This window comes from Nesoenas mayeri (assembly GCF_963082525.1).
Source record: "Nesoenas mayeri genome assembly, chromosome: 4".
Classification (NCBI taxonomy): domain Eukaryota; kingdom Metazoa; phylum Chordata; class Aves; order Columbiformes; family Columbidae; genus Nesoenas; species Nesoenas mayeri.
Genome location: NC_137540.1, coordinates 52,124,973 through 52,197,061, shown reverse-complemented (window position 1 = coordinate 52,197,061; position 72,089 = coordinate 52,124,973). Strand labels below are relative to the sequence as shown.

The window sequence follows — 72,089 nt, the reverse complement described above, 5'->3', positions numbered from 1 at the left end:
ACGTGGCTTTCACCAGTTTGGGATGCTTCATGGTCATGATGAGAGTATGATCTGACTGAAATGCAATAGGACACATGCAGCATCTTCAGCTCTGTCATATTGAAATTATTCTGCCTTCTCTTAATGGAGATATTTAAAAAAAACCCTATGATGGAATCTCTCAAGGGAAAAATGATACATTTTAGCCAGTAAAGTGAAATCAAGAGAACTAAACTAGGATTAATCTGGCTTGTATTGAAGAGTTAACTCAGTTTTAATTGAATATCGAATGTATTAATAATATTCAATACATTAATATTCATTGAATCAGTGAGATGCTTTCCATTGACTGACATGAATTTGGCTCAGATCTTTGTTACTTCTTTTTGCTGGATCATTCTACTTGGTCTCAAAACAGGCAAAACTGTTTTTATCAAGTAAATTAGAGGAAAGAATGAAAACACTACTTTCTCCATTTTCCCTGGACTTACTTTCTGCCTCTTAGGAAACAGATTGTTTTTCAGTTTGAGAAAATGCTATTGAGGAATGCATGGACTTTGGTATTTTTATTTGTATTGCTAAAACCATATCACCACTGCTATTTTCTTTTGTCAGGATGAAGGAAAATAAGAGAGTTCCACCTTGAGCTATGCCCAGGTATTGCAGATAACTGGTAGCCTCCTTAATGCAGTGTGAGCACATATGAAAATTAAAAAAAACTATCTCTAAATTTGTATCGATGTATAACTAGACATGGCAAAGTATATACTCACTGAAAGGGAAGGAAAGAAAGGTACAATGTTTATTGCAATTTCGTGCCATGGAAGTGTGCTGTACCATTTATAATTTCTTCCAGCTGCCATATAAATGTTTTTTCTTCTACAACAATGGCAACTTTCAGCCTTGATTCTAAAAAGATAGATGCAAATGCCATTTGCTTTCTTGCAGTCAGTGGGAGTCCCCATAGTGACCAACATTATATTTCTACTTACAGGTCTGAGTAAGTAGGCACTTGCATGCTATTGAGTTTTTTATTTTCTGCTCCAGATAAAAAGTTATGTTTCTGAAAATACGTACAGTTCACAGTAGTGAAAAAAACATAACTATGGGGTGTTCAGTGGCTCCTGTGACAGTGGCTACTGCAGTGCTGTGAAAGTACAAAATAGGCAAATGTTCTGTTGGAGGAACATTGTCATAAAATATGAGATTTTTGTTTACATGTTTGCTTTTTTCATTTTACTTGTATTCCTGTTTTTTAGTTCTGGTTTCTTGGTAGACATCTATTCAAATGCTTGTGTTTTCAATTGTTGCTATCATCAAAAACTGAAAACTCATAAAAAGTAGGAAATTGTTGATGAAATACTTCTCCTACAGTTGCATTACCACCTTCATATATTTTGTTCTTTATGGGCATTGATTTGACATATTTTTTTCTTCATAGACTTGTCAATTTAAATTCTCTTGAGTCATCCTTAATGTTCTTGATGCATTTTTAAAAATTACTTCTTACATTGGCTGCTATTGCCTTTTGTAAGTATGATTTTTCTCTAAGAAGTGTATTATATACTCTGACATACTTTCTCTGTTTTATTCACATTGGATGTAACAGTGAAAGTCTGCTTTTGTTATATCATATCCCAAGCATATTAAGATCTGGATCCTTAACTGAATTGTAAACAACTAAGCCTGTCAGCATACCTCTGGATGGCATCCAGACTGCACCACACGCCTTAGTGTCATGGGAAACTTGCTGAGGGTGCACTCAATACCACTGTCCAAGTCAATGAGAAAGATGTTAAGCAGTGCCAGACCCCTGAGGAACATGACTCATCAGTGGTCTCCACTTGGACAATGAGTTGTCGACTGTAACTCTTTGAGTGTGACCACCCAGCCACTTGCTTATCTACTGAGTGGTCCATCTGTTGAATCCATGTCTCTCCAATTTAGAGACAAGGATATAGTGCAGGACAGTGTCAAATACATTGCACAGGTCCAGGTAGGTGACATCAGCTGCTCTTCCCCTATCCCCCATTAGCTGTATTTATTACATTGATTTTGCCATTAGTTTTTCAAATACACGTAATTCTTTGGAGAATTTACTAATAGAACCAGAACAATTCAGGGGTATCTGATCCCAGAGTTGGGCATAATATGCCAATTTATAAATCTAAATTTTGAGTTATATGCAGTATGTGCGATCACAGTCCACAGAATGTAAGGCTGTTCAAAATAAGCTTTCTATGTCTATTTTTTTTGGTTCAGCAATTTCTAGAAAAATTTTCTTCATCACTTTTCTTAATAGAGAAAGCCAGTGATATTCTGTCAATAGCCCATCTTCCTTCTTCTTTTCCTTATTATTGTTACTGTTTTACTTACTGCTTCACTCCTGTTTTTCAAATAATGCTGCAGTGAAAATGAGCCATTGGCCAAGGACAGCTACAGCCTAATATTGCAAGAGCAAATATGGAAAACAAAGGCAGAGAAGAAATTTTCCAATTTGTTTCCTAGCAGTGACACAAATCTTTAATAATGTTTTCATTGATTACACTCTCTTGCTCAGCATTTGCACTAACAGAAAAATTATTACTGTCTGTAATGTGCAGAACTCAAGTACTGGTGAATGATTTACTGTGTCTATCAGCTACTTAATTAGAATTAATTATTCATAGGCTTCCTTGATGAGAGAGGGATTATTATTACAATAATCATATAATGTAGGGTGTCAGTGTTTTCTGAAATACCTTGCCTAATAGGGTTACGGAAATTGCTTGTGATTTTAGTCTAGCAGAAACAACGATTAGAGAGAAGCCCTGAAACACAGTCTGACAGAATTTTTTCATTGCTCTACATCAAGGCAATGCAGCAGATTGCACAGCCCGGTGTCTGGCCCAGATCAGCTCCCTTGTAGGAACACAGGGCGAGGACATGCCATTGTCTGAGCAGGCTGGGCGCGATGCAGTGCATTCCTAGGGAGAACCTCAGCAGCCATGATGCAGGACTGAGATCTGGGGAGGACGGGAGCAGGTGAGTGGCAGTTCTGTCTGCAGGCGGCCTTCTGCAGACTGCTGAGGTGCTGGGCTGGAACCTTTCAAGAAGCAAATGCTTCTCTAGAGAACATCAGCTATTGCTAACTGGCATTAAGTAATCCTAGCATATGTTGACTTGTAGAAGGCAATAGGAGGAAAGAAAGGGCAGCAGGTTCTCTGAGGGAGCTGAAGCACCAAGGCTGTCTCATGTAGTGGGAGAGTCCTTGAGTGAAAGCCATGAAAATTCTTAGGATCGCACACTTACCTTGCAGATCCAGATGAGATGTTGACTTTGTTAGAACACCTCTGCCTTAATCATCACAGAATATTTTTGCTGCATATATCATAAGAATTCCAGTTATAATCAGGTAATTTATTAGAAAAGTATTGTTCATATAACACATTCAAGCCTTCACTCTCTGATTACTGGGAGGACGCTGCATTAGCAAATCTTGTATAAATGAGGCTTGAGGGCTTTCACTTTGGCAGAGTGCCTAAACCAAAACTGGAGAGAAAACGACCTGTTTACAACTAGAAATGAAACTGTTGATTTGTCATTGCTTTCTTACTCCTGGTGTAAGATGTAGTTCTTTATATTTACTTTGTGACCAAGAAAAAGCTTTCAGAATTCCTGTCTTGCATTTTTTAGACAGCATTTCCCAGTGATGTTAGCGATGGTATCTGATGTGTTGAAGGAAAAAGAAACAAACAGGATTAGTTTGTTAGTGTTTTATCTAGACCAGAAATAGAGAAGGAGAATGAAAGCAGGCTGGGAATGTGGCATCTTGCACAAGTGAATTTTTGCCATGAAACAAAAGGTCTAACTCTTTATTTTTTCTTGATGCTCTTTGGGCAGCATTATCTTTGGGTGGAGAATTCCCCCCAGAATTTGATCTGAACTCTTAGATATTCTAGATCTATTTTAAAGCTGCCTGGAAAGACATCTGAGCCAGGGCAACCAGCATCTATCCATCTATTATTGGAAATGAGGTGAAGTTTACCTCACTAATGCTGTGAATTAACTAGAGTCAAGGAGGAAGATCTCAACCTGTCTAAGCAGTAAATGATCTAAACTACTTTCTGTATTGTGATTGATGATGGCAGTCAAGTCAAGCTGCTGAAGTATCTCACTTAGGCTTATTAGTAGGGGTGAGATCCATTGAATTGTTCAGTCTGAGTTTCACCTGGAACAAACTTTTAATGTCTGGCACTTACCCATAAATGTCTAGTAAGGACAAAGCCCCAGCTGACTGCTTTGGTGATTGCTAGATTGCTGGCTCTTAGCTTAGCACTGTTGAAGTTGAGAAGGTAAGAGTTACCTCTCACATGAAAATGCAAGTCACAGAAATTTGGGGAAGGAGGAAGAAAAAGGACATGCTTGTGAAAGAAGGGGAAAGGAAGGGAAATGGAGCAATCCCCTTCCCTCCTGCAAAGAACATGAGATACTTCATGTGGTTAGGATTGCTCGTCTGACAAAAAGCTTTTAAACAATGTTGAACTTTCTATTAAGTTAATTTAAAATAGCAGTGCTTAGAATAGCACACCATTATTAATTCTGAAATTGTTTCAAAGCCCGCCTTTTCCTCCCACTCCACACATTGCATAGACACAGTTACTTTTACACATTACATAGACACTGTTATTTTTATGCTTAACTCCCAGTATATCTGAAAATGAACAATGAAGTATGTTCATATTATGGAATCAGGAAAAGACACACACATTGTTGAATTCTGCTTCAGTTACACAGGTCAATAGCACGTGTGAGAAAGCCTGTTCCTCAGCTCTGAGTTTAACTGGTTCAGTTGAAGGTACCAGTAGCCCTTTAGCTTTTTCAGTATTTGAAAATACAGAAACCAGTGTAACAAATTTCTGTTTACTTGCTTGCATGAAATTATTGCACTGTTATCTGCTTTTCCCAGAAGTAGATATAAAGCTATAGAATTTTGTCTGAGCCTGTCAAATAATAGTGGTAATCTTGTAAAAGATGAAAAGTTGTTTTTACCCAAGAGTTCTGGCTGTGATGTTCCCGTGTGTCCTGCTGATGCAGAGCTGGTGGGAGCAAGATATTGCTCAGAAAATACCCCAAGCTTGTAGAGCCAACCAGTTCATTCTGGTCAGGGAAGGTGTAGATGATGTAATAGCTACTTCGGTGAGTTTATCTGCTGGGATGCATACCCTCGTGTGGCAGACTGCTTGTATTGCATCGGCACGGAAAAGGAGAGGCTTGGAAAGCTTCAAAAGACCTTTGCCACTACTGTGGCAAAATTCAGCATAAGTAGACGTTATGACATATATCTAAAAGAATGCTTGGCTGTCAGAGAAAAAACTACTCAATCACTTTCCTTTTTATTTCTGTGAGCTTTAATGGGGATGAGTTCAGCAGAATTAGTCCTCATGAGGTATTTTTGTTTTGATTTTCTTCCTCCTCCCCCGTCCTACCCCAGATATTTGGGAATGATCATCTGGGACCATATTGAGTAAAAACAACTCTTAGCTTCCTACTGGAAAAAGTATTTGTATTCGTACTTAAGCCTGTGACTAAAATTAATTTCGGTTACCAGATGAGTCAAAGATGAATCATGATCAATAGAAGCAGAGCTCCTGATTGTCTTGTGATTATTTGCTGTTTCTGAAAGCCCTGTGTATATGTTTGGCTAATTTTTTTTTTTTTTGGTGGTATATCAATCTATTTAACCTGTCATTATATTTTTGAAACACAAATGTTTTTCTTTACTGTATATGATAGTATCTTCAATATCTTTGTTCTACAACAGTTCATAACTCACCATTTATACTGCCATAAAAGCATGCTACATCTATTGTGAGGGACTGAGGCACAGTTTAGGCCTAAGTTAGCATGGCACTGGGCAATGTAGTAATAAGGCTATAAAATATTTCAGTCACCACTTTGAATACAAATGTATTTACTTACACTGGATTTCATAATGTGCATTCCTTCTTAGCTAGCTGGGAAAACAACACAGTCTTACCCATGTTACGAAAAAAGGCAAGTCAAAACTCACATGACCAACAGGCCTGGGGAGAGGATAAAAGATGTATAAATGTGATGTTTTGTGCCAGTGTTTTACAAAATGAATATGGTTGTCACTAAGGAGATATTTGTCTTGGCATTCTTAATGCATAGAAATGGCACTCTTACTTAACTCTCACTAAATAATGTTCTGTTGGACAAATTTCACATTTTCCCATACAAATTTCAGAATTGTGTTTGCCACTATTAAGAAATCTGGGGTTTACTGGAGCTATTTTACTGACAGATATCTGATTTAAAAATATGCCTGACTAATTAAATTCAGGCTTAATGAAAACAAAATATTAACAATTTTTTTTACTGTTCCAGGACTGGATGGTCACATTGCTTTTTTTTTCCCAGTGTGACTGTAATGGTTGTAATCACAGACTGGGAATGGGGTGACTATATTTTTATGAAATCATAGGTCCATCTTCGCTCATTGGGGCCATGCGATCATTTCTTGTAACATTCCCTATGTATCACAGGCCATTAAATTCTTCCATATACTCGTGGACTGAGCTCAGTCCCTTGGTTGTTCCTGAAAGGTGTTCAACTTGATTTTAGGACACTGATGTGTATTTGGCCTCAATTTCTCATATTCCATGGTGTCTGAATGGAGCTGGACGCAAACTCAGCAGAGTATTGTCATGTCTAAATAATGCAATGGTGTGCCTGTTTAGAGATCCCTGGGCTAGTTTTGAGGAAGCTGGCACATATTCATAATGTAGGGCAGCCTTATGCTAAAGAACTAACACAATTTCTGGAAGCAACCGAGGATGACATGACACAGGGAGCAAATATAAGCTTGGCTTGTTTGCACTGTGCTGCTGTGGCTGTACGACTTTCCACCACTAGCTTGACAAACACTGGCTGGTATCTTGGCCAGTGCTGCAGCAGGTCCACATTTTTCTGCTCTAGAATATTTTCTCCAATCTTGAATTATTTCTTTAACTCTTGCCTGCACTGCATGCAAGCACACACCTGAACTTTATTTCCATACTCTAACACTGGGTTTTTCAATACTGGATCCACTAGCTTGTATTCTTTTTTTCAACAATCTAGATAAATTTCTGAATCTGGTATTACTCAGAGCTGTTCTGCAGATTCACTACTTTTCTGATTAATTTATTTTGGCTGTACAGTTTGTATTCATTTTTTCTAGATGTAAAAAGCTACATTTTGCTGAGTTGAACTGTGATATTGAGGTTTGGCTTCCCCCACTCTGATTTGTTAGCCATTTATTAATCTTTGTAATATGCAATTTATTGATACTGTGTTATACTGATTCGTAGTCATATTTTGTCATGTTGCAGTACATCAAATAGGTTACAGAGCTGTGTGAATTACATCTGCTTAGTTATTTTAAATCAACAAAACTTATGCTTTTAAAGAATGCAATTACATTCATTTGACAAAACAGATCTATTTCCGATAAAACCATGTTGACTGACATTAATTAGATTCCTGAAATTCTTAATCGATTAAATAATGTACCAGCTTCTCTTTGATTTTATCCAGGATTGAGCAAATTTGTGCTCTTTATGAATCTTTTTCTTTTTCTGTTTTGCAAACACTTCTTGCCAAGAAACCCATAATGGACAGTGCATTTGTATAGAGCAGTTGGATAGTTGAGAATGCATTAATTAGTATATTATAGCAGTGGCACTTATTATTTATTATAGTATCATCAGAGAACACAATTAAGTTATTGTAGCGTTGCTATGGTTTCCAGGGGAGGCACAGTGCAGACTAATTACCTCAAGATGCCAGATGGTGCTGAATAATTCCTGAGTAAATGCCCCATCACCTCTGCCTCTCCTGCATTTGTATAGTAAACAAAACATTGATAAAATGGAGGCTGAGAATGCAGTGATTTCCCTTTATAGGTCTCCACAGGTTTCTGTTTGCCTTAAGCATATTTACATTCTTCAGACTTTATTGTTTATTTTTCTCCCATCTGTGCCAAGATCCTAATGAATGAACTGCAGACAAGCATGTAAGAAAACTCTGCTGCTGGACATCTGGACTGCAAATGCTTCATCTGCACTGTACCAGCAATTTTTGTGTTGTCTGTCATGGATGTCCTGAGGATATGTTGGACAGAAAGATGCCTGATCTTGTCCCCAGGCCAAGTAAGCTGTAAGAGACTTTAAACACCATCTACATTCAAGATTTCTCTTTAACCTGAAAACTCACCACTTCGCAGATCATGGAGACATCCTGCAGTGCAGTTGTGTAGAAGAACATTTATTTGGACTTCAAACCTGACCTATAGGATGCCCCACATAGCAGTGCACATGCAATCACCAGGATTTAAAAAAAAAAAATGCAAAGCCTAGCAACAGTGAAGTTTGAGGCCACTCAGTCTTAGAGACAAAGCTTTCTTGGTGATCTGCACCTGATCTTATGTTTTCTCTGGTTTCTCTGTCTTCTCTTTCAGGGGTTAGTTGTGTGCAGGCAAAATCTTCTGTTATATACAGCCTTCAGGTCTGCACATGTAGTAAGTACCAAACTATGACTTTACCATCAGGGGATACAGCAAAATGTGGGGCCACAAAGAAAACTCTTTGGGATAGTGTGTCACAGTGATGCATGCTGTAGTCTAAAAATCCTGGCTGTCCTGAGTGTCAGTCTACAACCAGATAACATGCAGCATCAGGTCAACAAAATGAATAGGTCAAGCTTTGGGCAAGGGCTTCTGTGCTCTGCTTCTGCTACTAGTACTGCTTCTGGTAATTCTGCACTGGATTGCCAACACACTGGCCTAAGAAACAGCCTTTTAATTTAGTATATGCCCCATTCAGAGTTTAAATTCAGATTTTCAGTGTGGTTGGTCTAGGAAAACAGCAATGAAAAACCAGAACAGCAAATATTTCCCCTCCAAATTCAGAGCTTGCCTATACAGAGCTTGCTTAGGCTTTTCCAGGTATTTGGGGTTATCTAATTGATATCCTATTTCTACACAATTTCATGGGGCTTGCTTATCTCTCAGCTGGTCCAAACTGGTGTGGTTCCAGGCTTTTTTAGCTTCTCTGTGGGGTTTCAGTAATCCCTGTTATGAGGTCTCACCTAACAGAGACAGGCACAGATGCAGCAGTTTGTGTGTCGGTCTCCAGGTCCTAATTTGGGAGCTTCTGAACCTGCTGGGGACAAGGTCCAGGATTTCTGACAAATGCTTGGAAAACCCCTGAGAAGCTTAAGGGTGCCTGCTACTGCTGAGTAAGGATGAGGTAAGGGGAGATACAAGAATGAGACCCCAAGGAAACTCTAGCAGCTTCTAATGAGCATGATCAGCTACCCTTGACCCAAGGTGACTGAAGCCTTTGTTGCAGCCACCAGTTAGGGAGGGTCAAGCACCCTTTTAGCTGGTGCTTGGAACAGGCCTATTTAAGAGCTGGGTGTTTAGTTGTGGTGGTGACACATGATAGAGCAGTTTCCCCCAGGAGGTGTTTGGGTAGCAGTCACTGCTAGGACAGAGACTTTGACGTAGACTTGAGCTTCAGGTGGCAGATGCAGTCCTACAGCTCATAGGAGACGCAGGATCTAGGGCCTCTCTTTGATGCAAGGAGGAATGACATTCTGTCCTGCAGGAGCTGTGCCACCAAGTGGAAGGGTTACAGAAGGAAGAGAGCAGGTTTGTGCGGCATTGGGGAAGAAAGGATCTTCTCTGAGATGCAGCAGGTTAAATAGCCATGGACCCTAACAGCAGCAGAGAAGCAGGCAGTGTCCACATCTAGTTTTAAGGAAAGTACAACCTCTGGGAAATGGTAGAAGCTGGTGACTTCTAGCACCAAGAGGAAGGATCCTGCTCCATCTAAGGGCTTACAAGTACAAAACAGATTCAGTACACTCACAGGTGAAAAGCAGCCAGGTATGCATTCAAGCAAAGGATCTGGTCTACCTTTAGCCCATAAGGATGAGTTTGGTCAGAGGAAAGGAGGCGCAAGAGCAGCAAAAAAGGTGACTCTGGAAATAAATTGAGAGTAAGTATAAAATTGGGTAAGGAACATAGGAGGGGATGAATCTTCTGAACCTAGGAGTACAGATGTTTGCAAACACTAATGAAACCGACCTGTGGACTGGGATGCTGGCCCATCTTCTGGGGTGCTGGAGGGAGCTCTCTTAACCCACTGAACTTTCCATCAGGTCTATGTCTGAAAGACTTGGTGTGTGGTACAGTAAAGAAACATAGACTTGCAGCCAAATATTAAGTGGTGGGGGGAGGGAAGGGTGATAGAGCTGTAATTCAGTAGCATTAATAGTTGTGTGTGTTTCATAATACTTGAGTGATAACACATTTATAATTGTATGCAATAATTATGCAAAATGATATAACTAAATAAGTAGTAGTGATATGCTTATTAATTATTTATATTTTTAGGCAGTTATTTTCTTACTAGTATATTGCTTAATCAGTAAATGCTTAATCATTGTACTCTCTTACATCAGTAACATTTCAAGCCTGCAGGTTAGAAAGTCTGAGTTAGACCCATGAAGCAACAGTGTTCAAAGGAGAACATACTTAAACCAGTGAAGATGTAAAAATCAATTCTTATTTTGCAGTGTTGGACCTTAGGTACAAAAATGGCTGTCTACCTTGTCAGATTGTTTAAATACTTAAGCAAGAAATTAGTTTGATCAGTAGGAATTGCAGTCATTGCCTGAGTTCAAACTACATTTGAAAAGATCTCTTAATTTCTCACTCCTGCATAATTTTTGCTTCTTTTTTTTTGGTTCCAGCAAAGGAAATAATAATTGAAATGCTCAGATCAAATTAAATACTACACTTATTCCCTTAAAGTACTAGCTTAGAAACACTGAAGACAGATTACTTTCTCAGGTCAACAAGCTGCAAAAGAAAGCACTGTTAAAGCATCAGCCAGCTGACTTCAGGAATATGCATGTTTCCGGAGATAACACATTCAGCTGTACAGTTAGTTTGAGGATAATACATATAATTCTGCTATAATAAAATTATTTTATTACAGGAGTCAGAGGAGTGTGAAATCACTTCTTGCATTGCACTATTGATTGATCATGAAACAGTAGATTGCATAGTTTGGTAATTTGTTGGCTGTAATCTATATTGTTCCAGTCAGAGAAACTATGTATTTGCTGTATATAGCGGATAAAACAGGACTTTACTGAATATAAATGTTTATATTGTGGAAAGTTTACAAGCTAGACATTCTAAAGAATAATTTTATTTAAATGCAAAAAGTAGTCTAGAAATTGAACTCTTCCAAGGCAGGATTCAAGGAGGTCAGATATAGAAAGCAGATGAAGCAGCGAGGCTGAGAGGTGAGGGAAGCAGATTGAGCAGTGGACCAGAGCAATGTGGAAAATCAAAGACAGAAGTATGACACTGAAACAGAAGCACAAACATGCGTACAAATAGTTTGTCAAATTGAACAACACATGCCAAAGAAGTTGTAATATGCTTATTAAATACATTTTTTTTTCCGAAGACAACCAACATTTTAAATTTGAGCAAAGTAAGACTCTTCTGACTCCAACTGAATTCACTTACTGTGCACCAAGAAATCTTACCAGCTCCTGAAATCAGTCATCTCATGTATGTTGGATAGTGCAAAGGGTTACAATTGTGCACCAACATGGAGGAAACAATTTTCTTCCAAAAAGGAAAATAAGATTCATTCAGGCATTTCATTCCAGTGAGTATGCATGTGTCACAGCTATAGACATGGACAACCAAAACTTGGACTTCATGTTTGTTCCAATCAGGTACTTATCAGTATAAAAACCAAATTTTACAGTACGTATGTGTTTTCAATAATACAATCATGGCATTCTTGTAAGCTGTATCGTCACACTATATGCCTACTTTTATATCACAAGGAACATTTTTTTCAGACCTATGAACAATATTACATGATGAGTAATGTCTCAAGTAACAGAAATATATGTAATCAAAGGTATACAAATTTCCAATTTTTTTATGTGTATATATATATATATATTTTTTTTTTTAAGCTACCTTGTTTGCTTAAAGTATACTCTGTGTAATTGTGGGCATCACTTACATGAAAACTGACATCCTTGGGTCTCATGAAAATAATCAATGTATTCCATGGACAAATAATGGTAATGCAGAGTTTGTAGTACCATGGAAAGGCATTCCGTGAGAATTCATTTTTGCTCCAAATTTGACAAATTAATTTTTCTTTTTAAAACAGTATTTCAATGTTATCACTGAGTTTCCAAAGTCAAAAAAAACCTTCCCTTAGTGTTCCTGATGTGAACTTTATCCTTCTTGCTAGTGTGAATGATAACTCAGTTCCTTGCTGCACTCTGTTGCCTTCCCCTGTCAAACTGCCCGAGGAAGGGAGCAGAAAAAGGCCCCACTTTACTGCTTGACCCTCTCTTGTCTCATGTGGCTTTAACCTTGTAGCCTACTGCATGCTTCTGATATTCTTAAAGGAAAGAAGGACTGAAACAACAAAAATAAAACTTGGCAGATATTCTAGAATTCATTTTTTTCATCAAGAAAGACTGGGACAGCTACCTGAGCACTAGCAGTGGGCCATTCAGGTTAATTCCATATGTTACCACACTTGTTGTGTAGTCTGTCTTTGAGCTGCTCAGAAACTCCAGCTCTTAATACAAGAGTTAGGTTGTTTCAGTAGGAACGAAGCACCTAAATATTATTGAGGGTCTGGGTAATGGCATAACATATGTGGTTACTTTGAAAATCAGAGTGTTTTTGCCATTAGCTGCTGGTATCCATATTATATTTACACCAACATTCACAAGTCTCATTTACCCTTGTAGCAGGCAACATGGGCATCCTTCTGAGGAAGGTCTATATTGACCTGGTTTCTAATGAAATACCCAAATGCTATCACTAAAATGCCAGGTAGGACAATTAAGGCCATGTGAACTATAAATGGAGCTACATCCAGCATCTGTAAAGAAGTTCACCCCTGAGGTAACTCTAAATTGCAAATCCTCCTACAGAAACAGGTGGTGACTTGCTCCTCAGCTGTTCCCAGGTTAAGCAATGTGGATGACTGACAAACACTTTTGCACTGCATTGTAAAGATATTCTACCAAAAGATTAGGTGCTTACATGCTGCAGCAATAGGGACCCAGTAAGAACTGCCAGTAGAAATTTGTGTAGGCAGATGATTGATGAATTAGCAGATGCCAGATTTTGGGGTCTCTTCTCGCTGAAGAGAATAATTTTTGATGTGTGACTTAATGACTAAATCTTCTACTAGTCTATAGCTTGCACAATGGACAGTACTGAGGATGTTCAAGAGAGATGTAGGGTGCTATATGCACCTGTTGCACCTCACCCTAAGAGACTAGATTCAGCAATCCTTGCAATTTTGCTGTGAATGTCACAGTAACTGGTGATCTTTAGAAAAAGAGTAAAAAATCTGGAGATATTCAAAACCTGACTGGACATGGTCCTGGGTAAATGCACAACTACTGAAAAAAAAGGATTGCATAAAAATCTGAGCTTCCATGAAAAATGAGATTGCTTTCCATGTTGCTGCAGGGAAAGGATTGAAACTATCAGAGGGATGCAACAACAGGAGCAAGATCAAAGAGAAAAGAAATATACACATGTCAAAATCATACAATATTTACTCAGTCTGCAGATTTTATGGGACTTGACACATGATTTTTGAAGATTTTGGAAATATCATTGGAGACTAAGATTCATTTGGGTTCCTAGCTGGGACAGCTTTAAATAATCTGATGTATATGCTGGAGCTAAACCACCAAAATGTCTCATTTTAAAGGAATCTTTACCCGCCCAGCTGATTTAGCTTTCATCTGGGTTTTTGTTGCTGAAAGTAGACAAAGCTTGATGCAGAAAAGATGAGAATCTGCCCCAGAAAATAAGATGTAGAAAAATTTGTGGAGGAAACCTCACAAATTATTTGGCCTGGAACAGAAGTGCCAGTAGAATGGCATAAGAGAGATTTTGAGTCCAATAAATGCAAGTCTTTGGAGACCACAGTAAAATGGAATTCTAGTGACAGTGCATGTCTATGAAAATTCATTGCAGTGTCAGACATCCCAGGTGCCTATTTTATCAGGAATCATTATGCTGCTCAGTGTTCCAGGAACAGTTCTGGACAGTGAAATAGCTTTTGCATTCAAGGAGGTGACAGTTAGTCACCAGGCATTTAGCTACCGGGCATAAAGGCCATGGCTTGCAAAAAGCATTTGTTTGCAAGGAGTGAGTGCATGTGTGTGTTATTAACTGGAGACTAAGGGTAAACTTTTAAATTAAATATGCTGCAGCTTAGGCAATATCTTAGGCTCAGAATCATTGATGGTGGAGTGATGGGGCGGTCTGAGTTCCGCCTGAGCTTATTTAGAGTCAGGACTTCCACTGAACCTTGCCAAAGATTTGGTTTGAAATATTTTATTTGTGAATACATACTTCAAATGTAAGAATCTAATAAAATGAGAGCATGCATTTGAATATGCCTCTGATGAATACATACCACAGAGGAAACAGTCATTTATATATGAGCATTCAGTTGAAGGCTGTATCCTTTGGGAACGAATGTAATTCAGCAGTTTCCTCAGCTCCAGGGAGCAAAGAAATAAGAAATAATAAATGAGCAGTTAGAGTAAAACTAATCAAACCAAAACAAATCAGTACAAAATAAAAAGCCCCTCCAAAAGGTATTTTGACCTGGAAACCGTTTTATAAATGATGGACTCTTGCATTTGGGGAAGAATCTTGCAACTAAAAGGTGGAACTGTCATGCGATCAGTAACAATGTTATGGGGCTGGGTGCACTGAAAAGCTCTGACAGGCAGGCTCGGTACACAGCTCTCAGACCTGCCTGCTGGAAACAGTGCTGGATACTGTCACTGTCCCTCAGCTGTGACAAGCAGTGGTAGAGCAAGAAAGGGAGAGATACAGAGAGAGAGACAGAAATATTTCTTTTGTTTTGAAACAGCTTTAAGATCATGCAGGAAAAAAAGAAACTGATTTAGCATAAAATACTGTTGGCAAGTCAGACATTATTTGTAAAGGTTTGACCAAGAAGCCAATAGAGAAATTCACATGCAATTCAATATTTACTGGAGAAAAAAGCATTACAATTTTCCTTTCATTTTCCTTGTCACTTTCTTTATGTGTTCGATGTTGTTTTGGATCGCAGGTAGGAGAAAGCAGACTCATGCTGCACCAGGAGCTCCTGGGGTTTTGAAACCCAGGGACTGCTCTGACATTGAGAATTCCTGTGGAGACACACTGTCTTCCCCTTTCATTTGCAGTCTGGTTAATGAGCCTGTAAATTGAATTAGCTCAGTCTAAGTGCTCAAAATCCAAGCTGAAATGAAAACAAGATTAGAATAGTGTATGTAGGCTACACTTGTTTTGGTGCCTTTGGTTTCCTGAGGAATGCAATAAGGCTGAAATAATAATAACAAAAGAATACGCGACCGAAGATATATGATTCATTATAATGTACAAACTAACCTATTAAAGAGGGTTCAAATATCAGAGTGCTGGGTACTGAGGTGGCAAGACAGTGATTCCCAGTTTAAAAAGATTGCCTAAAGAAGGTGACATCTTATTTCCACCTCCCCTTTATGATATGTGCATATCCTTTTGGACAATTTTTTGAATCTCTTGTTTTAAATAGCAAATGAGTGACCCAAGGAAGTGACTGCAAATTTGAGTCAAGAATAAATGGATTTATAACAACCATGCACTGAAGTGTGAGGAAAAAGCCAGACAGCACTGCGTCATTTGTTCCCAATGATATTGAAGCAACCGGTGCTAAAAGAAGAAACCATAATTTATCCTTCCAAGCTTTTCCTTCCTCTATAGATCAAAACCCACATGTGGGTGGGTTTTGAGACACAGAGGTGTCTCTCCTCTGCCTCTCCAGCCCCCTCTGCACCTGCCTGGCGCTGCTGCGGTACCTGACATCCCTGTGCTGATGAGTGAATCACCAGTCCAAGCTCCTCTGTTTCCACTGACTAAACTCTACATTTCTGTTGCTATAAGGCCAGTGATTTCACCCAGCATCAGCGTGGTTTCATCAGTCAGTCCAGACAGGCATTTGCTGACATTATTTCCCTGCTCATAGTAAGGGTTTGTCAGATTCAAACAGAGTGAGGTGATTTCCGATTCAGTGGTTGAGATCTACAGAGCTTAAATGAATTAATGATTCATCCCTCTTGCAATTAGCTCAGCCATTAAAAAAACCCAATACCCTAACCCCCTGCCCTCCACCTGATCTTTGTCTTTTCACTTCTAGTTTTGGTTATGGGTCACTGTCATGTGGAATAGTCAAACTGGTTTCATCTCTTCTGTGTCCATGTATGGCTCCGGGTCTTGTAAAGATTCACCTTTGGGACGTCAAGGCTATTAAGCGCTTCACAGGGGCACACAAGACAAAGCTGATATGTTTCTGTTATTCTGAAGGCTGTATGAAATGCTATCCTTTCCTTTCCATCTAGGGTTTAATACATTTGTATATACATAAATATTTCCTTCACCAAAACTGATATCCACTCTATCTTAAATTAAAAATAGCACAGCAGTCCAGGGATTGGATGGCTTTTCTTATCAGGTAGTGGCTGTATGGGAAATCACAGTGTATGCAGATCATCTTCCTTATACAGGAGTCAGTCTGCTGTTATGTACATAAACAGTAGTTGGAAAAAGCCAACTTCACAAGATTTTGGACTCTTTCTTTTCTCAGCAATGATCTGAAGATGTGGAGAACAAACAACATATAAGGGCTTATCAAGTTTTGAATAAAAGAAACCCACAGAAAGAACACTAGTGATAACATTAGCTAGTAACAATGACAGTAAATGAATGTCATTTATCTTATTTTCATCACTCTTATTTCCACCTCTGAAATGAGAGCTAAGCTGCATTATTATATCTACTGTCTATAATCACAATAGCTATGTGGTTTTCTAAGGAGAAAAAAATGATAGGAAGAAAAGACTAAATATGATATTCTCCTGCAAAAGCCAGAGACACAAACAAAAATAAAAAATATTCTAAGCCATTAGTAGTTATGTTTTTGACAGAGGCATACAACATCTGTGTTTCAAGTCAGATGTAGGGTTTTGGTAGACATTTGCATGCTCATCAACAGAATGTCCATACAGTCTGCAAGAAGTAACTTGTAAGTACTCCCACAGAAGAATTAATTTACCCAAAAAAGGGCTGCTTATGCTTATGCTCAGAGTTCAAGTCCCAAGATAAATATTACCTATCCAAAAACCCAGGCTGGATTTAAACTGACCTGAAAAAATTTCATAATTTAAGAATAAAATTTTTAAAAGATAAGCCTACTCATGGTACTTATAAATCCTTTCCATTTCTTTATGAGAGTCTCAGATTAATTCTAGTAAAACTATGTAATTAAATATTTCTTGTCTCCAAGGAGCATTTAAGAGATGTATTTAAATAGGGTTACTCGCTAATGAAGTGTTGACAACCTAACAGTAAGACTCAGCAACTATTTAACAGAACACAACAACTCAAGAGGAAGATCACCACACCCAAAACAGCACTCAACAATCTATTTGGATTTTGTCCAAAATATTAAAAGCAACATATAGGCCTATGTCATACTTTAATCTCAGCCAGAAACCAAGCACACAGCCACTTGTTCAGTTCGTCATGGTGGGATGGAATAATTGGAGGAGATAATTGGAAGGCTAAAAATGAGAAAACATATGGGTTGAGACATAAAGGCAGTTTAATAAGTAAAGCAAAAGCCATGCATGTGAACAAAGTAAAACAAGGGATTCATTTACTACTTCCCATCAGCAGCCAGGTGTTCAGCCATCTCCAGGAAAGCCAGGTTTCATCGCACAGAACAGCTATTTGGGAAGACAAATGCCATCACTCTGAACATCCCCTTCTTCCTTCCTCTTCCCCTAGAATAGGTACTGAGTCTGACATCATATGATATCGGATATCCCTTTGGCCGGCCTGGGCCAGCTGTTCTGGCTGTGCCTCACAGATTCTTGTGCATCTCCACCCTTCTGGATGAAAAGGCCTTGACTTGGTAATAACTAAAACATCAGTGTATTATCAATATTCTTCTCATACTAAATCCAAACCACAGTGCTATACCAGCTACTAAGAAGAAAATTAACTCTATCCCCCTCAAAACCAGGACAGCTAACACATAAACTTATACAAAGGATTATAAGGATTTTCTGTCTCCTACACATTTGAATATATGAATTTATGAGTCAAAAGATGACAGAATTTTGACAGAATCTGTTTTAAATTTTATTTAGCTCATATTGCCCAGAGATACTATCTGTGAACATGGATAGCCTGGAATATGCACTTGGCGTACTTAATATGAGAAAGAGAAGAAATGAATTTAACTGGAGTGTTAGTTCTTTTCACCTATTTTATTTCAACAGAAGTGAATGCCAGATCCTTTTAATTCCTCTACTTGTGTTATTTTCATTTTTCAACAACAGGCTCAACACAGAAAAATGACCTACATCTCTAGTGGGAGGTAAGAGAAACAGATGTATGAGGAATCTCAGAACAGGGTTCAGGCATCCCTGCTGCCACTGAGGCTGTTTCATCTGGAGCTCTGAGAATGGAAATGATTCTCTGAAGCTTTCATGGTTATTTTTATCTTTGTTCACAATGAAGAGGGACTGTTTGCAGTCCCTGAAAATTAATCTTGAAAACTATCATGAGTCTGAGTATATTTTTTCTTTCCGAGCAAAGAATAAACCTATTTTTAAATTTCCTGATTGTTTCTTTGTCATTGAAACAATGATATATGCAGTATGGGTACAGGAGACGATACTATTCCTAGTGAATCAATGTTTCCTGTAGTAGGTTCTTCTTCCAAATTTTTGGTAGCATTTCAATTGGGACATTTGATAGAGAAGGACTATCAGATTTTAGGCCAGATTTCAAACAAAGATGTTATAAACGGCACAAAACCGTGGGAGCGCATTTTCACGTTTAGGAAGCTTAAACAGAATTTACAGGAAATGCATACAAATATTTTACTCTACCATTAATGTCTTCTAATTTCGAGTTTTTTCTTTTGCAACATGGCCTCACCTATAGTTTCCAATATTAATGTCAGTAAACCGAATTGGAGATGAGCTCAAGCAGAGCCATTGTGGTATCATCAGCCAGAAGGCAGTTTTTGTCATACCTTTCTGATGGCTGCGCCACAGCCTAGCAACCTTTTAGTTGACAGTGACACTCACATGTGTTCTGTGCTAGATTCTGGCATCCAGACTTGTTTCCCTGGGACTCATCTGTTGTGTTCAGCTGGGAGGTGATTTGGTGGTGAGGTGCACAACTTGTTCTTCATCCTACACAGAGCAGGACATGCCTGGACTGCATATATGGCCTGACAAACTAGGAGGTTCACAGTTGACCATGATGCTACTTGGGCAGACAGAACTTAATGTCTACCTTAATATCGAGCCACTACATTGTACGAGGGAACAGTCTGGCTGCGCAATTACATCTTATGACATGCTTTTTTGTTCTTTGTTGAATTAGAGATTTTTTTCCTAATGCATCATGTCTATAAAACTTTTTTTTTTTTTTTTGATAATGCAGTTTTCTTTCCTCTGCAAATTACTGCTATAATGGAAATATTTTTTCTCTCACTATTTTTACCTGTTCTTCTAGAACACAGAAAAAATATACCGAAGATCTTAATGTGGAGATCAGCATATAAATTCAATCCTATTCTAGACTCTCAAATTTGTGGCCACTAGAAAATTCTGGTGGCCAGCTACTGGCTAAACCTTCTGAAGAGAGAGCTGACACTTACACACATCCTATGATGACCACTTACCTGACTAGAAAAAAAGGGAGTGACAAACAATGAATTTTGAGGCTGGCTGTGTAAGAGAATAAATAAACAATTACACCTGTTATCAGCGGCGTGACGTGGGTCGAAGTTTGCAGCCACTATTCCTACTCCTTTAGTCAGTAGGCTAGAAGTGCTTGACAGGCTGTCACGAAGAAGGAAAACTGGTCTGTGCCTCATATTACTCATGTATTTAACATATTTAAGAGCTGACACTTTGACTTCGTTCAGAGTAAATAAACAAAATAAGCAGAAACTGAACTACGTCATAAAGACAGATGCTCTTCATGGACCTCTGCTTCTGTGTTTAGCTCAGCACCTTGGCTTCTATGGAAAACAACTGAGGAAAAAGCAACAATGAAAGAACTATGCTGAAATGGTTGTGAATTTCAGGTTACAGTCATTGACTAGCTTTTCAGATACAGTGTGGAGCATTTCTCACTAAAGAGTTTGTAAATGGAGGTTTTCCACTACCCCTGGCAAAAAGGGTAGCAGGAAGATCCCATATGTCCTCTCGCCTCCTTGTGTGCCTGTGTGCGTGGCCCAGGTAGATGTGTTGATTTCCTCATTCAACTCCTTTGTTATACAAATTGAAGAAACAATGGGCTCAGCTTGCTAATGTAAACAGAAACATAGACACAGAAGCCTGCCATTCTATCTAACAGTTGTTTAACAGAGCTTAAATGAAATCTACAAATAAAAATAAATAACAGTATAAAGCACTTGTCATATGAATAATTGGACATTATAATAGCAACAGTATACTCAGTCTGTTCTCATCTGTAGTGTTTCTGTTCAGCAGCTGCTATGCCTGACAAACAACTGTCAGAATCAAGAGTTCCCTCATGGGCATCTGGACATTCTCTGTTCATCCTCCTGAACTTTACTGCAGTTAAAATGTTATTCTGGACCTGCAGAAAATAGATAGATGTTTTGCTAGCTTAGCAAATGGGAATATTCCTTCTCTGAGCCAGTGGGAAATGCACTACATCTGTCTCAGCTATAAACAATTTTAGCATTCACTGTTCAAATCATCTGCTTTTGTAATCTCTAAAGTATTAGCGAATCTCAGTCACAGATTTTACTTACTTGTAGCAGAATAAAAACCCTCAATTTTTCACATGTGTTTTTATAAACCAAAAAAATCTTCTTCCCATCAATAGATAGGAAATCTAGGGCTCTTGAATATCTGGGTCCTGATGATTGCTCTGCTACTTGTGCATTAATAATTAGAGATTACAGGAATATGCTTCCAATTACTACCAGTGTAACAAAGTTAGAGACAGTTGCAAACAGACTTTGTAGAGTGAAGAAAAACTAGTACCATGAAACATATCGCTGTGAATTCTTGCCATCTGTCTAATGACAAATGACACCAGTGTGAATAGTATCAAATCAGCCTACAGATTTGCCATATATATTTAGTAACCCGCAAATACATAAGGCAAAATGGCCCCACTTATGCTGTGCACCAAAACAGAGAGTATAATGCTTTGTCATAAGGTAAACTGCTCTATTAAAATTGTCACGTGTTCAGACATGAAGAAGGCATTTCTTGATTTCAACTTAGTTTATTTCTTATTTGTACATCTTTTTTTCTTCTGAAAGTCTCCTTTTCATGATTTGAGTTTCATTTCATAGCTATTCGTATTTTAATGCTACCAATTTTAACAGCTCTTTATAACTTGGCCTTTTATTCTCTGACAAATGCGAATGTCATGAGGTTAATTTTTACAGTAGTGGGAATGGTACACTCTTCCTCAGCAAAACGCCAACAATCTTTGCTGCTTAATATAAACGGCTAGATACTCTTTCAAGCATTTTGCTACAGTTGAATGTCGTTGATTGATGGTCCTTTCCTAAGGTGAAGCTGGCAGTGCTCTAAACTTATAGAAATGGAGTGCCTAGGGCAGATTCTCTGCTTGTATAAGATGTGTGTATATGTACACATATATGATGAACTCTGACAGATAGAAGTCACCTACATATAAAAGAAATTGTGTCAGGGTTATAAATGAGAATAGAGTTTCCTTCTCTTCTTTTTTCCTTCCTGATACAATTATAAAGGTCTCACATGACGTAATGTCATTGCTCCTTTAGCTTAGTTGAAAGCTTTAATCCTAAATGTTTTAAAGACTTTGCCTCACCTTACCTAATAGCAGTTATTTAAAAGGTAAATATTCAGACTAAGCTTATTAATTAGACTTTCTCTACTTTCTCTGTTATGGAAGAAAGATGCGATGAATTGCCTTCTGCAGGCACTTTCCTGCATGGACTCTGGAAGATTCTTAGATGTCTATCTCAGAGCAGATATTTGTCTTTCAGGCTGCCCTTGACAGCATCTGTCCCCTGTGCTTCATCCAGTACTATTATCTTGACTGTGTCAAGAAGCAGCATCAAAAGTCAACAACTAGCAGAAACATTAACTTCTCTGTTCCTTTCAACTTAGTGATAAATTTGAATGTGATAAAATGTGAGGCTTTTACTGGAAATAATATTCTTTGGCTGGGCCCCCTGGCCTCAGATTAATCAAAAGCAGAACATTAGAATCAAACCAAGTAGAAACAAAACCTAACAATAGCCAAATGATTTAGGAGGAGTCATAATTATGGATAAGAAATATCTCATTACTGCAAAACCCTGACACGTTAGCTTGTAATGGATACTGCTTGTTAAATGAAATAATCCTTTGAATGAAAATAATTTTGTCTAGAGAAGCTAGAAAATGACAAACACAAATATAACAGCTGGCAGGGTGCAGCATCTAACTGGGCAAGTGGAGTTAGTGTCAGCAGTTGCTACAAATTTTATTCTACAGGAGGGACAAAGATGCTTACTCATGGTCCATCCTTTTTGCCTTTGCTGAGAACATGTGCCCAGCAGATGGTATAAATATGTGCATTTCAGGTCTTTGAACTCTCAAATGTCTTATGTCATGAATAGAACTGGTTTAGAGTCTGTAATCTATTTCCTTCTGGCTGTGTGCTCTTACCCCCAAAGTCACATGTTTGCCCAGAGAAGGTCCATAGCTCAAACAGCAAGATGAACTCTTAAACTTGTAAACATCTCACTCAAGGGGCACTCTTCACTGTGCTTAACTATTTTTCTGCAGAGAAAAATGTGCATGCAGTTTCTCATTTCTCATACAAAGACATAAAAATATTTCTCAGTAAATAATGAAATTGCCATGAAGCCATATGATAAGCTATTTTCCTGCTAACAGAGAACAAGGTACTAATAGTATTTGGAGTGTTTGTAAAATTTTGTACTGATTAATTCTGTGTTTATTCAACACTACATTAAATTCTTCAAATCACTCAGCATCAAATCTTTTGCACTACAAACAATAAAAGCTTTCCTATTACTTGCAATAGGCATAAAAAGGTTTCTATGTTAAGGAATATATAGTGGCAATTGGAGGAGATTAAAATATTATAAAAGTGTTGTGCAAAATATTTCTCTTATAGAAGCTCAGAATTCTTAATCTGTGGCAATTGATTGCAAAGACTTTGGGGTTTTTAGTGATTTTTTTTTTAATAAAAAAAGAATGTTAAAAAAGTTCTTTACTGTTGGTTTTGAAGTCAGTTTTTAGTAATAATCAACTATATTTATTAACAAAACTCCTGCAGTCAAGTGGCTGTGTTACAGTGTGATTGAACCCTCCTAAAAATGAATTTCACTAAGTGTATTACAGCTGTATTCAATATTGGTACAGACTTTGGTACAAACTGTTTTTCTTCTTGAAAAGATGAGTAGCAATGCATTTTAGCTCTTGTAATATTTTTACCTGTTTTTTTCCATGTGAATAATAGTAGTTGACAATACAGTGAATGACCTCATTTTAGAAAGTGCAGCAACAATGAACATTATAAAATGCCACTAATCACTTTTGTTTCTATTTTGTAGATAGAAAATAAATAATTTTAGAGTTTAGTCACAGAAATTGTGATTTTACTTGGGCTGAAGAGCAGTATTTTCATTCCCCTTGTTCAAAAGAAATTCACAATAACTCGCACCTAATTGCTGAAAGATTTGAAACACCATTTCCTAAATTTTGGCCAGAAAGCCTCCTCAGATGCCTGAAGCTCTGCAGCTGCTCATGACCACAGGCATTACTGTTCTGGGTTGGCTGAGCATCTAGGGACTCATTTAATGCCTACACCTGTCGAGGGGTCACAAGCTGCAGGAAGCAATTCAGTATTCATGAGTCTAGAGATAAAATGATGCTGTAGAGAGTGAGTAGGGAATGTTTACCAGGAAAGTGATAAGGGGATGGAGTTCTCAGTGCTGCTCTAACAGATGTTTTGCACTTTATTTTAAATGGAGAAAACGCAGAAATAACACTGTAAGTAGAGATCATTGTGCAAACTCAGAACCAGCTTGGGGTTCTAAGGTGGCACTGCATGATATTGAGTAGACATAGCCAGAAGCCTCAAGTGTGGATTTGTTCATTTTACATCTAGAGCTGGGTGGCTAACACTGTGCAAACCTCTGCTTGTGGTTTGCTGGGTTAAGAAGTTTGCTTCCTCTGTGGTTGAATCTACCTTACCCTTCTTTTCTTTGTTTGATCCTTGTTGCCTCAATTAACTAATTTTCTCCCATTCCTTGTTCAGATTCCCTTGGCCTAGTCACTTGAATAACTGACAAAACAAAACAGAGACTATGGTTACTCTGTGGTACTAGCTGTGGCTCGATTTTATTTAATAACACTGTGTTGCTCTGTGCAACAAATTGTAACTGATTACTTTTCCACTGCTCTGTCAGTCTGTGAAAAGGACAGCATCACAAAACACCAAGTAAGAGCTCCCTGGCAAATCCCTTAGGCTTATATAAAAAGCAAACTTTGGTGAATGAGGTTTGACTGGAATTAAGTGTTTTGGTGAAAGAAATGTACCCATCATTGACTCCAGTACTGAATTCTGCAATTTTCCCCTCAGATGTAATGTATATAAACATTTTTGACTCCACAGACCTTGTAAAAAAACTCATCCTCTTTGCCTTTTTCAGGAAACAAAAACTCCATTCATATAAACTTGTGTAATATCTATTATTGTGTTGATAATGTGTGGGTTTCAATTTTTATTTTAATCAGTTAATATAATTTCTCCCTTTCTTGCTTTCTTCCTTAGTGCTAAAAAGTACACTATGGCTTTTTAATATTTAATTGATGGGATCATTTTACGGGTTTTAGTTTAAAGGTAACCATAGCAGAAACGCATCCATTATTAACTGCAGAATGGCACTGTAGCTTCTTGGGAACCCTCTTTAGTTTAATATGAGAACCCCTGTCAACAGAAAACAGCGCTGATATTGTTGTCAAGTGTGACGGACTGGCAAATGCAATGGGCACCACGCTGGAACAATGCAAACTGCTTATATCAATGGAAGAGACGATGTTTAAAAGTGAGATGAAGGCAGAGAGCGAGAGGCTGTCGAGGAAGGTTCGATTCCGCGTGGCATCCTCGCACAGCGGGAGGGTGCTGAAGGAGGTGTACACCAACGGGGAGGCTGCCGACTCACTGGACTCCGAGTATGCCAGCAGCTCAGAGACCGACCAAACCAGCCGGCTGAGCGAAGTGGACGGGCAGCAGAACGGACATGTAGGATCCGAGTGCGATGAAAATGAGAACGAGCAAGATGACTTGCTCATTTTAGTCAGAGCTACTAAAGAGAGGGGCTTTGGTACAAAGCGAGTCAACATCCTCAGCAAAAATGGCACAGTCAGGGGAGTCAAGCATAAAGTCAGCGCTGGTCAAGCCCTCTTTGACAATTTGGCAAAAGTATTTCAGGTAGGTGATGTGGTCCTGCTGGCTGCAAGCCTTTTGTCTGTCCCTTTTAACTCCCCACATTATTCTTTCCCTTTGTCTGAACCTCTCTCATTCATGATTTCTCAAACTCTGAATTCAATTCTACTTCGTTCCCACTGCTGTCCACTTGCCGTTCTTGCTTACTCTTTCTGGAACACACCATCTTCACACTTCAAATTGACTGTGAAATTTTTATTTCAAATTTGACTTAAAGTTTGTTGACTGGAGATACATACGTTGTGCTTCCCATGTATGGACCAGGAAAGAAACCTAACAGAGGAATTAACTGGAGATCTGTACAGATCCACTGTACAGGGATGTATCATGTTTCCACTCCTATTATATTAATTCTAAGGAGTTTACGATGTTATCTGCTGTCCCCTACATGTAAATATGTATACTTGCAAATTCCATTGTGTTTAATCTGCAAAGCAGATCAAATTAGATGCGGGATGGCAGCAATGATAGTTTTCCTATATGAAAATTTCAGAGGAATGAAACTTAGTCAGAGGTCTCTTTTATTAATGTCTGTTTTCCATTTATTTTGTAGAAGGAGCAGAATATCTGTGTTTGAAAGAGTATATACCACACTGATGCCTTAGGCTGAGAAATACAGGCCTCAGAAAAATCAAGATAAAAGTACCAAAGAATTCAGCTTAGATATGTAATTTACCTATATGCACTATGCAAGTCTAATATGCATTACTATTCAAAAAAAGACAGACAGGTATGCAAACAAGCTCTTTCTAAAATTTACTATAATCCAGAATTAGGATGGTTGCTTAAATTAAACAGTAATTGACTTCAAGGCATTATTTTAAAAGCATTTATGTAGTTTTACAGCATGAGGAATTTGATATTCGTAATGACTGCTGTGTATTGAAATGAAACCTTCTGAAAGTTCTTTCTTATTTTGAAGTGATTTCACAATACATTTAGAAACGGCTATAGATTAACATTAATTGCTCCTGAATATGAATTTATCCTCTACATTGTGCCTAAATTCTAACAGTCTTTCTGTCAATACTGATGTTCCTGTGCAAGATTAATATTTTAAAGATGAATTAGCTGTTCATTTTTGTTCTTTACATCACATAGCACTCCAATAGCTTGCATTCTTTCAAGACACTCTGTGAAAAGTTTGTCCTTGAGTATAAAATTTATAGATATGAGTTAGGAAGTGTTAACTAGGGCACGTCTGGATTCTTCTCCAACCTTGATTCCAAATACTGTTCCACGTTTCACTACATGGAGTACACCATTTTACCTCACCAGCCTCCTTCCCTCCTAAAAGCTTCCTTCCGCAGTGTTGGTGACACCAGGCTAAGGATTTTGAATCATCTAAATAAATGGATGTAGCCAAAGACAGAGTGGCCCTGTCATTTTGCTGTTTCTATCTCCAGTTTTAGGCTGGAAGTTCTTCAGGGAAGGTTCATGGACTGAAATCAACGTACTTTGATTACAATTAAGTTTCTTTATTCCTATCAGAGTTACAGCTAGTACCAGCACTATTTCCATGCCAGAAGACAGGAAGACTTGAGAGGAGGCATAGCCATCTGATAACTTCAGAAAACTATGTAGCCAAGTCTAGCATAGAAGTCCATAATTATAACCTCTAAAATATTGATGGTTTAAAAGGTGATAGAGATCTCATATTGACAAAATTTTACAGCAGAAGAAAGTGGAAAAATGAAATTATCAGGTGAAAACAAACTATTCAGTTTTTCATACTGCACATAATTACACTTAAGAACTCTCTTCTACAGACATTGTAAAGGCTAAAAAAATAGACAGGTTTTGAAAGTAGATGAGGAAAATACATGGGGAACTGAACAGCTTCTGCTTGGGCAGATCTAGATGACTGATTTCCAGAAATAACTGTATATTCTTACCTTAAGCATCTACTGGATTGAAGACATATATTCAATAATACAGAGAACATCATGATTTGAGGTTTCTACTTGAACAAGTTCCTGTCTGCTCAGAGATAAAGTTTGAAGTGTAGTGAAGAAGAATGGTCATTCCCGTATCATCTTTTATGTCATACTGTGAGCCAATTTTCTATGCTACATGGTGAACACCAAGGACAGCAAAGCACAAAGGTTGGCTTTGAGGTTGATTTGGAACTGCTTGATCTCAGTGTGAAATATGATCGAAACCTTTCCAACTACAAAAGAAATTATGAACTTTAGGATGAGATTAGAGAATGATTTCCACTTTTCTGTAAGTACATTCCAGACAATTAATTGCACAGTAATACCACTTAGAGAATAACAAGAGTCCTTCATTCAAGAATACGATAAGATAGAAATATGTGTCTATTAGAAGATATAACTCAAAATCTCTTGATCTGGACATTTTTATAAGTTTTCTCCTTGATTATGTGAGATCATCTGCAGTTACATGTTTCACTTTTCTTAGGTGAGCAGCAGCAGATGTATAACAACAGTTAAAATATATACGAAGTCGCTTATCCCTGAGGAGAGCCCATCTCTGCCCCTTTGACGATTCAGCACTAGGTGACTTCAATATATATTTCTCAGTCAGTGTCCGAGCAGGTATTTGTAATGACAGAGTATGCACATGAACTCTTCACAGTTCTAAAACCTGAACCTTGATAAATTTGTGAATGCAAACACTTCTTATTTAGTATTTAATGTATCACTTATTAAAGAAAATGTTTATGCAAGAAGCCAAACACTGAGTATGTGTGAATGTCCTGTGACGCTGAAACTATTTTTTTTAGATTTTCTGTGGTGTAAGCATTCTGATTTTTCAGACTATATTTGCAAACTCCTCTACTATGCTGCTACCAAAATCCCCACATTCTCATTGTGGCATAGAAGAGATCCTTTAAAACAAATCACTTGGCTCAGATATTCTAGGGATAGGCAGGGATTCATTAACTGGGCTTTATTAAGTTGCGCAGCCAAGACCTTTGGTATTTTCTGTTCAAATACCTGTGCTAAAAGCACTCCTGTGTATTTTAATTTTCCTTGGAATATTTAGGCTTTCAAATATTTTTTCCACATTTTCTAACTACGGCCTTTCTACAGACTTGGTTCAGAGAGTTTCTTTCCACAACAGCCTCATCTGAAAAAAATCACACTTTCTGGAGATTTTAGGAAATAATGTAATACAGGAACTATTTCTAGATGAAAACATGTCTTTGGTTTTTGTTGTTGTATGATACAAGCTTGGCCTGAGAATGTATATCTGCTGCCAAGTAGACACACATCCCCTGCTACATCTTCCCACATCCACACACCGAGTACGTCCATCACTAGCACAAACAGCGACTTTCCATTTCCGCTGTTCCTTGAGAAGAGAAGCTAGGTCACTCGCATTAGTCTGTCCGATGACTGTTTGTGTCCCCAGATATGAGATGCTCCAGTGCTGTGACAGTAAACGGTCTCCCATCAGGTCAGCCCTTCATGGGCTGGTGAAGCTGCTGCCAGTTGGGTGGGAGCTGGGGCTGGTGTGGCCATGGGGATGTTGTGGCACAGAGCAACATGAGTCTGGCGGTTATCTTGGCTTCATGGCAAGGTATTTTGGGGGCAGAAAGGCAGAGAAGAGTCCAACCCTATTGATGCTGCAGGGAAGTACAGTTTCCATGGCAACTCCTCCAGCCTTTCCCTTCCAGGGGTAGGTGCCACAAGGAAACTGTTGACATGGCAACCACATCCTGGTGGGGGAGGGTGTGAGAGGGTGTTGTTGTGGTAACACCTCTCCATCCCCTGCTTTGTGGGGAAGGTGGGAGGCCAGTCCGGTGGTCATCAGTGAAGGGCTGGGATGGTGATGGGTGTCTGCCAAAGCTTGGACCAGAGCGTGGCCACCTACTGGGCTGGCAGTGTGGCAGTCAAACAGTCACAAATATTTTATTTGCAAGAAATGTGCACTACTGAAAAGCCTGAATAACATAAAGGATTTAAAGCTCCCAGTGTTCCTGTTCATGTACCTCCTCGGTATAAGTGAAATCATCTCCTGCTGAAAACACTAAAACTGATAATGTTGGCAGCTCTGGAGCTGAGGATCTGACCTGCTAATTGAATCAGAAGAATAATGCCTTTATCTGCATATCTAAAGCAATTGTGGCCTTATTTTTGTATGTTACTAACATTTTTGTTTTCTAATACTTAGATCACTGTTAAAATGTGAATGGGTATGAATATTTCCTATGTTTTCGCAGAGAAATTAGTAGAGAAATGGTTCTTGTTTCCTTGAAATAAATGTAATTCTCTTCATGAACAATTTTTATGATTAGGCCATCCCTATGATGGCTTTCAGGTGACACAGAACAAAAATCTTTGACTTGTCTTGCATATTACTAAGTAATGCAGTGATCATTTCATGCCAGACCAGGTTTCCATCCCAACGTGCAAAGTAATGGAGCTCAGCCAAAGGTTTTACACAGGTCTCCCCTAATTTCCACCATTTTAATGTGGGTCCTTTCTTCTATTTCTAAACTTACACACTCCACTGGCATTCTGCCTCCTCTGAAAGGTCACCTTCTGCAAAATTAGCTACAGATCTCATTGTCAGGCAGGGCCTGCTGATGTCTGTTATGAAAGGGCAGGTCTGGTTAACAAACCTGAATAATGCCTTTGTGAACATTGCATCAGACGGGATACGGGTGAAGAGTCAGGCATAATGTACTTGGTCTTTATGATATTCCCCAGTATGGTGTCTTAGGTAGAGCTAACCTTTAAGGTTGCAAAGTGCAAGTCAATGTTCAGCCTGATAAAGAAGTAGTTTATTAATGTTTACAGAGGGACACGGGAAAGAGTTAAGAGTCAGGTGGAACTTTGTTAAGAGATGGACAGCTTCTGGGATGGTTAGGTTCACTTTCATCTTTCTTTACTTGTAGGTGACCTGGAAAAGTCAATACAGAGCAGGACATTAAGAGCTTACAAACCAGTAGGGCTAGCTAATACCTTAGAGAAAATAAAATGAAAGGCAGCAGCAAAAACAACTGTCTTCCAAAGAAGGCAGATGCTACAAAATGCTGTTAAGGAAAGTTTTTTTGCAATAGTACAAGCAAAGGATTTAGGGTGGGTGGCACGTTGTATACCACTCCAGCCCCTGGAGCGCATATCACTAACACCTGCAAAACTCTGGGTAAAGAGAGAGAAATCTGCACTTTTACTGGAGAAGTCATGATGTTATCCTCCTCACTTCTTTGGCAGATGGTCAATTGTGACACTTCAGCATCATTGGACTCTTTGAACTCAAAGGCCTCTGCTAGAACTGGACTTAGATTGTAAGCAATCGCCTGAAATTCCATTTCATATTTCTCATCTGTACACACTGTCCTGTGACTCCCAAATGGGCGTAGCTTGCAAAAGGAAAAGATGTGCTGGATTGCTTGTACCTCCTAGTAGCAATGTTAGGGAAACCTGTTCATAAGCTAAGGCCATAGTATTTGCTGTAGTAATGCCATATATATGGATGGAGATAAATCCCAGTGAGCTGTAGGTACCTCCTCTGATGTATAAAGTGCCAATATATGTTTCTAATGTTAAAAAGTCTGGAAAACTAATTATGAAAAAGTGTAGCACTGAAATCCACTGAAGAACAGGAAAAATTGTAATGACATAGAGGAACGTGCCATTATTAAAAGTAGGTTTCCGTTTGTTAAAGAAAATTCAGTATTAGAAAGACAACTGGATCACCATTGGGATGGGCATAGTGTCCCTTCGCTACTTCCTTTGTGCCTTCCTAAGTGCTTTGGTCTGTGACCACAATGCAAGGGACAGTGATTCAGTTTATTCAGCTGATTAAGTGGCAGTTAAAACAGGTAGGTTCCAGAGCTGGTAGCTGAATAGCCACACTGATTTTAAGCCAGATGTTCAGGTCTGTGAGCTTTTAACTGGACCCTGGTGTTGGTCAGTGCTTATGATATTGGTATTTATTGTTCTTATGTTCTCATATAAATCAGCTGTATAGTACTATGCTCACACAGGTCTATTGTTAGATTGTTCCTGATATTTTAGGGTTTGCTGCTTTTGGATTTGAAATACATATTTGACATAGACTTGAAATTATAAGTAAATAGATTTTAAACTACCTAAACCTCCGATGTGAAATACAAGCTTTGAGTTAAAAAATACTTAGCTGTCTAATTTTTTAAAAATATAGGTAAGGAATGTCTTGACTTTTCAGTACACTCAGCATTGGGAAGCTTAGTAACAAAACTATAGTTACATTTATCACTTTGTGAAGATTGAACGAACAATTGAAGAAAAAACATTGCTACACTTTTATGCTGGAAGTCTGATTAGCATGTACTGGACATCTGTCCAGCCTTTCAGAACACTGCATGACCTCAAAATTATCCTTGCTCTGGTGTGTCTTCATCCGTGTAAAAGATCCATAAACGAGGACAGTGTTTTTGAGACACTTGGGTGCACTCTATGGGGCTAAGCAGTGGCAAGCCCTGGATCAATAAACATTTCTGTTCTGTGTTTACATATATTTCTACTTCAGAGGTTATCATAAGCAGGTACTTTGCTTCTTGAATCACATCTGCACCTGCAGGTGAGTGAAAATTATTATGACAGTGAATTGATATTTCCCCACTGACCGCAATATTTTTGTCCATTCAGCACAGGTAATGACTACATAAAATGCAAGACAGCTGAGAGCTGGCCTTTACACATTTTGCAGTAGAGGTCAGGCACTGGTGTTTTTGAATCCGTGCACACCAGCCTTCCCTGAGAGAGAATGAACTAACACATTTCCTAGCAAGGCTCTGTGAAACACAGAGTCTCAAGTATAACCACACTCTCGTAGGTGCAGGGTGGAAGCAGCAGTGAGGTAAGAGCACCTTCTCTCTTCTGTTGATAAGAGACAACTTCTAGTGACTGACTGGTACCGAACAGAGTTGTCTCAGGTTCACCCCAGCTAGTGTCTAAGTGCCTATGGTCCAAGCAGGTTGGGTAGCCTGTAGGAAAAAGCAGATATGCTGCTCTGGGCTGTGAGGGAGAACAAAATTAAACTGTTCCCTCTGTGAAGTCCATGACATGTGGCTACTTTCCCAAATAGAGTGATTTATTAATAAGTTTCATCCCGTCCTTATCTTTTGCATTACAAAAGGCAGAGCAGAGAAGCTATGCTTAATACTGCAGTGAATATATATATACAGAGCATGTGTATGTAGTACTAGAGTTAATCAAGACTTTAGGTTTGGATTCAAAAAGCCCATAGGTCTCTGAAGAAGGACTTGGATATCAAGCTCCAAAACTGTGATCCTCCAAACCTCTCTTTGGTGCCACCTTGTCTCAAAGGTAGCAGAAACCTTTTATTAATCAAAATTTGACTAAGGATCTGCCTTGGCCATGTGCCTCAGCATCTCAGTATTGACAGGACATGATGCTTACCTCCTACTCATGTCCTAAGGGAACCACAAAGTAGGTGCTCCTTTGCCTGTCTCACCTGCGGGGCTTGATGCAGTAGGTGTCCTCTGGGCATGCCTAGTGGATCAGATCCTACACAAACTGCACATAAGCAGATGCTGCTTTGTTACAAATTGTCTCTGCAGGAGGCAGTGGTGGGAGTTGTGCTTTGAATTAGACAGTCACAAGACAGTGTGAATAAGTTGCTGGAGCAGGAGTGGAACACAGGCTTGCTGAATCTCAACTTGCCAACCAAATACTATGCTTCAGCATCATGCTTGCCTTCCATTTCTTACTCGCTCTCAAGCACTATGATGATGGTGTTGCTTCACCAGGTGGGTGTTCTGGCAAAGCTCATAGCCTGTGACTTACTTGTTACGGAGAAGAGGTAGAGACAAGGCTGGATCCAGACAGCCAGTACATGAGAGATTACAAATAACCATGTTCTGCCACCTTGTTTCATCCTCTCTCTTTATATCTAAAAATACACTTGCTGTATTTTTGAAAGAAAGAATGTACTTCTTCTCAGACAATAAATATGAATGTCAAATCAAAAAAGATGTCTCCTGGTTGGGATTCCTAAATCATATTGGCTTCAGGAAATTCTCTGAACTGAAAATAGTCATAAACTGAGATTTTTGGGATGAAATATCACATATGCTTGCCATCCTCTTATTTTTAGTTATCTGTCTGGTATATGACCTTGAAAACTATATGACCACTGGTTCTAAGCCCATGTACTGCTCTGGAACTCCTAGATAATGTTCCTTTGTGCAATTGCTCACTAAGGTGCTCAACCTTTGGATTAATACAGAAGATGCTTCATCTTACTTCAAACTGACTTGAAAAAAAGGAATGTTACGTAAACAGCCTATTAAAAACATTCTCAGGATGCTAGCCCGATTTTTTTTTTCTTTATTCTAACAGTAAGATTTTTTTTTTCTAAATTGGCCTCTTACAATAGAGATGAAAAAGATGAATTGATTAATATTAATCATTAATTAGTTGCAATAACCCTTCACTTTATTTCTAGCTGTGGAACTCAATTCAGTAACTCAGCAAGACAATTATGAGAAAATGTCTTCTGAAGTACTCTTAAAACTAGGACTATCAAGAAAATTTTGGGCTATTCCCCTTTCTTTGATGCAGTACAACAGGCTGCCTGCTAGCCCATTTGTTGTGTCCTCTTGCTCCTGAATGTGTGCATGCCTTTGACACAGCATATGCAAAATTTGTGGAACTCAAAAAGCTGAAATACATTGCCTAAAAATGTGAACCATCCTATATGTTTAATTACTAGCATCATTCTTGGTCATTGACCCCTAATTTTTGTGTACAAATAAATTACTTTGCGAACAAATACTTAAGGGTCCTCATTGCACCTGAGTGTCTTAGGTGAGGTTTGGTTTTAGTTACATTTACAAATATGGAAGCAAATATTTGGCTACACTGGACCAATTTGTCACCAGATTGCACAACTGTGCAGTTGTGAAATTCCAAACATATGGTAATAATGAAGATGCAACACACACAAAAAAAACACAAAAATACTTTCTAATAAATTAATTAAAATTCACTTTAGTTTACAGATCTCTGAACTGTTTCAGTTCTGCACTAGGATTTGCAAATACTTACACTAGTATTTGCAAACACAAGCTAGACAAATATAAATGTACACATACCATACAAGTATTGGATTATAATGACCCAGGAAAAAAGTATTTTAGCAGTTGACCAAAACCACAGTTCAGGAGTCACCTGCTGCCAATTTAATTGCCATGTAGGTGTCATTAAGGACTATTTCCTTCCCTAAGAAAGAAATGAAATCATGCTTTATTTGCAGATAACACTTGCTAGACTACTCTGATCTGTCAGCAGCCTGCTCTGACATTTGTCTACTCACATTGACAGGTTATTACACACTACACCAACACAAGGCACATGATTAACAGCTTGAAGAAAGAAATGGTCGAAGAGTTACTGCTATTTTGGCTGGAGCTTTAACCTGTGACTGCAGTGTTCAGCAGCAGCATAAGTTTGTAACTGAAGAACAATAAAATATGATTCAGAATGGAATTTGCAGGCAGAGAGAAAAGGGTTTGACTTTCATGCATGAAAACCTTCCTCATTGCTGCAACATCCAGTACCAGGTAGTACAAAGTGTGACACTCAAATCTCACTGAATTTTTCCAAAGCTTGGAAGATAAATAGCAATTAGGACAACATGACCAGCCTGTTGATTTTGTAAAGGAGTTGGAAAAGTACAGTTTCCCATCCAACCAGGCAATCTTTTGGTTTTGCGTGACACAGTGGTTATGTTGTGGAGAAGCTGCCACATCACAACTATTTACAGCCACCATCACACAAAACAACAGAAATGGTCACAGATGAGCAGCTGGAATCAGTGAGGTAGAGACTTATTTCACACATGGTGAGAAAGAAGACAGAAAAAACATCATTCATTGCTAGTATGAATTGTGGAAAGCATTTTAACAACCTTAGCACAATTTTGCTTTGGAACTATATCTAGAGACACCATCCATCAATAATGTCAGAGGAACAGGTCTTCTATACTGCAGAAATACCACACACAGCCTCATTCTTTCTCTGTTTATCACAAAGAACTATGGAAAAACTTACTGGCCAGTATTTGCACATTTTTATAACAACCTGGTGTGTTATGTCCTGCATTGGCAAATCAGTCAATGCTCATGCAAAGGCAAAGAAATTTTTCTTTGGGATTGACTCACGGTAGCTTTGTTTGGAATACTACTTATTGCTAATTATCTATCAATTTTTTAAAATATTAAGAATCAACAGCAGTCATATACCATAATTTAAGAAAAATCTATTTACTCATGCCATTTCCATAAGATAATAAGCAGTCAGTTTCTAAACCTGCAGCTGAAGTTGCATCTTTTTAAAGAAAATATGATATTTTTCCAGCTGCTCATGTCCTGTTCTTGGTTACTACATCTAAAAGCAAAGTACTCTTCCTCCCAGCTCTACATGAAGTTGTGAAGCATTTAATTCCTGTTAGAGAACGTTGCAAGAGACAGATGGATAGAAGTAGTGAAAAATGAGACCTTTAAGCATTATTGTTGGAGTTCCTTACATCCTTCACAGGCCTTAATCTATATTGAGAACTTCCCTTTCTAGGGGCTGGCTGATGCTTTCAATAAGATTCCCAAACATGCAGTGAGTAAATCCAGTTGTTCTTCCAAATTCCTATGATGATCCAAAAAATATAACTAACTACTCAGTCCCTCCAAGTCCAAACATAGTCTGTCATGAATATTTAAAAGAGGCAGGAGTTCCTAGATTACTTGTTCAAGAAATAAATTCTCTTTATTTAAATCTGTCTGGAAAATTTTGCCATTGCAGCTATGGTTTTTGTAACTGCTTTCTGGTCAGGCCTTTTGAAAACCTCTGTTTGGTGCATGATATTCTTATGGATCCTCATGTGAGAGACTGTGGGGTAGAAAAACACTTTTACAGGTCAAAATTGCTGACTAACACTATTTTTTTTTTTTCCTACTGCCACTGACTGGGAGCAGCCTTGAAAAATTTAGCTCCTTGAACGTGGTAATTTTATACTCGGCTGCTCTAGCAATTCTCTTTTGAAATCACAACAGATAAGGGCAAGAGTTGTCAAAAAAGGAGAGATGTCTAGTGAACTTTTTGACCTGTCTTTCATCCTGTCTCAGTTCTCATTTGGTAGAAGATTATGCAGTTGGCAGAAATGTAATCAGTACGGGTTTTCGGCATTGTTCGAAGACATGATATTAGAATAAATGTTATTGATTTTTCTTGCTGTAGGGGATTAAATGATATCTATGCAAGAAGGCTATTGAACTTTTGCTCCAAACAAAAAGCAGATAGCCAATTAAATCATCTCGACATCTGCATTTGTAGTCATATTCCTTGACCATAATGCATTTATTTCTATGACATGATATAGATTTTAGCCCTATTATAAGAACATTATTATATGAAAAGTATGATTATAAGAATAAAAATGTATGTTTTATTTAAAGAATATTCATCTCTGGGCCAAATACTGAATCAGACTAGAGCATGATACTGCTCACACTGACCTTGAGAAAAAATTACTTCAGCTACAGACGTGATATATACAGAATAACTACTTCAACAGCTATTTTGACTGACAGGTTTAGTAGCTGGTATAAAGCATACAACTTGCTATATTCTGATTTTCAGACATTTTACATATTTACTTGTTTAAAAAAGTCCAAAAAAGGTCTTACACCTTAGATTTTTTCATCAGCAAACTCTGTAACTCTGTTACATGGATATGTGTTCTATTTTGCTCACACAGAAATAGTGGATGAGTCATCTGTCCCGTTTTGTATATCAAGGCTAGCAGCCATGGTAGAGGCTCTTCTAGGGCAGAGCTGGTTTATCTATGCTGTCTAGGAGTTGCATCTGCTATGTCTACATAAAAGTCTCAAGCTCTCTGCCTTTGGTTTTGGAATCTATCACATAAGAAAAGGAATGAAACACTATGTGTGTGCAATGCAGATGGATCTTTAATGAAATGGAGATTGAGTGTATAACTAGTAATTAAGTACTCAGGGTTTGAAGATGAAGGTACCAAAGTTCTAGGTATTATTAAGTAATGAGATAGCTGAGAGCATTCTTCCAATTAGGTTAAGTAATATAGCAGGGAAATAGGGTCCTTCATCAGTCAGTGCTAATAGAGAACAAAGTAGTGCAATAACTGCAAGAGTTTCCTTTTCATCACTTCTGTATATTGAGTGGTAAGGGTATCTCTCATTGAGGAGTAAGGAGTGAATCAGCACTTCATCAGCACTGTCAGCCTAAGCATAGCTCAACTTTGCTCTTTGCCTCACTCAAAGACTTCTGCAAAATCCATTACTGATTGCAGAGTGCTTCATGCAAGAGAATGCCCTATGTCCACCTGACGTATTGTTGGTGTTTTCCTTGACTGTGCAGTCCAAATGACAGCTTCAACTTTTTACAGAATAATCTATTTTTATGTCAGCCCAGATGAGTAACATTTTCATGTAGAATTTAAATTATATAGAGCAGCAGTAAATAAAAAGTGTGTCACTTGCCAGTTGTTTGGAAATGTAAACTAAAAATACTGGGAGGGTGCTGGTTTCCCAGTTTCGTTTAACACTTCTTGTGAGTTTCAGTATCATAGTGCATCTCATTCTAACTCCCATTCACAGGACTACAATAAAAGATAAAATAACTTTTGACAGAAAGCTTGTTATCTACCAAACATGAAAACTCTACGGTATATCCAAAATCAAAGTGAGCCTTCATGTAACACTGCCCTCTCATTTTATTGATCAGGAAGGTAAACTGTGAAGAGTGGATTGCAATTTGCATTTTCTCTGCTATTAAATGCAATTCAGAGTTGCACATTATTTCACTTATGCTATTATCTTCTTTGGTTGTTTTATGAGTGACAAGTACTTCTGTTGTGTAAAACAGAATGATCCTAGGGTGTAATTGATCCATAAAAGGCTGAACCACCTGCTGATGAATATGCAGTAAATTTTGAACTGAGCTAAGTCTAACTGATAGGAGCTTTCTTGAATACAATTTTTTACTTGCTGATTGTATTTAGGACTAGAAAAATCACCATTTGCAACACTGATGCAAATAAGAAAGAAGTTATGGGTTATTTTGCTGTTTCCTAGGATATTCTGGTATATTGAAGGTAAGTTTTTGGAAAACAGATCCATTTGCCACACAAAGCATAGCCTGGCAAAGAAGGAAGAGCCACGTAATATCATAAGCAGGATCTCGCCAGGTAACTCTTTTATTCTCTGGTCAGAAATATGATGAATTACATTTGTAAGAAGCTCAACAGACTAGAGTTCACTTTCATAGGCCACTAATGCCTTTTAATTAACTAAGCTGTAGTTGACATTTGGGAACTGGAAAGGGGATCACTGCATGAATAATCTGCACCTGGCTGTGTTAAATATAAAATGACTGGGTCAGAGATCCATATACGTATATTATTATTATGATTGTGTTATTAGCATCTACCAGTCTCTCTAGCAGTCTAAGGATACACAAGGAACATTTTAGAAATGATGAGTCAGGGAGTGATGAAACAGAGAAGAGGGAATGGATAGCAACCTTTTTTTTTTTTTTAAAGGGAAAAAAACCAACAACCCTTCTTCTGCCTGCCAAAGAGAAGTAAACAGGGTTTTCCAAAGCTCCTGCCAATTAAAAAAGAGATGGGCCAGAGTAGACGTAGTAACTTTCATGACAGTCATTGGCTGCTGATCAACACAACTATTTCTCTGCAGTATGAAATGCTCTATTGAGTGATGCAGCAGTGATTACAGACAGATGGGACCAGCATGCTCAAACCAGGGCTCAGAGCCATGCTGTTTGGTAATTTTTCCACGAGACCTGACATATCAAACACCTTCATCTGCCAGCCCTCAGCAAATCCTGCTTTAGTTCACTTCTGGCTAAAGCCACCCTTACAGAATATTCTCAAATAGGATACAAGTTGCCCAATGATCCTATTTGGAAAAGCAACTAAAGATTCAAACATCTTGAACAGTGTGACAATTCATAAACAAAAGAAAAAGCATATTGTCACAAGAGACAATAGGATTTGGGCCCTACAACTAAAGGGGCTGGGTGCTGTTTAAGACTTTTTTTTTTGGCAATAGTTCACTGTGACATTACAGGAAATGGTATCTAAATGAATAGAATTACCTGAATAGAATAGTAGCAGGATGAAACATTGCCTCTCAAGACAATGAAACATAATTGAAAAATCCTACCCATGTTACTAAAAAGCAAGCCCCAAAGAACATTAAAATGTGAATGTCATTAAGAAAAATAACTATACAAGAAAATTAACTAGTCATTTATTCAGGTATTGCATACATACAATTAAATATAGACAAGTCTAATCATGTTTAAAAGTTCTTTTGGGACAAGTGACCAAACAGCAACTGCCAGCCATAATTCTTTCAAGTTGATCTGCACGCTCTCTTCTCTTATTTCCAGGCCTTCTTGTTTTGATTATAATCAGAAAACAGAAAGGCCCAGAAAAATTGAGTGTAAAAATTGAACAATGTATTTAAACTTGAGAAAAAGTTCTATTTTATTGAAGTTCGTATTTTGTTTTACTCAGTGTATTTCTCCCTGTTGTTAGTGATAAAGAGATAGAGATAAAATAAACACTGATCAATTGTTGAATAATATTTTTCATACTCTTACATATAACTGCTATCACTAAGTAGTAAGTCACCACTGTTAAGCAATAGGAAATTAAATGGTGTAACCTAGGACACATCTTCTTCTAAGAACAGAGACTTATTCTCGTATTTCCAGGGCTTACACATCGTTTAGAATTGAGTAATTAATATTAACATTCTTTTTCATGACCCATCTGTGTTCTATTGTTTCATTTCTCTAGTCTTCCACACTACTTACAGACGTCGCCTTTGGCAGACAGATGCTATGCAGCTCAAGCCATACATTTTTAATTTACTGATGGCAGCATTTCTTTAGGCAACATGCAGTATACTTTTTTTCCCTCTCTCTTACATTAATTAGTTTCTGTTTGCAAGGTACTTCGGAGAAGTAACAGTAACATTCCAATTTGCCTGTTCCCTAACTTCATTTTGTCTGTTAGTAAACACAGAAAATTGATAGGAATGATACATTGTGAAGCTACCATTTTTATTTTTGCGTTTTGTTTGACTTTTCAATTTCCCAGATGTTTAAAAATGCTTGTATCTTTCTCGTGTCAAATTGCGTGAACTGTTTTGCTGCTGTTCTGTGGGCATAGTTCTCAGAAAGCTCTTCAGGTAAACAGCTGCAAACAGCCAAAGTAGAAATTCAGCTCTTTTCCTTTCATGTTGATGTAGCACAATCATAAACGCTCACTGGGATAATTTAAAAGCTATGGTGCCCTAGTTTTGCATAGATCAAACATGCTACTGGAGCCAAAATGAATGTAATATGCAATGAAAGTACAGGCCAAAATTTAGATCTAAATTAAAAGACCTCCAAATGGTAACAGAATTCATGCAACAAAAGAGCTGTATGTCTTTGTAGGCATCTCAACTGCATTCAGGCCTGTCACAACACACACCATATTTGCCAGAAATAAGATTCTTGCAGAGGTGGGAAGTTGCAGTTTGACTACTGATATGCCGCCATGCTTCATAGCTATCATGTTTTCTGGTGACTGGGTGTGAATTTTAGTGCAAATTATTTACATATTGTCATATACCTCATTACTTTAGTAAACACTTTGTTTCTGATGATTTTTAAAGGAATTCAACCTACATGAAACCGTGCAGGAGGTGAGACAGAAAACTATGACGAGTGGGTACTGGGAGTAAATGAGTAAAACAGAAGAGGCTACTGGCGGGGAAAGCAAAGGTCCTTCTCTGAGATGATAAAGGTAGCTCAAGTGTCTGTGGATAAACCTTGCTGAGTAAAGTTGATAGGGTGAAATTATGTAGCATGCTTCTCAGGTTATGCTGCACAGGTACTTGAAAAGATGAAGCTAACCAAGAGCCAGAAGAATTAGTGGAAATCAAGATCATGGCAAATGACACTGGCTGGGATGTATATACTCAAAGTAATAAGTTTTCAGAAAATCTCAGATGGTAGTTATGTAAAGTCTGTATCTGTGAATAAATGGGATAGACTTGAGAGGAATGAAATATGAACACTGATATTGTAGAGGAAATTCAGGAGATAAATACTTGTGGAGAAAAACGGAGTTTATCCATGGGATGCTGGAGGAAGCTTCCTGCTATATAGATTCACGGAGACATCTTGGAGGGAATGGAAGAGCTGTGATTGTCTATGTTTGGAAAGTTGTCTGGCAGCCTGAAAAGCTGGTGTGATGGTTGTGGAGATACTCTGCAATGATTTTAAGTACCTCATATTTTCAGAGTGCTTGTTCAGATAATTAGGTACTGTGTTCACTTGAATTCACAGAATTCCTTAACAAACCTACCAGAGACGGAAACGATGCTTTGAATTCAGCACATTTCAGGCATAATCTGCAAACAATAGCAAGCTTTGAAGGTTTTGGCTCAGTTTTTTCCCAGCTTAGCTTGTGGTGCTAGTTTGCACCAGAAAGGCAGAGCTTATCTGAGATGCTGGCATTATACGTTCTCCATGGCAATGCACGGTGATGATCTTCACATGAAAGAATAAGTGTGACACTTTCAGCGAGTAACACATGTCCAGAAACCTGGAAACTGTTCACTGCAAATGCTCCTAGCCTTGATTTGGGGAGGCCTATCTGTTTAGTGGTGTGACTCCTCTGTGGGCCTCTATCCCATTTTAGTTGATTAATTATACACTCAGCCCTGCTGAAAGGTAACAAGGAGGAACTGGTTACTTCTGAGCTGGCACCGTGGAAATCTCCAGCTCCCAGCCATTCTTGCAGCCTGTCTGCAGCACAGGCTTGTAATTTTGACCTTTTGTAAATCTTATGAAAAGATAAGGGCTGCACTTAAATCAGTCCCTCAGTAGCTGCCAGAAACGTCAAGAGTGGCAGTGAAGTACTCTGTCTAGAGAGAATAAAGCAGAAAGCAAAAAGCAGAAGAAAGGCTTCTGCATGCCGGCAGTGTTGTAGTAAGTACAAGTCTCTACTGGAGGCCTGGGGAAAACTGAGTGTTAAAGTCCCCAGAGATCACTTTGACCTGGAAGAGAGATGAGGAGCGATCGGGCTTGCTGGAGGGGAGGGGAAGCTTAGTCTGCAATCTGGTCAGTTCTCTGAAGTCAAGAGAAAGGAAAAAGGATTAGGGAAACATGACTTTTCAATAATAGCTTGAATTCAGAGGTTTGGCTAAGCCAGATGAATGGAAGGAAATAGTTATTTTAATACTGTACTGCAAAAACACCTGTTGGTGACCAACATTAAGAATAATCCTTTTTGTTCATTCTTTATTACAACTTAATTACAAATACCTATATTTTAACCATATCTGTGGTGATTTTTCTTTCAAACCTTGTTTTACCCAGAAGAATGTACTCTGGCGTAATTTTCCACCAGAAGTTCAGTCCTGACCACAAAGGAATTTTAAGTTTTGCAAAATTTTGGTGGTTTTTACCATTGAATTTTCCTGAATTCCTCCTCTCATCCATATCTGACTGGCATAGCCTACTTCTTAAGAAGCAGTATTAAAAATTAATAAGCATCTGTAATTAGCATTTGCTTTATGGAGCTGAAGACCCAAGAAGCAAATCAGGGAGCTTACATCTCCTGTAACACTGTAACACAATTTTGCAGAAGTATAGGTTTCAATTTCCTGATCCAGCGATTACATCAAACAAAGAGTAATTGTTTATATAGCCACTGGGAATGTTCAGCTGAAAGCCATTTATCAAACATAGCAGATAATCAAACGTTTCCTTTCTGTATTGTAGTCTAGGAAGTACTGCAGTTTCACTCTATATAGTGAATGCTTTTTTGAATAGCAGAGCATTCCCTCCGTCATGCTTACTTTTATGGGGCTGAATCTTAGTTATCAGTTTGGACTGGCTAAAAAACTCCAAATGTGCCTGGATGATTAGTCAAACCAATTGATTTAAAATAATCATGCTAGAGTAATGCTTTCCATGTCTTACAATGGTTGACGTACTCAAAGAAACTAAAACAATGGGACAACAACCAAATTCTGATTTTAAGTGCTACTTAATCCAGGAGATATTTGGGTCCAGAGTCACATTTTTTAGATGAGATCATATTATAATAAGGCTAAAAGATAGTATATTATGTTTCAACTGCCTGTTTTGGTGGAAGTTCCCAGAGCAGAATTTGCAAATGAAGGAGAAAGTTATTGTGTGCCTTGCTAAAACTTGGTTTGCATGTTTCCTGACTGCTGCCTTAAAATCACACTGGGAGTTTTCTGCTGTAAATTGCAAAGAACTAAATCTGTTTGTCCTAAAAAGTAAATGCATATTATATTCACAGAATCACAGAATCACAGAATGTTAGGGATTGGATGCGACCTCGAAAGATCATCTAGTCCAATCCCCCTGCTGGAGCAGGAACACCTAGATGAGGTTACACAGGAACGTGTGGAGGTGGGTTTTTAGTGTCTCCAGAGAAGACTCCATAACCTCCCTGGGCAGCCTGTTCCAGTGTTCTGTTACCGTCGCTGACAAGAAGTTTGTTCTCAAATTTAAGTGGAACCTCCTGTGTTCCAGTTTGTACCCATTGCCCCTTGTCCTACCATTGGTTGTCACCAAGAAGAGCCTGGCTCCATCCTTTACATATTTATAAACATTAATGAGGTCACTCCTCAGTCTCCTCCAAACTAAAGAGACCCAGCTCCCCCAGCCTTTCCTCATAATCACAGTATCACAGTATCACAGTATGTTTGGGATTGGAAGGGACCTCAAAAAATCATCTAGTCCAATCCCCCTGCTGGAGCAGGAACGCCTAGGTGAGGTCGCACAGGAACATGTCCAGGTGGGTTTTGAATGTCTCCAGAGAAGGAGACTCCATAACCTCCCTGGGCAGACTGTTCCAGTGCTCTATCACCCTTACTGAGAAGAAGTTTTTTCTCAAATTTAAGTGGAACCTCTTGTGTTCAAGCTTGATCCCATTACCCCTTATCCTATCATTGTTTGCCACCGAGAAGAGCCTGGCTTCATCCTCGTGGCACTCACCCTTTATATATTTATAAACATTAATAAGGTCACCCCTCAGTCTCCTCTTCTCCAAACTAAAGAGACCCAGCTCCCTCAGCCTTTCCTCATAAGGGAGATGCTCCACTCCCTTAATCATCTTTGTTGCCCTACGCTGGACCCTCTCCAGCAGTTCCCTGTCCTTCTTGAACTGAGGGGCCCAGAACTGGACACAATATTCCAGATGTGGTCTCACCAGGGAGGAGTAGAGGGGAAGGAGGACCTCTAAGTTCCTAAGTTTATATTTGCATGGTGATTGTGCTGGTTGATGAAAATTTTCTGAAATCAGTTTCTTTAACTAGTGCTGTTTAGAAAACTGCACTGACCTGAATTATGTGTCAGATTTTTCTGATATGGACAGCGTCATAAATATTGTAGTGGTAGTGGAAGTTTCAAAGTTATTGGCAATTCAAATTCTGTACAAACCAATTTTAAAAAGATTACCCGTAGTTTATTGCTACTTGCTTTATATTTTCTAACATTGTATTTTTCTTGGTATCTTTAGAACGATGATGAGAGTGGAGGGTGCTAGCAAATTGAATCACAGAGGTCTCTGCAACAACAAAGGATTTTTAAATAATGAAAAAAAAAATAAAGTCAGTTAAATAAGAAATATCCATATTTTTTTTCTTGCTACCACTGCTGGATTATCTGTGAAAGACTTTTCATCACCATTATAAGGACAATATAATAGCATTTTGTTAATTAACACTGTAATTATATTTCACTTAAAAGGAGCATTTCAGGCAGTTACATTAATAGATACAAACACAATATTTGATCAGTAGTGCATAATTTGAATGCTTTTCACCATACACCAGGATTATGTTTGAGGGCTTGAAAAAGAGAAACCACATTTGAACAATTTCATTACATCTGTTGTTTCCAGGACAATATTTTGGCCATTACTACTCCTTGCTCTAATAATTTCTTCTATTACTCTCTATGAAGAGATCCAATTGGCTGCTCAAAAAAAGGGATATGAGAGACAATACTTTGCTGAGATGTTGCTCAATCCCCTAAATGCTTACATTTTGTCAGCTATAAAATACATTATTGTGCTGACTGAGCAGCATAAGATACTTCAGGGATCAAAAATACCCTAAAATTTCTTTGAGGCTGCTATATTTCCTTTGGAAAGAAAAAGATGAGATGTACTAAATTAATGACAACTGTCAGATAGAAAGACTCAACAAGTGTAAACAGCTCAGCTGTTACCTATCCTAACTTATGCCACATATGCCAGACTGCCAAAAGTAGCTTTATTGACATTACAGGATAGTCTTGGTGCAACTTGTCCGGCTTTGGGTCTCTTCTGCTGAACACGGAGAATAGTTCAAAGAACCGCATGATGTGAGAGGAGATTGCTGGGCACTCATTTTTCAAACAACTTCTACTGCCTCCTGTGAACTGCTGAGGACAAAACTATTTTTGGTAGCTCTTGCTTCTTCCTGTTCAGTCTTTGTGGTCAGTGTCCTTGTGCAACAAAGAAATGCTTCTCCTTTCCCACAAAGCTCTATAACATTGTCAAGGGTCTTCCCAGAGACTCTCTTTTTCTCTGGGAATAATTTCTTGGAGATGTTGAACTGATAAGTATAAAGAGAGAGAAATAAGGAGTGAGCAAGCAAAAGATAGAAACAAGCATTCTATCACAATGTTGTTTCTTCTTGAGAAAAGTGCAGACTAGGCTAGAATTCCAGGATTATCTTTTGCTTCTGATTTTTAAAGGTTTCACTTATTCCCATCACATACAGAATGGCATAAATAAACTAATAAGAAAATGCTACTAGACCTTCAAACACTTGATAAATAAAATCCAATTAGGTGTGGACAGATACAGATCTTCTTTCAACTAGTTTGAACACCGTAATAAACGCCCTGGCATCGTTCCACAGCATTGCTGTGCCTTGTTGAACAGGACCTGCTTTTTTCCCCTGTAGCAGGCACTTTGACTTTAGAAAGTCTACTCAAGCATAGGCATCAGGGTCTAGCAGAGACCGTGAACCTTAGGGAGATAACCTGTTCTCTTATCTGAGCCCGGGTCATCTGAGAGCGGGCTGTAGCCTGGTTGTATGGGTGTATGCTGGATGAACGGTACTGAGGACATTGGGAGGTGAGCTCAGCTGTGGTCTTTGTATCTTCTGAATCTGCTGATAGCTGAAGAACTATAAAGAGCAGGGAGAGGCAGGGTCATGCCCTGCACTCTTTTGCTATGGCATTGTAAGTATATTTTCTGCTTTGAAATGAAAACACTTCGACATTCCTTGAAGAGCAGTTTGTGCCAGAGGATATGTGGGAAAGCCTGCAGCAGCAGAAAAAAAGATAAGATGTTATATTGTGTTATTTGAGGAACAGAAAGGGTCAGAACACACATGTACATGGTGTTGGAGGATGGATAGGGAGGATGGATAGGCATCTTTCTTTTTTTTTTTTAACTATTCAGTCAAGTGATTTGAATGCTGATAATAATTTTATCAAAACCCCATATATTTTTGCATAAAATGGCTTTGGATTCTTTAAGATGAAAGGAACAATATAAATCTCATATGCAATATTATGATTACTTTTGTTATTTTCATCTGACACCCCTAAAATTGATACACTACCTGAAAAGTTACAAATGAATTACAGACATATATAAATATATCAATATCTTAGATATAATGAAATCCTACATCTACTTTATGCTGCAGTTGAACAATTTTGAGCACGCCAGCCTTAAGAAGGTAAAACAGTGCTATTTAACAATCAGCAGTACGTGGTGGGTCTGTAGATGAGAGGATAGTTGCCTAGGAGTTAGAAGATAAAATAATTCACGTTCTTGCTGGATCATAGCCCTTCTCTATAACTGTTAACAGCCTCTCAGAGCTGAAAATGAAACAGGAAAAAATGAGATGTTTCATGCCCTGTGTGGGACACTCAATCAGCCAGAGGAGCCTGTGCTCCTATACAGCATTTGGAAATGGATATATTCCTATGGCTGCTGCTTGTGGGGAAGGTGAGTGCCAGAATACAGGCAGATAAAATTAGCACAAATATTTGTGTCATTTTAAAACCTGAGAAAAAACAGTGACCTGATAACTTTCTTGGGGAAATCAAAACTAGTATCTATATTGTGGACTGTCCCAGACTCACTGGCTACCTTGTTTAGAAGTGCAGCTCTTAATGCCCTCATTTGCAAACTGATATTTGTAGCCTTCCCAGCTTGCTGATGGTTATGGGGATGATAACTGGTGATATCATATCACTGTCCCAGGGGGTTGCAGACTCCAAGTCCTACAGTTATAGCCCCTGTAATTACCAAAACTGGATAAGAAAAAAAGTAGTGTTTTTGCAGTAATGTATTTGAGAGAAGGTCAGTATATCCTTTGACTTGAGTGTATGACTTGCACTGTTGCAGATATTTAGCTTTCATTCTACTGAGCTCCACTAAAATGCATGGCTTTCTGATTTTAATGAGGTTCAAGATCTGAATTTTCCTGAAAATTGATACAGCGCCAGGTCCTTGAAGACAATGCAAACAGGACTACAGCCTTAATGTAGTAAAGCACTTATGGGAGTACTTAAACTTGAAGTTAAGTGCACACTGTGCTTTGCTGTGTGAGAACCCATGGAGGGTTGGAAGTGCAAACACTGAGGTGGAAGGGAATGTGATTGCATACCAAGAGTGCACACTGAAGCTGAGCATCACTTGCAGTTCCTACTGTATGTGTAAATAGATATTATATGCCAAAGAAAAACATTTTATCTTGGTCCATGAGGTCTGCATGTTGGCAGAGGTTGTCTGGCCAGTTAATCAATTCTTACTGAAAAATGTTATTAAACCTTTAATTTAAACCAGGCAACAGACAGTGACAGACAGAAGGGACTGGTTCACAACCCCATTAGCATTGTACTATGTTGTTGTGATGGCAAATATTGTCGTTTTCATTGGAACACAGACCTTCAATCTCCAGTCATCTAATTAAAAGAATGTTGCATGTTTTCGTCTAAAGAGTGACATGATGAAAAGTACGCTTTTCATTAAAAGCTATACATTTTGCAAAATATGTGTGTTCTGATTAAGTAGCATGTGGAAAAACTTTGAAACATTTTGGTGGTAACTTTTAATTTAAAATAATATTTCAGAAAGTATTCATTACTTTAGTGTACATTTTGAAAGCCTTTTAAAACTCAAAAGCTAGTAAAAGCTTTTCAATCTTGCAGAAATGAAATTTTTAAATTGATATTATTTTTTTTCTGCAGATTTTCTTCAACAAGAAAATTCGTAGCTGTTCTCTTCTGTTTCTGAGCGGAAAATAAAGTAAAAAAGTCCAAAACAGATTGTGGTGAGAAAATTAGTGTAAGACCATAATTCTTCTTGCCACTTAATTACTGACTGTAATTCAAGCTATTAGCTATGTAAACCAATTATTAAGTGAACAGCTTAGTTCAAATCTTGTAGAAATGCAAGCACATATAAAATCATGTACATGTATGCACATATGCATACATTCATATGCCTAAGTATATGCATTTTCTCTTGCCTAACATTTTCTTTAGGTCATTTACTCACTGAAGCATCTCTGGCACAGGGTTTGTAACATGCTCTAGATTCCTGCCTCATCCGACTTAGTGGACAGCAGATACTCCTGCCTGTCTGATAGTATCTAATTACAAAGTCAAGGGGCGCATATTTCAGTAGCACACTCTGAGACACTGAAAGATGATATTCAGAGACAGAGAAGGGCATATCAGCCATTGATTTAGGTCACTGAAGCAATTCACTACTGTATGAATAACATTAGTTGAATGCTATGTCTGAACATAGTAAAACCCCTTAAAAATCTCATATGATTATGATCATGATAAAGGTTGACATTAACATTTCAGCTTTTGCCAAAGTATTGTACCAGCCCACTAGTCTCAGCAGAAAAAATATTCTGGCTTTCTTAGAATACAGTTCCTCACTTAAAGCAAAATATAGAGCTATGTTTTGGGGTTTCGTTTGCGTTGGTTGTTTGAAACATGCACAGGAAAAATATGAGTACTTTAAAAGAACCAAGTGTAAATTTGCAGGTTGTGTCACCACTGAAACAGATTATATATGCATGTGAATGTAAATGGCTATTCTTTCCATGCCAATGAGATTAAAACACAAATTTATACTTTCTATCCAGAGGGAGGATTAAAAAAAATAAAAATCTCATTATTACTTTCATAGTGTCACTGTCATAGTTGTCATTTGCAACCAAATAAAAATAAGGTTAACAACCTAATTCTTTTGCTGCTGGGCTTATTTGTTTACTTGCTTACAAACATGGTCATATACATAGGTTTTAAAAAAGAAAAATCTTACCAGTGTTACCAGTAATCACTTTATGCCCCAAGGTCCAGCATTGGTCTTTACATCTCAAGTAGAAAAGCATTGGCTTGGACCATGTCCTTTGCTCTGAATTTGCACCACAAAAATATTCACGTTATTAGTTTTGGTGCAAAGATAAAGAGCCACCCAAAGTCCTCAAGGCACACAGAGAAATGTAATTTAAAATTATTTAAGAAAATGTATAGCCTCGGGAAAGCCGTTAATGACAAATATGTTGAAGAAATAAACTAGTATTATTTTTCAGTAATTCATTTTACAAATTACCCTCACAAATAGGCGTGTGAGTGATATCAGCTCAGACTGCGGAGACTGGTCAGGGCCAGGGTAGCAATGGGACCAGTAGAGAAACACAGACTGTTTTTGCTGCTGCTTCTGTTGCAGCTGGATCCAGATGCCGGGGATAAGACACAGCACAGGTCTGAGCCCTGAGACGTCTCAGGGAGTTTTACAGCACACATATTTAAATGTCTTTCAGAAGCACCATGGAAACACCTGACTGTTATACAATATTTTCAGAGCTACTGAGAAGTCTGTGATTATTGTCATGAAAGCTGTTAAACAGAAAAGGCAAATTCTTAAACACGTATTTTAGGAGTATGATTCCTAAATATTTCATATTTCTGTGGTTCCAGTAATGCACAGTTTTTTAAAAAGTACCTCAAAAAACAAATTGGAGATTCATCTATTCTGTAATATATTTGTTGCTGTACACTTACACTGGCTACCAGGATTTCTTTTGAAAAAAAGATTCAGGATGTCATGTTTCAGTGACCTTCTCTCTGTTTTATAATTTATTTCATTTACTGTCTCTTTTCTGTCATATTTTTCATCTTCTTATTTCTACATTCAGTTTGTACTCCTCTTCCTTTGTCAGTATCCTGACATTTTGGGTTTTGCTATAATCTATTTTTGGTTATTTCTCTTTTGTCAGCCCTTTTCCAGTCTCCTGCATCCCTCTGTTTTGTTGCTTATCTGCCTGCTCTATTAAGCTTCCTCTTTTTTATCAGCAATTTCTTCCTTTGTTTTGTGGTCTCTCTTGATTCTAAACTCACGTATTTATCCTGATGGGATGACGTCCGTCATACTGTTTACAGAAGACTTGCTCAGTTAAATATTATATTTTGTTGAAACCATGTCAGATGTATGCTGGTGGGATGGCAGAAGGATAGGCTTCCCCTAGTCGGACACCGAAGTGTGACTAACTCCTCATTTGGGAAAACCCTGATCCACCTAGTGGAGAAGTCTGGGAAAAGACTGAGTAAGGTGCAAAATAAAGATATTTAGGTTTTCTTATGTTAATCATGAACAGAATTGAACCGGTGCAACAAATGCCTTTTCTTCTAAACTGAGAAAAAAAGGGGCAGATGTTCCTGTGTCACTGGGAAGGCATCTGTGCCAGGCAGTGATGCAGGTCATGCTGCTGCTGGTGCTGCCTACTTGAAACCCCCAAATAAAATGCAAGTTCTTCAGGCTGATGCAGTAAAACAGATAGTGCCTTCAGAACCTGTTGGAGATGACAGCACTGTGCTGGTAAATTATCCTTGTAAATAATTTCCCTATAAAATCTTAAATCCCTTCCTTGGCACTCTTTCTACATGGACTCTTTCTTTGAAGCACACTCTTGCTCCATGTGCATGGGGTTTTCTGAATCTGACACAAAAGTAGCCACCTCAGACCAAAGATTTCCATAAGCTTCAGGTAAAAATGAGAATCCCATTTACAGAAAGTGTAAGAAAGTTCTTAATTTAAGTTGCTCTGCATCTTTTCGTTTGTTCATCAGTCCGACTTCCTCGGTTTGAGTAAAATTCTGTCTTGCCCATTAACCAGAGAATCACCTTCTGTTAAACTTCAGCTAAAATTTCCTGTGCATTTGTGAGCTGATGATTCTAATTTGAAGTTTGTTATTCAAAATGGTAAAAGTTCATTTTCTAAAATGTCTTTCTATCTATTCATTTCTATTGCTTGTCATTTATTATGTTTTTGCCACAGTTCCAACTTAGGAAGGAAAAGCACAGTGTTCAAACATTATTCTGCTGATTTACTTCAATAAGGTATTCTACTTAGTCAATATTACAAGCTGTAGCCATTGAGTTGGGTAGCAAAATAAGAATTAGCATAGATTTTCATTAAGAAACACTCTACGTGTCTCTGTCTTGACTCCTATTCTTAATCACCAATGCGGTTCCAGGCAAGTGACAGGAAGGATTTTCTTGGTATAACAAAGTTCTACCAAGGACAAGTTCTGTTTGATGGTAACACAGAAAACAAGGTGTTTACTAAAATTTCCCTAAAGAGTTATTTAGTTAATGCTCTTGATACTTCATTGCAGGGCAAAGAAGGGTATTCCTTTACTGCCACAGTAGGAGAAAAAATAAAGGAATAAACATAAAAGTAACTCTGCATACACACCTTCTACTTGATATCTTTCCAGATCACTTTACAACTTTCCATTTTTCCGTCTCTTCAGCTGCTTATTTGTATGCTGTAGGGACACCACAGTCCTGATGCTTCACTAGATAATGACTGTATCTGTGCTGCCAGCCTCTGGTGTCTGGGAACAAAGAGCATTAGAGATTAGAACTATGAAGGAGCAAGAATTTCCATCCTATTGAATAGTTTTCCACTTCAGAATGTTTTTTCACTCCGAAGAGGAGAAAACAATAAGTATGTGAAGTTATCTTTTGAAGAAATGTTTTAAGAACTCTTGGTTACATCTGAAAATGATGAACTCCTGTTCCTTCCAGCAACCCATGTGTGATTACTAAAATATTTGGCAGTGTTTATGTAGAGTACTTGTCCTTTAAATACAAGATGAGCAAATCCTCTCACTTGGAATGTGTGAACAATATACTGGAGAAGAGTCAATGCTGCAGTAGCAATATAACTGATTTTCAACACAGAAAACAGGATAGAGGAAAGTAGCCCACTTTTTATAACATTTGTTCCTAAAATTGAATTTCTGACATCCATTCACAGTCAAATAAAACTGGTGTGTCACAACGTGCTTCCTTGACAGAATAAGAGACGGAAAACTGTTACATTCCATATGTTTGCAATTACACTTTAAGTGAACTATAAATGATCTGTCAAATGCAAGTGTTTTTCCTGAGTACTCTTCATTGCACATTTAGCCTTCGGAACACCTTTCTGAGCAGAATATGTTTTTTGCAATGACTTTTTTATTCTTTTTTTTTTGGTGCATTTACGTATTAAGATAAATCATTACTTTGTTATTTGGCAAAATCTGCAATGGCAACCGCCAAATTTTACAATTGAGTCTTAACAGATATTGCATGAAATATAGTTAAAAACTTATATATTCACCCATCAAAGTTCATTTTCCATAGGTTACTATGGTGTGTTACAGGTATCCTTGCTTTTTACATTCTAACTAGTGTTTTTACTCCTGGAATACTCCTGAAATAATTAAATATAATTTGCTGAATATAATGGATAATTGGAAAAGTTTAGAAATGCCTTACCACCTTTTTAAAAAGGTAGTATTTATAGCTATTTATCTGAACATAATATGTTTGTTTAGAGCAATGATTCTCAGGCTTTTCAAAAATGTACCACTCTCTACTGGGCGAACTAACCCCTGTGGTATTTACACTTCCTAATAGTTTTCATCCCAGCAAGGAAAGATGCAGCATAAACTTTTACATACAAAGAACTGGGGTAAAAAGTCAAATCTGTATTGTGGTATGAAATTTTTTACAGCTAAGGGAACTGCCTCCCCCAGTTGCAGTGGGCTTTGAATTGGACACTGAATATGCATAAAATGTACTGTTTCATTGATGGTTGGATGTTATGACTAATTTGACATGGATCCACACTAAAAATTAGGGGTACGTCTGTCCTCTCTGCAATCAGAATCTAGATCAACGTGGAGAGACATAAAGGATTCTGAGTTAATGTTGGTTCATGGATGATGAAGGTGAGCTTTGGCTTCTGTCCTTGATTAAAGGAGACTGTCAGCAACACCTCAGCTAGAAAGTTTAGATCTAATCTGGGTACTACCAGACTGTGTTTGTGCAAACATGAGCCATGGTTATAACAAAATCAGACATCAACAAAAAGGTGATGATTTATTAATGTTTGGAAGTCAATCAGGATCTAAAATATATCTGTTTCTTGAAAATGTTTAACTTGGTTCACCATCTTTAAAACTTTCAAATAAAGTAAAGTTGCACCTTACTTACATAAACAGCTTAAATTGCCTTGAGTTGTTGATTGCACGAACCTAATTCCTCCCCTTCCATCTTTCAATTTGAAAAAAGTATAATCTTGGATTGTGTTTTCAAGATACAAAGATTTGGCTTAAGTAATATTTTTCATGAAATTACTGAATAATTGGAAGCTATTAATACCTTACTGTATGTAATGGTAACTATTTTTTTTCCAGGTATCTACAGTGCCAGAGTTTGGCCGCATAGTAATTTATACTACCAGCCTTCGTGTGGTGAGAACCACTTTTGAAAGATGCGAACTGGTTAGAAAGATCTTTCAAAATCACAGAGTTAAATTTGAAGAAAAAAACATTGCTCTGAACAGCGATTATGGAAAAGAACTAGATGAAAGGTGCAGGAGAGTCTGTGAAGTTCCTTCACTCCCTGTTGTGTTTATCGATGGCCATTATCTTGGGGTAAGTAAAGCATAAGCCTATGTATTGTTCTGCAGTCTGGAAGAACAGATTAAAATCTTGATGAATGAATGAGAGGCAGGGTTTTTAGAAAATTGTTTGCAATGCTGGAATGGTGGGAACAATCAAAGACAGAGATCCCTCTGTGATATCTGCAGCACAGATCCACAGTGATAGGTTTGATCTGAAGATGCAAAAGGCTAAAAGCAGAGGCTATCAGGAAGGAAACAAAATGCAGTAATACAATCTAAGCCACCCTGTGTTTCTTTAAAAACAGTTTATCTTTGTAGTTGAAACAATGAAAATCTAGAGAAAATGATTCTTTTTTCCTCATGGGAACCTGTATGCATGATTGACCAAGGAAGATGAACACACATAGCATAAACCTGTCATTTAGTAATATCTGTGTTGAATATGAAACTAACAGGTTGGAGTGTCACACCTTATGAATTGAATTTTATATGATGTAGTCTGTATCAGGAATTTGCAATCACCTGAACATTGTTTAGGGACAGAATTGATCAATACTTTATTTTAGACAAGTCTAGCAGTAAAAGAGAGACAAAGCCAGCCCAACTCTGGCCTGTTGCTAAACATAAACTCCAAATGGAAAACTATAACTATACACTCTGGTATTCAGAGTCTAAAAGACTCTTGATATGTGAAATCACCTTTCCATTAAGAGCAGCCTGTACTTTTGAAATATATTTCTCAGAAACTGAAAAAATCAGAGTTTACAAGAAAAAGATTCTGGAAAGTGGCAAAAAGAAAACAGCTTGAGAGCTCAGTGAAGGTATTTGTCTCCAGCAGTAAAGAGTTAGCAATTAACACCAACAGCGAGACTGCGATTTGTGAAGGCAAACTATATTTACACACAGCAGGGTTATTGTGTTTGTATTGCTTAACACTTTCATTTTTACAAAAGATTTAAGTAATGGAATGAAATGTAATTACCAATCAGGGCATAACTGATATTGGGCCTGTATAAACGCTCAAATACCCTTTCTCCCCTTTCTCCTCATCCCCTTCTTAGTTCTCAGTGGCCTCTGCTCGATGCAGGAGTCCCTGAGCACTCTAATAAATGCATTTGCTGGCCCAGGGCTTGCCAGACCACTGCAGCAACTGCAAAATTGTGACTGTGCAGAATATTAGCAGGCAGTGAATTTTACTTCCTAGTAGAGGATGCTTTTATCAAAAGCCTGAGTTGGAGAGTTTTCCAGCCAGCCAGGAACTGGAGTGCTTTGTTCAAAAGCAGCCTAAAATACAATAGGATTCAGGCTAAGTTTTGCTCACGTAATTATCATGTTAAAAATAAAATAGTTATAACCCACTCCAAGAAAAACTCAGTCTGTGTGTGACCAGTTAAAATGCTGAAAGGGATTGAATAAATTGCTTGCTCAGCTCTAGATGAAGCCTGGCTATAGTCATTTTGGTATGATGGATGGCCCATTAATTCACTAGTTATTTTTGCTTTTTTTTTCAAGATCATGGGACATTTTTCTTTTAACAGAGGAGCAACAGTGGAACAAGCAATACAGACTCATTGCAATTATTTAAGTATCGTGTGAGATATTTTGAAGACATATAGAAAGGAAGATGAGTTAGGAAGCTAGCTGTCTGTGGGAGAGATAAATCTAGCTCTTCAGCTACCTGCTGACAGGTACTCAACAAGTTTTACCTCCTGTAGGTAAAAAAAAATGAAGAAACAATTTGATGTTCTGGTCTACAAACATCTATTACAGCACAACAACTCTGTTCACGTTGTTTAACACAAGAAAACATAAAGTATTGATCTGCTAAACAACAGAACAAAATCAGACTTGGTGGTTTTTTTTTGTTTTGTTTTTTATTAAATTGGTGAGGCACACTGTGGTTAAACAGAGCAGATTGTAGGAGAAAATTAAGGCCATCCCACATAACAACAATATTATTTGTGAATCTGGTCTGCGGGCAGGGTGCAGACCAGAAGACACCTGCTCTGCTCGCGGCTGGCCAGGATGGTCAGCCCTTTGCTCTGCGATGTGCGAGCCCTCAGCTCTGGTCACGGACGAGGCTTCCACTCTCTGCTGCTCTCCACTAATTATCAACATATTGGGGAGCATTGCTGCTTTGGATCTGCTGTTACAGCATCACTCTCTCGTCTGTTTTAGTTGAGATGAACCAGGAAAAAAAAGGTCAATGTCAGCAGAGTTGGCTCGGACTGGCAATGGAAGCACCACAGCTGGTGGAGTGAAGGGAGGGGAGAGCCCTAAGGTGAACCTGTCACTTGCCCTGGCAAGGGATCTGTGTCCACACACTCTGCTAAATGTGGCAAACTCCATCATTTTATGGCAGTTTTTGTTTTTCTGTGCATGTCAAGAAGGTTACAAATGTTTAACCAGCCTTCCAGGCCACAGCTATGTCAGTGCCTGGTGGATGTGGTGCCTTCAGACAACAGTGTGTCAGTGACTCCAAAGGTAATAAGTTGGCTGAAGCCTCTGCCGGGCTTCTGTTTCATTAAAATGAGGTTGAGTACTAATTACAGAATTTGGTCTGATTGGTAACAGTGGACATTTCTATAATGCCTTTCATAATAATTATCTTCAGATATGCAAATGTAATACAGAAATCCAGAAGCCTGATGTGTAGGTAAATTAATCATGCAATATTTTTTTTCTCTCTATTTTCCTGTCTCTCTCTTTTAAAATCTGGAATAGTTATTTCCTGGCAAATCCCTCCCTAAAGGAAATTGCTTGTAGCAATACAAAGGAGAACCTTTATTGAGCCAGGCACCTTTCAATGAGTCATGTGGAGAAATAACAAAAACCCCTTATTAAAAGATGAACTGTTTTGAAAGGGGACAAGATTATTTTTAATGAGATAAATGTAAGAAAACCAGCAGAACACAGCATATGTGCGTCTGATAGAGTATATGATACCTGAGTGATTCAGAAGCACAGACAAGGTTGTTAAAGCACCATGGGCTCTGTGGATAAATCTTTACAGTGTTGGGGAATTTATCATTGCCTGCACAGGGGAAATAAAACAAACATGCCACTTGGGCAGAAGCAATAGAAGAATTATATTTAACCCTTGTCAAGCAAAGTCCTGCATGCTGCAATGCAGCAGGTTTTTAATCTTCTCATTTTGTTCAGGATTGAATCATTGGATTTCTTGACACACACAGTCTGAATATCAGTCTTTCAGGAAATTACAGGTTCTTTCTGCAGCATGTTTTTTACCAGCTGATCTAATCCCCCCTTTTCACCTGAAGCTGTCTCCATCTGAAATGGAATTATGCCATCTGCTGGGACGCTGAAGCAGAATAAAAAATTACTTCCAAAAACCAGAACGCAACACAGAAGAAAAAAAAAAAAAGAAAAAAAAAAGAAAAAAAAAGAAAAAAAGATGGAACATTAATTTGCTCTTTTACAAAGGCATTCAGGACTGTTAGAGGTTTATGCTATATGAAGATCCACTCTGCTAGAAAGGGATGCACATAAAAAAGGGCAAATAGAGTCATCTTTAGTAAACATGTCAGCTCACTGCATAATAGTTTTAAAATACATTTATTTTATTTTTCAATTTAAATATGAGACTGAGTTCAGTGTTCACCAGCCATACAAACGTACTTGTATCTTTTTCAAATATGTGATTATTTTTTTTTCTGAAGAAACTGTTTCCTATTTACTTTTCCCAGCTGCAAATGAGATTTACAGTAAAAGTATTTTATTTGACTCATTGGTTATGATTATTTCCAAAGAATGATGAGGCCTTTTTGTAACTGACTTTTAGAAAATATCTATGTAACATATTTTTTGTAATACAAGTGGTAATGGTTCCTTTTTTATATCTTTCCAGTGGCCATATATGATTGGTAGCTCACGATTGTCTCTGTGTTTTGTTAAATATGTTCTCCTAGTGTTCTCTTAATGGCGTGGATATGAGTGGCCCTGTGGCAGTAAAACTATGATGTAATTGTTGCATTGAGTCACCTAGCTTTTTCCCACTTGCTTCCTCAATTCTGCAAGATTAGGGGCGTTCAACTAATCTGATGGTTCTTTGCGTATCAAATCCAACATTTCTGGTGTTGGTACTATACTGCAATGTCAGTTTTCTCAGTTTATAGGCAGTTTTCCAGGCATTTGATCACAAATGATGCATGCCTGCTGTCAAAGGGCCCCTCTTTGTGAGAGGTATAGTGTTACAGTCTGAAGAGCATGTGAGCTCTGGGCAAAGATGGGGTACATATAGCCTGTCTCCTTGCTAAGCCATGGTGAAAAACATGGCAGGTCCAGCTGGGGTGGGGTGTGTGATTGCATTCTGATGCCTTTAGCAAGTGCTCTCACTTGTAAACTTTGAACAAGTTTATTTTTTAAGAAATAAGGGATGCATTTATCTGCACAGCAAATGTGTCCACAAGAGAGATGTTTCAGCAGTGAGCTGGTTTTTCTCTGTATATAAGGAAGAATGGGGAAGAGAGGCTGCTCACCAAAATCAGCATGTGTTCTAGTAGAAATGCACAGCCATATATCTACAGGTATTCCTTGATGAAGAATTACATTGTGAAAATGGTAACGGGCTACATACAAGATAGGTGAGCAACAGATTGATTTAGTGACAGGACAGGGCCAGAGCAGTGGGAAACTTGGTAGAGCATGGATTTGTCCTAGTTCTGCAATTACTGGGACAATATCTGAAATACAGTGCTAATTTCCGGACATTTTCAAGAGAAAAATGAGAAAATATTTTGAAGGATGAAAATGTTCTAGAAAAACTGTTAAGTGATTTAGCCAAGTCTGTGGAATTTCCTTGTCAAAAGAAGGGCAACGACCTGACTGCATCCCCTGGTCTCCTCCACCATGGCAGAGAGCTATTGAAGTTAATAGACAAAGGATTCACAGGATGGTGCTTTGAAATTTAACTGGTTAACAAAAGTGAAAATCACTTCTCTCTGCTGCTTCTCTAAACATTATGGCCCCTGTCACTTGTGCTCCCTATGTTACTCTTAGCAGGGACAGACTCTTTAACGTTTCACATCCTTTTGTGGGTAACTGTGGACTGAACACAATCTAGGAAGAAAAAGAAAGCCATCGCTTTCTGGTCAGAAAGCAGATATTGGACTTAACAGCTGCTTTAATCACTCTATTAATTACGGACTCTCTGTGTTAAGATTCACAGATCCAAAGGGAAGGCTAACCTCTGCAAATATCTTTTTCTCAAATATCACTTGAGGCAGCCAGTAATCGGAAAAGACATTCTGAAACACTTAAAAATATTGATAGTTTTTTTGATGTTTGGTTTTTAATTTTAAAACCACAGTAATGATGGTTTCCACTTTGAAAGTAACACAGCTGGCTGACTGAATGTCATGTGAAATATAAATCCTTTACAGTATGAATTTATAATAGGAAACCTGTCAGGCTTTTAATTATACTGCTGTAAAAGCCAGTCAGCATTATTATACAGCATCACTGTAACATGGAGCAGAAGTCATAGAAATGCCTTTGCCAATAGTTGCCACAGAGAAGAGACCCTTCCCTAAACGAGGGCAAATTTGGGCTTGTCTAGCTTAGGGAGCTTGCAGTGCTGCAGAGACATCAATAAAGCTGCAAATCCATAACGTCATTGCATCAGATGGGCATCGCAAGCTTTGTCCTAAGCTCCTGTAGTTTATTCAGGCCCTGAGCTAATACTCCATGGGCCGCCTTGGCAAATCCTCGCTTTGTTGTGCCAGTCACTTCTGTTGCCTGTTCTGTGTGAAAGCAGAGAAAGACTAGAGGGCAAGCTTGAAAGAGGCCAACAGGCTGCTAAAAGCTGCTCTGCTGGGGACAGAGAGCCCTAATGCATATGTCAAAGCTGGTACACTCTGTGCCCATGATCTGTAGCAGATTTCGATAGCAGTCAGCACACGTAAGGCTAGCTGATCTGTCTCCTGTCATCTTCTGTGACTAATTAACCACAACTAATTACCTTGTAGATTCTTTTCTAAAAAAAATCTCTTTGAAAGTGTAGCACTGTAAGAGTAGCGTTCACTGAAAAAGTGGCATTCACATCCACTAAAATATTAATATTTTGCTTTTTAACTGAAATGAATATCATCAAACACAGAGTCAAGAGTGCTTTCTTTTTGTACAAAGCCAGAGCAGAAAGACTTTGCACAGGGAAACTACCCTTAGTAGGATGTTATACAAAATGTTTTGCAATGTTTTTGTGGCCCTTAGTGGGCTTTTGTGCTACACAGTTGTAGCCTCTGGAGTCCCCAGTGAGGCACTGTGAATGGTTGGGCACTAACAGGCACAATAGTGACCAATATGTGTTCCCTGTGCTCCCCATCCCTTCCTGTGCCCCCCAGTAACCAAGAGAGTGATGCTGATGGTGAGCTGGGGCTGAGAACTCCTTTGCCTGACTGTGGACAACTCAAAGTAATGGCCAGTCTCAGTGTCCCCTGGCATCTCAGCCCTGTGCCAGCATCCCCCCACACATCCCAGCTCACGCCAGAAGTAAACCCAAAGGTGAAATTTAACAGTCTGGCCATGCAGAGACCAGCAAACTGGAGCATCACGGTGACATGAACCACCTGGTCTAGGTGTAGCCAATCACCCTTAGCAGCGAGTAAGGGCTGTGCAGTTCCCGCCGTCTGTGCCTCAGTTTTCTCACCTTCTGTTGGTTTCTTGTGATCCACTGATTAAAAGTGTCTTTAAATGTTTGGCAATATTTAGTATTCAGTGAGTTTGGTTATATAAGTGAAGTGGAAGCATTCAAATGTAGCCCTCTAATTAGAAGAAAAAGGAAAAAAAAAAAGTTTTACATCATCTTTGACGTTTTCATTTTGTCTGCAATAGTTTCTTAGCATTTCCTTTCAGGAGGAAAAAAGAAAAACCACTTCAGTACCACCGCAGTTCAGATGACAGAACCCCTCAGAGACCTAGCGTACTCAGACTAAATTATTGTTATTCATTGTTGTGTCTGACTTTAATGTTGTTACAGTATTTTCATTACCCTTTTTCTCCTTGTGTTATACATTAGGCATATTATGTCTTAATTCAGTGCTCAGCTGCCAGAATATTTGAAATGCAATTTCCTCCTCTCATTTTGCTGCATTCTCTGATGTATTGTATATTTATATAATGGTAATTATTGACATGGTAACTAGACATATTATTTATTCTGTCAGGAAGCATATAATGTAAAATAAAGTGAGCCCAATCAGAATTTCCAAGCTGTGTCATCTTTTACAAAAAGGCAGCACAATATGACACCTGGTAATGAACCTCAGACACTTCTATCAGAATTGCAATTAGATTGTCCTTGTCCTTCTAGCTTTCCTGAGGTTGACCTAATTACAAAATACTTAATGTGAGTCAAATTTGTACTCAGAATGTTTAAATTTTCAAGACCACATCTTCTAATCATCTCTCTTTTTTCATGCTGCAGTGGCTGAACTTTTTCTTCTTCTTCTCCTCACTAACAGGGTGCTGAGAAAATTTTGCTAATGAATGAATCTGGAGAACTGCAGGATCTCTTAACCAAAATTGAGGTAATTGTATTTCTGCAAATAATCATACAGAACATACATTGAGTATTTGCAGTTGAGAACTTTTTTTAATCAGTTCTTTTTCTTCTGTGATAAACTGATGATCCCAATAGTGAGTGCTTTTTTTGTTGTTTTTGTTTGTTTGTTTTTGTTTGTTTTTGTTTTTTATTTTTTGTTCTTTCCTTTTGCATGAATTATAGCACGCTATCACAGCCCATTAAGTTTGAGAAAACATGAATGTCAATAACATCAAAACAAAATGTCCATCTCTATTTTCTCTTAGTTTTGCCACAGCAGGAAAGGCAAGTCATGTTCTTTTTCCTGTAACTTTTGACATCTTCTTTGATGTTTAACCTTCACCATGCTCTGGAGGAGTCAGGTCTCTTGTGTGGATGATGCATCACTTCTCTGTGCACTGCAGTGAACGCACTTGGAACTTGCAGTCCTAGATTCTGGTTGGACCTCAAGCTGGACATCTACAAAATCTGGGCAAATACCAGAAGTTTCCAGTTATACCAATTTGCCTTTCTGCAGCTCTTAGTTTGCCTTATCTGTTCAAATTCTCTGGGTTATATGGAAAGCTGTGTCCACAGAAAAGGAATGTGTTGCTATTAATTATCTTGTTATTTTGAAACCACCCCTAACCAAATTAAGATAACACAAACTTCAGAAGTATGTAACATCAACATTGAAAGTAGATAATGAGAATATATTTGTAAAAGACACTGATGAAAGCGCAAAATAAAGCTGCATCTAGTTGATTTAGCCCCAAGGTTTTTCTTTCCCTGCATTTAGCCAAACTGCAGCATATGTTTTCCTAACATGCTTTCAGTAATTCTTTGTATACCAAACATCTTTGAATTCATCACAAAACAAGTAACTCTTTTCATGAAGCATGTTGGTTTTGTATAGCCAGTCTCCCTCCTGAACTCCTCCAGAAGTTCCAGTGAGGCTGAACACAAAGGTTGCTCATCTCTGCCTTATTCAGGAGGTAGGTTTAACACAATCTGGTAAAACATGAACTGCCCCATCCCTTTGCAGTGGAGGGAGCACCTTCTGCATTTGTCTGGCCTGCTCCTTAACTCAGCAAAGCTTCCCTTGCCTCATGACTCAGTGTATGTATTTCTGTATAAAATGCAGAAGAACCTGCTGGACATATTGAACCACATTGAATATCCAACTGGAAGCTATTAAGCAAATGTATGCATATGAATAAAGCAGGCAGTACCCTTGTTGTCTGACTAGAAAGGTTAGCTAATACACCTCCTTAACGTTTTTCATTACTTTGGAATGAAATGTCTCCAGATCCTGCTTTGGGAGGGGTCCTACAACATTACTGTCTAGCCCAATGTGCGTCCTAATCTTGGGACAGAAAATATATCTAAAAGAAAAACAATGCTGGACTACAGCAGACGATGATAACAGCTTACTGAACACAAACACCACTCCAAATGCTTTTTTTTTTTTTTTCTTTAAATTGCAAAAATGGCTTTGCTACAATTGCAAGGAGCAGTCAGGCTTCTTCCATACTGAACATGCAGAAAGTGGTTACATAAACTGTCATCTGCTCAAGGAGGAAACAGACATTGTTCAAGGAACTGAGATAAAGCGATTTTGCATTTGGTTTTTGTTAGTTCCTTTAGCTACATGGCTACTTGCAAGTCTAGCAAGCAATAATGAATTGAAAGATTCAAAATATTATTCTCTTAAACTTTTGAGATTTTTGCAGTAATGTCATAAATTATGACAACTGTGGGGACTCCTGAGATAAAAAGAATGCTAATTTTACATTAAATAGTGCCAAACGTTGTCACTGGAGGAGCTAACAGTAAGAGGAAGAACTGTTTTCCCAGTAAGGAAGAATGGCAAGTTTATGAGCTACGGGACAAAAACCAAAAAAGCGGGTTTTTTTGCATGTTCAAGTTGTCAATAGATAAATGCTATTATTAATGGTTTTGCAGAAATCTCTTCAGTTTTCTTGATGAAGATATAGGAAGGACCATATTATCTTTATGTATTTTAGTACATCCTGGTAATAATTTGTGACTAATTTTTTAGTGGTGCATAATTCCTCAGTCTAACACTAGCAGCAACTATATGGGTTTTTGTTCTTCCTTTGTAACTAAATCTGTAAAGTCTTTACTCAACAGTGCAATGTTAAAGTCACATATCTGTGCTGTGGTAAGTACCCAATGTGAGGTACATTTCATTTCTCTGATACAGAACTTTAAGGCAATCATTAACCAATTAGCAACATTTTCAGCAAGTGAAACTTAAAAACATCTTTGAAATTTCTTCTTGTGTTTTCCATTGTCTTTAATCCAATACAAAATAGAGGACAATTATTGTTTTACTCAGGACAATTGGGGGACCCTAAGCCTTACTCGCAGCACTTTTCTCCAGGTATAGCTGTTGAATAATGATGATATTTCTTCTTTACACTTAAAGCTTCAGCATTCTACACCCATAAATATGAATACACCACTTAGTTCCTCAAGCACTGCTTGCCAGAAACTATGAATTGCTTTTTGATATGATCAAGTATAACTGTAATAGGAACAATATCTTCAGCATGAGCATGCAAATGCTAAAAGTAATAACATCTTAACATACAGCATAGAAAATATAACACCAACATAAACTGCCCAGAGTTTCAATTCAAGCAACTGCAATACCTCCTAGAATTGGTCTAGACCTAAACTACATCAGAGTAACGTGTGCAAGCTTTCCTTTAGCTAGCTAGTTTGGCAAATATAAACACAGGCTGCTAAGGGATGGTGCGGCTGATGAATCTGCACTGAGCCTCTGTGACCACTGCATGTGGATCTGACCAAAGGAAAAGGGAGAGGTACCAGTCTCTCATGCTGGATACTTTGGGATGGGGTGGTGGGTATTGCTCAAGATGGGAAACAGAATGTGCATTCTCAGCTGTCTTGAAGCCCTTATTGTCCTAGAGCTTATGGTGCTTGATGAGGTAACATTTTTGCCTTTCTCACTTTCTTCTTTGAGCAGAGAGTTCAGCATCCTCATGAGTGCCTCTCTTGTGGGGGCTTCGGGTTCCTGCCGTGCTCAGCGTGCCATGGGAGCAAGATGTCTGTGTTTCGGAACTGCTTTACGGACTCATTCAAAGCCCTTAAGTGTACTGCTTGCAATGAGAATGGTCTACAGCGCTGCAGGAGCTGTGCGGGCTAAGAATGGCATCTCCACATGTACAAACTGATTTTATGGCACTGCACCAGTTTGTAATATGATTTTTTAAAATTAACCTGTTTATTCAATTCAGTCAATAAAAATCCATTTGTAGTATACTTCTGCTGGTATGATCATCTGAGCTGTTTAAACTTAGGTCACAGCCTGTAACGTGTACTCTGAAATGTATTTGTCTACATTCTTTATAGAGACATTTGTAGTCTGCAAATCTTATAATATTGTCACCCTTTTGGATATGAAGTATTTCCTTTTTCTATAGGGGATCATCACCAATAGTACGTGTTTCTTAATCATGCCCTCCATATTACAGCAAAATGATTGGACTAGATGATCTGGGGGATTGGACTAGATCGAGGTCCATTCCAATCCCTAACATTCTGTGATTCTGTTTGAAACTTAGCCTTCAGATTATTGAGTAGCTCCTGCTTTCAAGATCAGTGAGAATAAGCATTTTGTGATGTGGACTAGCCCAAGACCATTCTACTCAGTACTTACCTGAAAAGTCTCCATGGCTAAATTATGGCCTGAATTCTAAGTGGCAACAAAAATATTTCTTAAAAGTCCTTTAAATCATCTTTCTTTTTTAGTATGGTGTGTACACATACGCAGGCACATCGCAAGAAGAGCCAGAGGCCATGAATGCATTGCAAAGAGCAAGTTTTATTTTAGTTACCTGTCTACTGGAGGATCTCTGAAGCCACACCTAAGCTCCCAGGCAGAGGTGACACAGGCGGGGATGCAGGTGCTGTAGGTTCAGCCCTGGTAGAAGATCGCCGGGCCTGCTGAGCTCACCTGTATTTCAAGGCTTCAGGCAGGTGCAGCCTCCCGCTCTTTCTCACAACAAAGCAGGAATCTCAGACATAGTGATAAGGTGCCTAGAGTTTTTCACAGGTCTATGTTATCTAACACAGAGGTTCTACTCATCAAGCACACAAAGTCAGTAAAAAAATTAGTGCGATGTATGTGCTTTTTCTACAGACAGGTGTAAGTCACTTGAGCATATTTACATTTAACTAACCTCCTCGCGAATCTTGCGCTATATTCCCATACATACTGCTTTGCATTTGGTAGTAAATTAATGTTGTCAGAAAAACTTACATAAACAGTTAACATAGTAGATATTGATAAACACTGCTGTTCTATCTCAGAGCTTTATGATCCTGCATATCACAATAGATCTTATAGTGATCAAGAAAGAACATAACTGAAGATGAGATTTCTACTTTTTCATCTTGGTAACTGCTGTGATTTGACAGCTAGCCTAGTGTGAGTCTTTTAGGGCAGCTCTTCTCTCCAGGAGGGCCACTGATCTATGCCCAGACAACTCCAGCACGGTATTTACCTTTGTCATATTCAATAGGTTTCCCCAACGCAAACACAAGAGAATCAGTCAGTGATTAGTCTGACTGAACTCTGGGCTCTCCATATTGAACATATTTCAGTTTGGAGGTGTATTAGCATTCATACACTCCAACAGAGTACTTTTTAACAGAGTACTTTTGTGGATCACCACATTCTGACATTGACATTCTTACATTGACATTGCACATCTTTCTCTGTTCTTGCTGTATGTCTGTACTGGCACAAGCAATACAGAGGTTTAGCAGCTTGTTGACATAGGTAGTGGCTAGAAAAGGCTTGCATGGTAGGTATTGCCTCCCACCCAAACTGCTTTAACAAATGTTAATCCATGTCCATTTTTGCTCTGCCTCATTCCTTGTAAAGCTGTGCTGACTGAGGTTTGTGTAAATGCAGCTTTACTAGAGGCTGCTTACTCTGGTGGGGGACCCCATTTCCCTTCCCTCGCTTAATTTGTCTGTGATAGGAATCTCAGCTTTCCTTCACATCGTTCTAGACACAGCACAGCTATGGTAAAGAGCAGGATAGCTACAGCTGCACAGAGCACGGCTTGCAAAAAAGCTGCTTCTGATAATATTTGTGTTTCCTGATACCTCATTTCCCTCACTTGAATCAACGGAAAACAACCTTTCTTCCACCTCCGTTCCACTTGCTATATCTAGAGGTGGTAGCTGGTGCTGAAAAGTTGGACAAGTTAGGCTAACTTATCTTTCTGAACATTTGAATCTAAAGGACTTATGCATATTCTATGGGATATTGAATGTGCAGGCTCAAACGTGCTTGTAAGGTCCTGCTGCTCCTACAGCTGCTAAAGTGGGGCTCAGAGGGAGCATCTGGATCTTCTGCATGACATGAGAGACATTAAATTTTCTACAGAGGCCATCCACAATACTCAGCAGCATCTCAGCTATAAAACTCTGCATCGAATATATGCCTAACTTATTACTGCATGAGTATGAAAAAAAGAAAAATATACGGTTCCCTTTTTCATTTAATACAATCATGCATCCTCCATTTCTGGCTAATATTAAAGTCCATATTGGTATGACAGCGAATGAAATGTAGCATGAAGTAGAATTCTGATGTTTAGAATGTAATAATTTGTGATGCATGGAAACTTACGTTTTTGGTTGTTAATGTGCTATGGATCATGGGGGTGAACACATTCACAGTAGTGAATACCACACAATATGATACGAGCAAACGTGCCCTTGATGGAAATGACTATTGAAAAAAATGCCAGTGTATTTGTCATACTGTAATTCCCCAGTCTTCACCCATGAAAAGACATTTTGCATGTTGAAATAGTCCATATCACTATCCTTCCACTGAAGCACTATGTGGTTGAATTACTATAACTCATCAAAGTAAGTTAAACATTTTCAGTGACACTGAAGATGTTCTTCATTGATGTGGAATAATGGTTTGAAACTGGTTTTCCCACCTCTCAATCAGAAAATGACTTCTCTTCAGAGCAAGACAACACTAATCCAGTTTATTTCCTGATTTATCTCTGGAGCCATGCAAAAAACTCAGAGAGACTGTTCCAGCCCAGGCACTACCCTTCTAACAGAGGCACATAACTTCTACAAGAAAAGATGAGGCAAAACCTCCTTAGTTTACTTTTTAGAATGGGAAATGATGAAAGAAAAAAGGTCACATTTTGTAGAATAATTTTTCAGATTTTTTTTTGTAAGCCTAGAAGATAATAAAATAAAACATAGGACACATAATATTCACAAATGAAACATTCTTCAGGCACTATGTATTTTTCAAGAAATGTATGACAAATTTCCAGTACTAGAGAAGTTTGATTTTCTCTCTGTCATCAACTGAATTATAAGCTTTTTCTCTTCAGCTATATTTTATTTTCCTTGTTGTGACCTGCATGAGAAACAAAACCAAATTTTTTATTTATTTATTTATTTTTCCCCAATAAGACATTTTTACCTCACAATTTATTATCTTTGCCAGGGTTTTGGGTCTGGCTTCTCAACTCTCTCCAGCCAACCTAGGAGCACTGAAGGTGACAGAATGACAACTTTACTAAGGCAAACCCAGGAGCCAGTTCAGGGATAGAATGCTTTCTCATATAAGAGATGTATCAGGCAGCTAGTAATACAACTTCTAAGCCAGTCTGAGAACAGACAAGGGATGCAGTTCTGTTCTGATTTCCATCAGCATTGCATCTTTACTTCCAAGGAATTAGCAGTGATCTCCTCTGATGTGAAAAATAAAACTCATCCAGCTGCATCTTTGTGAAGGAAATCTTCTATTTCTACATGCATCAAGCTCTGCTCCATTTGTTTCTGGCCCTCGTTGCTATGCTGAGGTAACGATCCAAGTAGATGTTCTCTGTCTGACAGCTCAGTATATTAACATATATGAGAGCAAGTAAAAAGACCAAGGTAATCCTTAGGCTGTCTGCTTTGCAAAATAATCTTTTTGATCCTGAGAAAGAGAATGGTGTGGAATTCTCAGGCCTGTAGCTGGTAGCATGCTGTTCAGTGGGCTACGCATCCTCCGTACTGATATGCTCCAGCCATCAAGTTGTTTGGCTTCAGGATTCACATCCTGAGACATGACATGATGCAACTCATTCTCTGACTTTTCTATAAATTTAACTTTTCATTTCCCTTTTTCATGGGCTCTAGCTACTGGTTACTTTCCTGAAAAAAACCCTGAAAAGTAGAAACTGAAATGCTGCAGGGAAGTGGGTCTCACACCAGGACCAGCTGGGGTCTTGGATACTTGAAACCTCATGGACAAACATGGGCCCTCCCATGGCAAAGGCTCATACTTACTGACAAATAAAGGTATTGTTTTGGGTACAAGCAACAAAGACTCTCTGACTATTTCTCCAGATATTGTATATATCACTTAAACTAACTGGCTAGACAAATGTGATGTTGCAACATATAATGATCTGCAGAATACACGTGCTTTGGTACCTTCATGACACTTTTGAAGGAGGAAACTTTTGAACAAACTCTGCCTAACTAGATAAATTTAAAAATAAATTTAAAAATCATTCAGAGCAGAGGGGAAAATAAAGCAAAGCAAACCACAAAACACTAGACTGCTATGGATAACATTTTCTGGGTAATTTCTGTAGAGGAAACAACTGCCCGTTGTGAGGCAGAGAAGAAAGTACATGAGCATATTATAAATCAAAATCAAATGCCAATGCAGTAGCCACGAGCAACTGACTGAATTCATGAATTCATACCTGGCACGAGATGTCTGCAGAGGTTGGATGCCTGTTCAGCATCTACACACAATCACCCTTGTGATTTCAGACCCATCTGAGATGAACAAGTGCTCTGAGAAGTCGTGTATGTGAATTTTCAGTAATCAGGCAGTGATTAGGAGTTTCTTTCATACTTCCTTCCTTACTTGCTTGAAGTTTGGCTCCAAGGCTGCAATTGCAGATTTTTCTCTACCCGTTTTGACCTGGAGCATTCTTCCTCTCTTCCTTTTATTAACATCCATCTGATCAATTTTAAGAAAGGGATGAATGTCCTTAAAGCTTTGGAGCTTCTTTCCAAGTAAGAAGCTGTGTAATACTGAAGAAACAACTCAACTTTTAAATTTTGACAGATGACCACATGTTGACCAACCTACATGTACTTTCATTTTATATAGTCACAGGCTGGAATCCATGCACACACAGGTGGTCTACTCTGTAGAGAATTCTACTGCTCATAAAAACAGACTGCAAGTAAATTTGTTACTCTAAATAGAGAGGGCCACTGTAAGCTGAATTTTTATCCTCTTTGTTTTCTTTGTAATAATACAGAAGTATTTCAGAGGAATACATTTCTCACCTGCACAGTTTAAGAGCCTAGGGATTATAAATTTTATTTTATCTTACATTACTTAATAAACGTTTTGGGTTTTACTCTGTTGGGGAGCAGCTTACTTTTTTAACACATCAATGTGTCTTCTTTCACTGGGGGAAAAATCCAGCCATTTTTAATAAGAAATAGTGCACCTGAGAGTTGATTTCCATTCAGTCTCTGGTTATTTCCTTGCTGTAGTATTTCTACAGATATATACAAATGGATAGACTACCTTACCTGCCAGCAGCCTACTGTAATAAGTCTCCTACTCTGGAGACATTCGAGACCCGCCTGGACACATTCCTGTGTAGTCTCATCTAGGTGTTCCTGCTTCAGCAGGAGGATTGGACTAGATGATCTCTTGAGGTCCATTTCAATCCCTGACATTATGTGATTCTGTGATAATTGTTTGGAATGATGAGAGCTTCTGAAGGCAATGTTGCATAAACAAGTTTTGCCTTTTAATTAATATCTAAAAACTATATCATAGAGCTTACTAACCTCCATACCCAATTCTAAAGTTTGCTAGTCTCAAACAAAGTCCTCTCAAATCAATGAGAATTGTTCTAGTAATAGAAATACTTGCTTGATTTGATCTAGTCTGTCTTCCCTTTACAAGTGAAGTACTGCAAAAGACAGTTACCAAATTAATGCTATGTAGCGTATAGTATAAATGTCCCTTTCAAAACAAGAATGTGGTGTGTATTGAAATCCTCCAGGTTGCTTGCTCACTCACTCTATGAGTTGATTTGCCACACCTGGGAACTCATAATTATGATAAGAACCTGATAGCTCTTGAAACAAGAGAAACTAATTATGCTGTAAGTAAATATGTACTGGGTGAAAACTTGCTACTTTTGACTTCAGTGTTACTTTGCGTGAAAAAAATAAGACAAAATTCTAGAGAGTTTTGTTTTTTTATTAATGAAAAGAAAAAATTACTGAGCTGAGTTTTGCAGTTTTCCTGAGTAGATACCTAATGAGATACACTTCAGGTAGTTTCCTAACTATTGCCTTTCTACTATTATATTAAAATTAATTTTATTCTCTTAGCCTGAGAAACATTATTTGACCACAAAAGCATTCAACAGGAAACATTTATGCCCTAAATAATTTAGTATGGAGAAGAATTTACATTTGTTAGTTTTCTTTAAATAATTTAGAGATATAGTAAAAGATATTTTAATCCGACAATAATTTGAAAACTAAAAGCTGGTAGAAATAAATCTTTATGTTTATTCCAATTTTTCTTTCTTCTTGCATTAATTTGCTTAGGGGTGATGAATCAGAAACTAATTGTATTACAAAGAAATGTCTGTGAAAAAAACTTGCAGTTTAAGTGTCTTCTAACTAATCAGCTCTACTTTGAAAAATTGGTTT

General features: G+C 38.2%; 1 protein-coding gene across 1 annotated transcript; it reads left to right on the top strand.

The window, feature by feature from the left end:
- Positions 1-25,225: 25,225 nt before the first annotated feature.
- On the top strand, positions 25,226-65,490 carry GRXCR1 (glutaredoxin and cysteine rich domain containing 1; the record flags this gene model as incomplete). The annotated part of the gene is made up of 4 exons (XM_080343673.1): positions 25,226-25,672; positions 54,546-54,785; positions 62,236-62,301; positions 65,311-65,490. The coding sequence occupies 4 exons, from the start codon at positions 25,226-25,228 to the stop codon at positions 65,488-65,490; spliced, it is 933 nt and encodes a 310-aa protein (XP_080199799.1).
- Between the last annotated feature and the right edge of the window lie 6,599 nt (positions 65,491-72,089).